The 70,541-nt window shown below is 50.3% G+C and overlaps 3 protein-coding genes across 6 annotated transcripts; all 3 read right to left on the bottom strand.

Annotated features, from left to right (window-relative positions):
- Window positions 1-284: 284 nt before the first annotated feature.
- Window positions 285-1,232, bottom strand: GPR31 (G protein-coupled receptor 31; the record flags this gene model as incomplete). Its single annotated transcript, XM_081039946.1, is given in 3 exon segments — window positions 285-337; window positions 340-631; window positions 633-1,232. Coding segments are annotated over 3 exon segments (945 nt in total).
- A 9,548-nt stretch (window positions 1,233-10,780) lies between these two features.
- On the bottom strand, window positions 10,781-14,799 carry TTLL2 (tubulin tyrosine ligase like 2; the record flags this gene model as incomplete). Its single annotated transcript, XM_081033747.1, has 3 exons — window positions 10,781-12,388; window positions 14,171-14,268; window positions 14,721-14,799. The coding sequence occupies 3 exons, from the start codon at window positions 14,797-14,799 to the stop codon at window positions 10,781-10,783; spliced, it is 1,785 nt and encodes a 594-aa protein (XP_080889873.1).
- An 11,937-nt stretch (window positions 14,800-26,736) lies between these two features.
- Window positions 26,737-56,115, bottom strand: UNC93A (unc-93 homolog A). Of its 4 annotated transcripts, XM_081039100.1 has the most exons (10): window positions 55,987-56,115; window positions 55,324-55,419; window positions 51,052-51,189; window positions 47,699-47,880; window positions 46,747-46,976; window positions 45,508-45,633; window positions 40,199-40,413; window positions 39,094-39,229; window positions 37,292-37,423; window positions 26,737-27,508 (listed from the first exon to the last, which is right to left on the bottom strand). In XM_081039100.1, exons 2-10 carry the CDS (start codon window positions 55,384-55,386, stop codon window positions 27,249-27,251), a joined length of 1,482 nt encoding a protein of 493 aa, XP_080895226.1. In that variant the 5' UTR covers window positions 55,387-55,419; window positions 55,987-56,115; the 3' UTR covers window positions 26,737-27,248. The 4 variants fall into 4 exon arrangements, with proteins under 4 accessions (XP_080895226.1, XP_080895227.1, XP_080895228.1 ...); XM_081039101.1 differs by lacking the exons at window positions 55,324-55,419; window positions 55,987-56,115 and adding an exon at window positions 51,391-51,524; XM_081039102.1 differs by lacking the exons at window positions 51,052-51,189; window positions 55,324-55,419; window positions 55,987-56,115 and adding an exon at window positions 50,428-50,543.
- Between the last annotated feature and the right edge of the window lie 14,426 nt (window positions 56,116-70,541).

Below are 70,541 nucleotides of genomic sequence, written 5' to 3'. Positions count from 1 at the left end.
TGGCTGCCTACGTTTTCAACTGAGCAATTTAGCCTGCAGTGTAACTGCGTCCAAGGGCTTCCTAATTTTGGTTTGCTGCTCTATTGTGTACAGTAGCAGAAGAAAACCCTGGTAAATACAATAAAGCACAGCATTTGCTGCTGTTTTGCCCATGTTTATAGCTGATCTTTGTAGCGCCGTCTCAGGCTTCCTTTTCTTCCAGGATCGTAGCTACTGGTCATTCTTACTGAGCTCCCAGGCATTGCGCTCCAACACGGGGCTGGGGGAGCGGGCTGTCCTACTCCTCAGGAGTCGGAGTGTCTGAGGTCGCAGCCCCGAGCCTTGGTGTCCTGCCCTGACCTCTGAGGGTAGAGAAGACCTTGCGGTACGAGTGCCTGAACGCTGGGTTGGAGAAGCAGTACACCACCGGGTTCAGTACGCTCTGCAGGCAGGTCAGGCTGCTGGCCACGTCCGCCGTGTGCTCCAGCGCCCTCAGGACCCTGCAGCTGTGCACCCCGCGGACGATGGCCAACAGGCTCTGGGCCAGGAAGCTGGGCAGGAAGCACAGCGTGAACAGCACCACGACGGCGGCCACCAGCGCCCGGGCGCGCTGCAGTTTGGGCTGTCTGTCTGGGTCTCGGAGCCGCGTCTGCCTGCAGGGTCCTGATGATGCCAGCATTGCAGAACAAGATGAGGCTGAAGGGAAGAACGAACTGGAGGAAGGCGAGGGCTTCCTGCCACGTGAGGCTGAAGGAGGCACCCCTGCTGGCGTCAGACCTGGGGCACTGGGCCTCCGAGGTGAACAAGCTTTGGTGGGTGAGGGCGACCATCAGGAGCCAGATGAGGCCTGAGACTCCCCGGGCCCCTCGCGAGGACAGGAGGTTGACCTTGAGCCGAGGGTGGACCACACGGAGGTACCGGTCCAAAGCAACGGCGGTGAGGAAGGCGACACTCACCTGGTGGCTGAGGGTGTGCAGGAACAGCAGAGCTCGGCAAGACGCGCGGCCCCAGCCCCAGGTCTTGTGTCTCAGGAAGAAGGCCACGTGGAAGGGCAGGCAGATGGCCAGCAGGAGGTCTGCGACCGCCAGGTTGAACAGGTAAACAGCATATGGCCGCCACACCTTCAGGCGGTAGAAGAAGGTCCAGAGCGCCACAGCATTGCCCAGCAGGCCCAGCGCGCCCTCCAGCAGCAGAAGTGTGGCCACAGACACCTCCACGGCGTCACTGTGCGTGGAGCAGTTAGCGGGGTACATGTCGCTGCCAGGCTGCTGTGGTCCCCACGCGAAAGCAGCAGAGTGCCGAGAACCAGTCCTTTGTTAGACTCGTCCCCACGAAAGGACACAGACAGCCTTTCCCTGCAAAGATCACATGAGTTCTGCATTTTCTCAGCAAGGGAAAATGCTGAAGCAGCATCAGAATAGAGTTAAAAGCAAAATAAAACTTGTCTGGGAATGAGGGTCAGTGGGAGAGGCAAAACAACAACAACAAAAAAACCCTTACAGGTTCATTCTGTTTTGTTTTGTCTTAAAAAAGGGGAAATTCTGTTTCACTTCACATCATCCGGCGTTAAATTAAACCACCAATGTCCTAATAATATCTGGGTGAGCAGAGTTGCTGCAGAAGGAACTGGAAATGTTTAATCACATGAAGACTTTTTTTGTCTTTATAAAGTTAAAATAATGATGGAAACAAAAAGATCTTTCTCCAGTTTGAATATGTTTTGTGCGGGAGCTCTGCTTTTCACAAATCAAGGACCCTTCTGCACGTGACTCAGTTTTACACACTGGTAAGTCAGGTCTCGTTCCTACATTCACCTGGAAGAGGATGGGGAGGGCCTGGCCATTTCATAGTTGACCATTTTTACTTGTACTTGTATTTAGTCAAATTTTATTTTCTGCTGAGTCTTCCCTTCTCTCCCACACGACCTGGATTACCTTCTAGACCCCTGGGCTTTGGTGCTGAAAGCCTTGTAAAATCAATGGTTGGTCAAGATGCATACGACCCACCAGAAAGTCAACTCCACGAGCCCAGTGTCATGCTCTGTATGTCCAGTGACAAAGCAATGCTGGTCAGTTAATATTGAATGAATCCAGTCATCCCTACCCACAGCTGACTCTCACTCACCTTGGTTAGTTCATCCTGGTTTGGGCTTTGGAGTCAAATGGACTATAGTTCTAGTTCTGGTTTCTCCACTTAGCAGCACTGTGGTTTGGGGGAAGCAAATGAATATCTGTGTACCCCAGCCTCTCTACCTGAGAGGTGAAAGTGATAATACCTGCTTGCAGGGTCATTGTGAGTGTTTAGGATACAGGGAAAGCACTTTACAGCGTATCTGGGACATCGTGGGTGGTTGACACATTTTCTACAGTTGTTTATGACAGTGTTGTGTGCTCTCCCATATTACTGCGGTGAGCCATGCCACCACGGGTGAAGTAGGACCAATTCTAAGCTCTATGTTATGGGTGAGGAAGTGGAGCCACAGAGACGTTAGGTGATTTGCTGACCTTCAGGAGAGCTTCCCAGCCCAGGGTCCAACCAGAGTTTTGACCTTGATGCTCAGCTGATTCCCAATCGGCAAGAGCTTCACTCTGTGTTCGTAAAATGTCCACGTCTCTGGAAGCCCACCAGGGCTATTCATTTTCATGATGTTTCAGGTAATTTGACCTGTATATCTTCTTGCTTTAATTTTACCAGGGTTACCTTTCCAACTGGACCACCAGCCCACATATCGCCCCATCTCTGCGTCATGCAGGTTCACTTGCTTCTTTGTTTTCTGAGAAGGTGCATTTGGAGGGTCCTCCAAGCATCAGGAATTGTAGAAATGTCCCAACTAGCACAGCCACAGTGATACCTATGAATGAGGATTTGCCAGCCATATGCCCATTATAAATAATTTCGGGAAGTGCAAAAGGTTGAGATACAGCCATGAGTTCCAGGCGAGATCTGGCTGGAGACCATGAGCCATCTCTAAAAATGCCATCGCACACAATGATACGCAGAAGAGCTGGTAACTAACCCAGATCTTCATAAATGCAGGAGAGAAATGGATTAAATCTCTTTCTCTCAACACATTGAAAACTTTGACAGACTGTAAAAGCTACTCTTTAATTACAAATTTCAATTTATGCCAAAACATTCTAAATTGTAGATATTCTAGTTCAAGAGTTAGCAGAAACATTAATAATCACAGTTTCCTTTTAAATATAGGAGATCAAAGTTAAAACAAATTTTAAATTCTTCTATTTCTCAGCATACTGATTAACTTTCCTTTCTTCTAAAAGATTGAATTGTCCTTTATTTCCTTTCTTTTAAAGTTATAATATTTGAGCTTCTCTCTTAGGGATATTGTTTTATTAAATCTTATTATCCCCAGAAACTCTATTTTCAATCACCACTACTATTTTTTCAATACTCCTCCTATTTAGGAAACTTCTGTCTTTATTTTTTATGGTATATATTTTATTTACACGCCTGCTCCTAAATTTAAATGAAAATGGAATCATTGCTTTACAACCCACACAAAAATTGAATTCCATCAATTTTTCCTTTCCAGTTTTTCTCTTATGCCTGAAAATTACCAGAAGGAAGACTCTGACTTAGATTTCCCTGTTACTTGCTATGAAGTTAGCCAGCTGTGAAGTCTGAAGGGACAAGACAGTCCCCACAAGACCGCCCCTCTCTGCTACCAGCTGTAAGTTTGACGGTCCCCAAGACCACCCTGAGGTTTGCCAATAGTCTAGAAGGACTCCCAGAGCTCACAAACATTGCTATATTTATTGTCGTGGTTTATTACAGAGAAAGGACGCAGCCGAGGGTCCACTGAGGGAGCAGGGCCATGGGACAGAGTCCTGGAGAGCACTCAGTGTGGAGCATCTGTGTCCTTTCCCCGCGGTGCTGACAGTGCTACTGTCCCAGTATCGATGTGTGACACGTTCAGAGTGTCACCAGGGGAGACTCCTGAGACTCGGTGTGCAGAGTCTTTACTGGGGTTCACATGTAAGTATGGCTGACAGCACGCCCGGCCAGCCTCTGCCTCAGCCCCTGTGGAGGTCCAGCTGACACTGTGTCACCACAAGTTCCTGCCCACGTCACACTATTAATGGCTAGTCCAAGGCCCCTGGCAAACACAGGCGCCCCTACCAGGCGTGACATTCCCGGGGCTTCCAGATGACTTCGTAGCCGCTGAGGGCAAAGGTCAGACCTCTTTGGGGGCAAAGTTAAATTCTTCACTACACACTTACTTACTCAAAACATTTTAGAATTCAGTCTTATTCATGTGCTGAGAATATGAATACTTTCAATTCTTATAAAACTTCCAAACTTTTAAGAGACATATTCCAATGCGGAAGATCCATGAGGAAGCCAATTTGTAAAGAATAACATGACAAAATTAGGTAAAAGTTTTAACCAAAGTGGGGGTGGGTAGGAGTGGGGACAGGGCAAGAGCAGGAACATGACATGGCAGCTGAGCACCAGGGTGAGGGCTGAGATCCGGGCAGGGAAGGTGCTGCCGTGTGCACACTTGGGAAACGTCTGCAGCACATTGGAAGGGCCACTGACTTTCCTCACTCTTAGTGACTTTTTTGTAGATGCTCAAAAATTCCTGACGTTTCGCTTTCTCTTCCTGCTCCCATATCCAAGCAGCTGCCAATCCCGGGACTACTGTTTTTCCTCCCACTAAGGAACGGCTAGGTCACCTCGCCTGGCACCACTCACCTCTGGCCTGGGGAGTAAGGGGGGGGGGCGAACCTTGGGAGAAAGGAGCTGTGGCCACTTCCAGCAATAGTGGAATCGCTTCAGAAAAAGAAACTACAGTGTCAGGGATCAGAAGTCACAAGGATGCGACAGAGTCCTGCGGTGCTCCTGAGTGCTTGCTGGAGTGTGTGCTTTGGGAGAAAATAATTTCAGCAGCCTCCGAATAGTCCTACAACGTGCATATCATCCGAGGACTGGGCTAGTGATGTGACCAGTGTTTCACGCATAGGAAATCACTTCGGAAATAATTTACTGTTATAGAAAAAGATTTAATGCCACAAAAGTAAAATCTCAATATACATTGAATAATTGTAGTCACACTCCAACCCTGGGTCAAAACATGAAGTGCGCCAACCTACCTCCGAGGAAAAAAGCTTTTGTTGTGTTTGTCACTTTTTATTTTTAATACAGGTTAAAATTACACATCACGTTTCAAACTCAAAATGATGGAAAACCCCTGAATGGATCTTCCAAAGTGAACACACAAGAGGAAGATGTAGCCAGAAGTAAAAGTGACAGCACCTTCTCAGTAAGTAGGGCCAGGATTTTAATGGTGTTCCTTCAGTTTCACTGTTACTGGAGACACTGATGTAACACACCAGCACTGGTATTCCTTGTAGTTTTGTGTGAAACTGGTCATTTTAAATCATGTCACCTCCGGGATCCCACCCCACACATCGCAGGGAACAGTTCTTGAGGAAACAGTCAGAACCATCCATCTTTGACCCAGAACACGCACAGTAGGAGCAGATAGGTTTCTGAAGGCCAAAAAGAGCCACAGGAGAGAAAGAAGGCAAGCCCGGGGATGGACAGGCCACCTCCGTGAGTGGGCACATGGTCTCCTGGCCCCAGGTCCTGGCCAGAAGGCCGGCCTCTCCAGAAGTGGGCTGGGCTAATCTTCGCCATGTGAGTGGTGGCCGGAGCAGTGCCGAGGAGAGGTTGTGAGGAGCCCAGGGACCCTCCAGGGCAGCCGAGGGCTGCAGAGCCGCTGGCAGGGGGCGTCCTCAACACAGGCAGCAGTGGGGCAGGAGTGACAGAGAGCCTCTCCTCATCAGGAAACTTGCTCCCTTTAAAGGACACCAGCGAGGCCCCAAACGGACCCAGGTCCCTCATGGGAAGGCCCCTGCCAGTACCTGCCAGCTACCCACTTGGGGCCTCACGACTGGGCCACGTCCTGATTGGAGGCAGAGAAAACCCTCTGGGCAGGGAAAAGCAACGTTTAGAATGTTCCATGAAGATTCAGCAGGTGCTGTTTGATTTTAGAGATGACCATTGATGCCCTTTGGTGAGGATTTGAAGGGGTGGTCATAGGGCAGTCGGTGATTTAGAATGAAACAGTTTCATAAATGTTCCTTCAAGGAAAAAAAGTATTGTCTTTTATTAAAAGAACAAAAACAAAACAACAACAACAACAACAAAAACAAACCCGTATTAAACAGTGCTGAGAAGATCCCACTTGTTCCATTTTTGGACTTTTTGAGGTTCTTTCAGACACAAATGGTTATGAAAGCATTTACCACCGTTTCACTGTGTCCGGATCAGAACTGTTTGGTTTAAAATGGTACAATGGAAAACCAAACATACACCCAAGGAGAGAGACTGCGGTGAGGAACCCTGGGCACCCAGTCCCCAGCCCCGTCCAGGCGCACTGGGGGCCACCTTGGTCTCCAGAACTAACATTTGAAGCTTTTGTCTCTCCCGTAGAGGTAACATTCGCGCCTTAGATTCAAGGACTGCAAAACGGCATGTGGGGCAGGAGACTTCCGTCCTGTTTGCTTCTGTTTGGCACGGGTTGGGGGCGTTTTCCAGCGCGCCCACTATTTGGAACTGATGGCGCGCGTGTGCTTTGACATCAGGCTTGGATGGCCACGACTGTCACCATGACCGCCACCTACAATCCTGAGTCCATGCTGTGGCGTGAGTGTGGCCTCAGATCATGTTCGGCCTAGGGAGAGAAATGAGGTGTTTATCTCTAAGTCAGCTTTTCACCATTTCACCGCAAGTCCCCAGAGCGACAGCCCGAGGTCCTGTGAACGCATCCTGAAGCCGCCTGCCCTCGCTCTGCCAGGCTGCCTGTGTCCGCGCTGTCCAACAGGAGCCATCCCGCGGTGGGCTCCCTCGGCCTCCTGCATGGAGCTCTGCTCCCTTTCCCTGGCAAAGCATCACCGCAGGCTCAGACTGCCCGCCACCGAATCAGACACACTTGAGGGTACCCCAGGAATCCTCCTGGAACAGGGTGCCTGCAGGCCTGGTGGCGGGGGTGGGTGGGGGGAGGCAGAGCCGCAGTGGCGTCCAGAACGGCTGCATGAGGCTTACCAGGCCTCCCCTGCACGTCCAGCAGGGGCCCTGTTGGTGGCAGGGCTATAGGACAGACAGCGAGACTATCAAACACCACGGTCCAGAGCAATGGGCACACGGCTGCTCCTGGCTGACAAAGGCCAGTCGAAGGAGAACGTGAGCTTGCAAATGTGGGACTAGAGTGAGGGCTGGTTAGCAGATATCTGGGCACCCAGGAGTCCCGGGTCACTTCCACTGTGCAGGACGCATGTGTGTGCACACTGCCTAAATCTCTGATTATCACACACACAGGAGTTTCCATGAGAAATGATGGCTAACGTTTAACCTTGAACACTGACCCTCCCGCTGATTCCTCATCTCTTATCACAAAAATCACAGGGACGACTTAGATGGCATCGTGTGAAATGACGAGATTCTGAAGCAATTCCTCCTGTTTAAACTTGGAGTGTCTTATATTCTCCTCTTGAACATCTCTTCTAGCAAGTAGTTTGCTTTGACATCAAAATGCGGTTTATATTTCTTCAAGGATAAGTACTAAGAGGATAAATTTTCACTATATATCGTGTATTGAGAACTTGATATTAAACCCATTCTTTTTGTGAGTTGGGAGGGGAAAGTTTTCCATCTCCAGTTCCCTATGTGGGTAGGTATATTCCACTGACTATGAGCTTACTATATTCAAACAACATATTAGTAAATAGTTAATTATAATTTAATCTTACATAATCATAAAGCTTGGTAGTGTATTGGGGAGTGTGCCCAGGGTGTGTGCCCCTTTCGGACAGGGAGTCAGTTTAGAATCAACCCACTGGTTCTTGTTTTTCTGACATGGGGTGGGAGGGGCCATGAGCAGCTTTGGGGGGGACATGGCCGAGAGGGACAGGATCCTGGCCCAAGTGACTGCTATGGACTAGTGAGGTGACAAAATCTGGTTGGGGTGGCTGAGAGAAGGGGCCTTCTAGACTGAGGGGTTTGAGAATTTGGGGTCACCTATTGTTTATTTATTATTTTAGAGAAATGACAAAGAAGTGCCTTTTTAGGGTTATAAGAGTGACAAAGTCAAACCAACTTCCAAGTGAAACTTTAGTAAAGCCCAGCTGAAGAACGATTGAATTATTAGGTTATTGATTAATTTTTACTGTTAAAAGATTTGATTATCTTCCTTCATGAAACAAACGCTTTAAACCAGCTTATGCTTCTATCACTATAGTTAAATTATTCATTCTTACATTTATATATGGTTTGAAGTTTATGATAAGTGCATTTCTGTTTATACACAGGAGACATTGTGTTATAATTTGAGTTGTGTCATAAGTCCCCCTCTCGCCCACGTTCTCCATATGCGAAAGTCCTCCATCTCCTTCTGAGTCGGCCTTACTCCTCCTTTTGATAAAGAGCCTACTTCCTTAAGGTTGCAAGGATGGACACAGCAGATATATCTCCACTGTATAAACAGAGATCGTATCAATAGAAAGAAGAAAGCCACATCCGTTCCTTAATAAAAGGGATAAAATTAAATGCATCCTATTACCTTCTTCTGTATTATAACTATTTAATGTATTTTACATTAACTTTTTATTGACCATCGTTTTAAACTCTTAGATTCAAGAGTAGGCTCAGGCTTCTTTGGTCTGTGTTTAGTTACGTTTCTGGGCTGTCAGCTGTTTTAGTGCCCGTCTTGGGTACACAAGGCAAAAACCAACCAACCAACCAACCAAATGACCAACCCCAGGGTGCTCACCACCCCACCTTTCTTGGGGTCCGCAGCTAGGCTGTCTTCTTTCCACCTTTCAGTGACTTTTTATGTTTGTTTTATTCATACTGCCCAAGGTTTTTGGTTGTACTGAGTGGAGGAATAGCGAAATGCATGACAATTCCATCTTCCCGGAAGCGGAAGTCCAAGGATTTTTAAATAACTACCATGTAGCCATCTCCTTACTACGTCTCTTCATGTTGTATGTGTCTGTCCTACCTCAGCAAGACTGAGTTTATGGTTTTTCCTCCTTAAGCACCTGTGTATCCAGGTGCAAATTTTATGCACATAGGTTTCCTGTTGCGTTTGAAATTCTTACATTAACTTATCATTTCAATTTAGTTAGGCCACATTTTACCATAGAGATAAACTGCCCAGAGTTTGCATGTTTTTCCTGACAGATGGCCCAAAACTTCAAGTGCTCGAATAATACCATCTTTCCTTAATTACACAGGCTTTGCTCATCTCTGTAAGATTCACCTGTACGTCTGGGAAGTGATTGGCACCTGGCTCATGGTAAGTGAGGATTTAAAAACACGGAGGGAGAGCGAGAACTGTGCTCAGGTTTTGAGTGATGGCAGTTGCCTGACTTGGTCTCATTAGAAAGCCTGAGCATTTGTGGGAAAGGCCCCACGTGTTTTTAGACACAATACAGTGAGAGCCTGAGCAACGTAGGAGATCAGAGCAACTTTGACGTGATTATATTCTTACTTGGCCCCTTTAAATGTTTCCTGGAACAAGGTGGGGAGCAAATAAATGTATACATGCAGGAAAACAGGCAGGGAACAAAGATGCAGGACAGCCTCACGTGTAAACACGCTGGGATTTTCTCTCCCTCTTTTTTTTCTGAACCACCCAGGTCAAATAAAAGCATTTCATCAGTCATTTCATAAGCCCCTCCACGTGCACCCGACCACAGTGGGTAATTATGGTCTTGACATCCATCGCACTATGCTCGTTACTCACCATAGTGTGAGTCTTGCTGTTTTATTTTTGCTTTGACTTTTTTTACTGTGATAAAATAAGTGCAATATAAAGTTGACCACTAGTGACATTTAGCACATTCACAATGCTGTGCAGCCATGTAGCTGTAGAAGACTTTCATCATCCCAAGGAAACCCTGTCCCCATTAGCAGTCCTTGCCCCGCCCCCCATGCCCCCCCTCACCCGCGCACACACCACCGGCACCACCAGTGCGCAGCCCCTGGAAATCATCAATGTACTTTCTGTGCTAATGAACTTGCCGACTCTGCACATCTCGTCTAAATGGAATGCCACAGCATGGGCCTTTGCTGTCTGGCTTTCTTCACTTAGCATCATGTTTTCAAATAAACACTGGGGCTTTTACAGCCTAGGACCCTTCTAATGCTCTGAGAGCTGGCAGGAAGGAAACGTACCTGGGCCTGGGACACTCTGCCATCGCCCACCAGGACAGAGACCTGATGGTGACAAGGTGACGAAGACGGGGCATTTTTCCAATGTGGCTGCTCCCAGAGGGAAGCTCCTTTCACAAGGTTTAAATGAAGGCCTAGGATCTGCAGGTAATACTCATTGGGTACTTTGTGGGGGAGGCTGTCAATACTTCACCTCACTCTAGATGACTGATCAAATTAAAAAAAAATTGAACAAAAAAACAGACAATTGAAAACCAAAAACTTAGCTCCTGATCTTTTTTTGTACTGTTCTCACCCAAGAGTCCTGAATGTCACAATAACCCTGTTTTCATGTGTAAATCAGTGCACAGAGTACTGGTAGTAAGGCATCTTCAAGTAGGATGAGGGGCCCTGTGACATTTCCCCCTGCCTTGAGGGATCTGAGCAAACCAGCCAGTGATGTAACTGAATCAGCACCGAACGTCTTCCCCTTTCCAGCTGTTGTAAATATATTTATGCACACCCACCCCTGCAGCCGCAGCAACCTGATTAGGAGGACGCACTCACATGGCAGGGGCTGGGCTCCCCCGGCCGAGGAGTCCCAGGCTGGCAGAAAGCCAGGTCACCTCTGCATTTTCTTTTCCGCCACTTGCAAACGTTGCTTATTCATTCGTTTCTGGAGTTCTTGGATTATTCTCTTAACATTTAAGCCATTCCTAGATGCCCCAAAAGTAGCTTCATTGAAAGGAAAAATGAGAATGAAGTTGCCTGCGTGGGGATGTGGCACCTGGCTGCTGTCTGACGTGTCCCTCAGGGAGGCGCTGGTCTTGTGGGCAGGCGACTGAAGGAGCGACGCGTAGGCGGTGAACGTCGTGGGAGCCGTGGGCCTGCCCGTGAACTTTGGCTTAGTTTTGGGGGGCTCTCTTGTTGACAGAAGTACGTCCTTCCTGTTCATCATTTCTCTAGGCTGGGCGGCAGGTTTGTTTTCTGGGTGTATTCTGACCGCTTTCTTTATAGCAGGTGTATCCCTATTAAGTGTTCTACTTGTGAACTGCAAGAGAGACCCACAGGGGAGACGGCTGCAGGTGTCACCGAGTCCTGTATCAGAATCAGCAAGGGGGACGCTGGGATTCCCGGGGGCATGGTCACCGCCTTCTTGCCTCTCGTTTCTCAGACCATGTAAGTAAATGAGTTCAATCGTATCATGGATGAGTTTTCTCTTCACCGACACATCCGTGGAACAATCCAAGGACAGGGCCGGGCTGTAGTTGACCTCTAAAAGCCACGGCTTCAAGTTGTCGTCAATCAAAATGTCAAACCCAAAGAGCTCAAAGCAATTGGTGGCGAAGGGGACGGACGGCGCGATGGCGAGCACGGTGAGAATGACCACGTGCTGGATTTGCTGCCACAGACACAGGTCGTCCATGTCCCAGCTGCGCAGGTAGGAGAAGAACCTGCTGAGTGTCCACTTGCAACCGCAGCCGACCACTTCTTTGATCTTCCCGTACGACGCCCCTGACTTATTGATGCTGCTGTTGGTTAAATGTGCATAACTGTTCCGCAGATTCCTGAGGTCAAACTTTTCCGTGGCAAAACGCACTAACCCTTCCTGGTAAATATAGACGGTCAGGGGCTTAAAGCTGGTGACACAGACGTAGATGCGGAGGTCACATTTATATCGACCCACCAGCAAAGGGTTGCAGATATATTTCTGCACTATGTATGTGTCATCAAAGGTTAGGTCTTTAATGTCACTGAAAATTACTATTCCCCTTCCACGAGATAATTCTGCCGGCTTGCAAATCCAAAAGCCGGGCTTGGCGCCCCGCGCCTGCTTCTCCTTAAAGTACTCGGCCACAAACTTGCAGTAGTCATTGGGCATGACGAAGGTGGAGGGGATGAACTGGTAGAGGGGGGAGCCGTAGGTTCTCTTCATACGCCTCAGAAGTCTGGCCAGGTAGTCCTTCCTGGTGAGCTTGCTGGTGCCCGGGTGGTGGTTTAGTCGTTGCCATGGCTTCAGGTTGACGTGCTCAGCCATCCGGAAAGAGGAGGTCCTCCAGCACAAGTTCCAGTCTTCAACATCTTGCTCTCGGTTGTCAAATTTGTCCCATCCACGCTCCAGGAGGACACTCTGAACCACGTCCGGTGTGGTCTCATCCGCACGAAACACCAGTGGTTTCCAGGTGGCCCCCGAAGGTTGGTCTTCTGCCACCAAGTCAGGTTTTGCTTTCTAGGAATTGATGACCAGAGCAGTGTGAGAGGGTGGCTAGTGGGGTTTTCGCGCAAAGATTCCACGCCACGCTGCCAGCCGACTTCTCTGTGCTTTCCCTCCCAGCATGCAGTCTCTACGGACCTGCCTCTCATCACAGACCCACCCACCTCTGCCGCCTCCACAAAAACAGACCCACCTCATCCTGTGCGCTTCTGTTCTCTGTCCCTTCAGAGCACACCTGCACATTTCCTTCTCCTAGCGACATGTTAAGAAGGTTTGCAATCACACCGTCCACGCTGAGGGCCACTCTGTTGTAGCTGCAGCTGTAGTGAAACCTGGTGGTCTAAAAAGTGATTGTTACTTAGAACAAAATCGCAAATGTCCGATTTTCTAGAGTTAATTGAATTAGAGCAGGTGACAAGCTTGAGACGATGGTGGTATGTGGTTATGAGTCATGTTGGTCTGAGAAGTATAAGGGACACCGGCCACCCACCTCCGAGGTGCCCTGCTACCCACCTCATAACCCCGGACCCTGGATGTGTTCCAGGGGTCAGAGGCTCGGTTTATTCAAATAAGTGGTAATTTGCTAGAGTTGAGAAAGACAATTCGTGCTTCTAAAAACTCATTCTGCAAAAACAATGATTTTGTGAGGGTTGCAGCTCACATTTGCAAGATAAACAGAAAATGAGGATTCAGCATTTTCTAAACTTCCAAAGAAAGAAAACGAGGTAGTATTTGAAAAAACACAAAAGTGATGATGAAGCAGGTTTTGTTACAATCTAGAAACAGGTAAAAAGCAGCAAAGCCCCTGGGGAATGTAGATATTCCACGGTTCAGAACAACGTGCTCATCACAAATTCCAGGAGAAGGCAATTTAGCTCATGTTTTCGACAATCGTAGCGCTGTTCATGCATAATGTGTCACATAAGGCAACTTAATGCCTTATTTGGTGGAGATTCTGTGCTGTTTGGGAGATTCTGATTGATGCAAAAGGAGTAAAATTTGACATCTACTGCATTTTTAATGAAGCCAGTTTTGACAAGAAAGCAAGAAAAAAAGCAAGCAAACAAGAGAGGGAGTCGGAAGGTGAATAGAGAGAGAGGGAGGTGGGAGAAGGGGGTGGTGGCAAAGGGGAGGTCCAGCTTGCTCACCCTCCTTTCTCTCCAGATTTGAAATTGGGAGGAGTCCTCAGGGAATGAAGAAGACAACTTGTTTCCAGGTGACGAGGTTCCCCAACCTGAGGACAGTGGAAAATCAGGCTTGCCTCTGATGCTGGGATGGCGCTTCCAGAGAAGGGCTGTGAACTGGTGGTGAACAGAAGCGGTATCCACAAGACCCCTGCGTGCTTGTCAGGGCGGTGACTGCTCTGACCAGGAGCACACCGTGTGCAGAAGTCTGGCGTGGCTGCGAAAAACTGTCTGCAATTTACAGAGATGTTTTCCAACTGTGTTCAATGGTATTAACGGGTATTTCAAACAGTGTGTGTGTGTGTGTGTGTGTGTGTGTGTGCGCGTGTGTGTGTGTGTGTGTGTGTGTGTGTTGGGGGCTGGCGGGGGGAGGTCTGAATTAAATATGGAAGCTGGGTTAAATGAAGCCAACAAAGTCAAAAAGGTTTCTTTTCTTTCTCCAAGAAACATGCCGTGTTCCCACAGTTGTGTGGTCACAGCGCCCTCTTTAGAGTCCTGTTGTATGGGTTACACTCTTACCAAGCCAGTGCGGGAAATGCGGAGTCAGGCAAAGCAAAGTGAATATTGTCCAATTCCTGGCCATCTCCACTTTCTGCACAGCCTGGGCAAGCACCTGTCGGAGGCTCAAACAGGTAGGGGTGGCGTTCTGGCTGGAGCCTTCCTTCATGGGGAATTGGCGCTCAGTGGCAGGAGCCCGGCCTTCTCCAGGTTCTGAGGCAGAGGAGCTGAGGGTCAGAGGGGACCCCTGCAGGCGGGGCTTCAACACTAAATTGGCGTCACTGTGCTTTCATACATTTCTGTGTGGAGCTATGGAGGAGGAGAGGGGTCAGGGCTGCTCTCTGTGGTTGTCCTGGGTAAACGCGACCGTCCTGCAACGGGACACAACACACATCCACGGCCATGGTGGGGGCGCAGTCTTCCTGAGATGCCACGCGCGAAGACGGAGCTTCCTGTCACGGGGGTCAGATCATGTCATTGCAGTAAAGCAGCATCGTGTGCCTTTCTGTGGTTATGAGGACATAAAGCTTTCTCTCAATTACATCCCCATGATCATTGCTGGGCACCCGCCCTGCACATGAAGATGATGGTCATTGTGCTCAGAGCTGAGGCCAGTGGAGCTTCTGGGAAGGGTGTAGAAGCACATTACGCAGCTGCCCCCACACTTGTGTTCTCGACAGAGCACGGGGAGGGCCTGCTCTGCGGGGTCGGGCTGTAGACCCAGAGGCTGGGGAAGGCCCCCATCCTGCTAGTGGCAGGGTGTCTGTGTGTGTGTGTGCTCGAGAGGGGACAGTGGGGGGACACCACCGTAGTCTCCTCTCGGGGGGAATGTCCATTTCTCAGTCCTCTCTCACTGTCCTTTCCAGGTCCTGCAGGCCAATGTGTTTTGGAAATGGCCATTGTCTATGTCACCCACTGAAATACGAGATTTTGAGGTTGGAGATTTTTTAAATCCATATTCCCAGAATAGGTGTCTTGTATGTTTGTGTAATAAATGAATGAAACAACAGATCAAAGAGTGAAGGTGGGGGTAGATATAGGAGTCCACATTTTTTTCCCTGTAAATCACGGGAATAAAACATTTCATATACTTTTTTCTTCATTTCAGTCACTGATAAGTAATACTGAGTATAGATAACATACATAAGATGTATATTTTATTGTTCATTTATGCCTAATTAAAATTTCCTCTCCCTTTTCATAACATCCCACTCTCTCGGTCAGAAGCCTAGATAACTCAACCTTTTTGGCCTTGAAACAATAATTCAGTGGAAAAGTCTATTCCTCATTTAAATGGACCTCACAAAACCTGACACTTTATCGAATAGAGTGAACATGTGACCTTACACCTTGGCCCCAAGTGACCACAGGCTTAAATCAGTCACTACATGTATATTTGGATATTTGGACTTCCAGCCTGCAACACACAAGATGTACTGGTGGGATGAAGTGATTACTCATGCAGTAAAAATAATTAAAGATACAAATAAACTATAAACTCACAGCGTTTTGGGGCATTTTATTGCAGATGCAAAGAGTTCCAGCTATTTCCTGAAGGCATCAATTTATATTAATTGATGCTTATAATAATTTAAATCATCCATAAAAGATCAAATTGGGCTCCCTGTATCCAGATTTAAAAGGCAAAGGAATGTATAATGTGATACAAATATACAAATGTACAAATATTTATAATATAAAACTACAATTTGAAATTTTTCATTATTTAAAAACACCTGCTGCTTATCCAGGGCAGAAGCTGAGGTGGGGGTCATTGAGCCTGAACTTAGTTTTACATCTGAACTTAATAGAACAGCCGATCGGAAGAGCTGTCACAGAGTTGTAGACTTTATTCTGAAAAGATGCATTAATTGTTCTCTCAAATAGAAAACTTTTATTTGAAACTACAATCTATCTCAGTCTCACGGGGCAGTCACACGAATGAGTCATGATCAGCCCTAAAAAGAGTCCACGTGTATTTTACTAACTTTTACAGAAACTACCCAAGTTTACTGCAAAAAAATATTATTGCGAGAGTCGCACTGAGTGTCATGACCTCCCACTTGCATTTCCAGCGCGGTCTCAGGTGGGAGGCTGAATTTCTCAGGTGTGGCTCATGGGAGGGTCTTTGCCAAGTGAGCATGCCCTTCGCAGGTATGTGAGTATCGGCCTACAGACACCAACCAGCTCAGTTGTCAGGAAGCCTGGTTGGGAAAGAGTCCCTGTGGGTGTTCCAGGAGGTGAAGGTCCGGTCGGCATGAAACCCCCAGCAGGAAGCGGGAGCGCCCCGAGCTGCCCCTTAAGCCACTGACCCAAGGCACACGGGAGCCCCTGGCCCAGGGGATGAAGGTGTGCCGTGTCTCCACCCTGCCAGGGTCTTCGTTAACTTGCTGGTGGGCCACAGCACCCAGCACAGCGCCCTGACCTCGGCCTGGGGGTCAGCAGAGTGGGTCCCATCATTGCCAGCAGCAGCAGGAGACAGAGGAGAATGCCCTGTGTGTGTGTGTGTGTGTGTGTGTGTGTCCCACTCTGTTACTTTGAACATCACCCATTGGGACATTCCGAAGGTCAAAGCCCTCACCTGGATGGAAAATACAGCATGCCTTGTCACAGACCAGCATTTCACTAGGCTGTGTATGAACCTGGGACAAGCAGAGCGTGGCTAAGCTTGTAAGATGCCCTCAAAGACAAATGTTTTGTCGGCCAACTTCTCGTGTCTTCTGTCACAGCACAGCTGACTTAATCAGAGCATGGTTAGCAGCCAAGCCACATCCAAACACTTGATTAGGTCATTGTTAGAATCACAGGGCTGTGAGCTCTTGGAGTCTGGTTCCGCGCCAACTACACGCTCGCCTGCCTTTTGCCGGGAAGGCTTCTCATCCCATACGGGGGCCCCACGGGGAGGAAGTCAACCCAACACAGCATGTTCCATCATTGCGGGAATCGTGCATCCCAGGAATGCCCCCATGAGCCCCTTGCTTCTCCCGGAACACTGATCCCCGAAAAACAGTTATGTGGGAGGGGGGGTGGCTCCCGGCGCTGAGCCTGGCAGGCTGCTGGTTCTCACGCTTTCTGCCCTCCAAAACAGGCCCTCAGAAGAGAATGAGGAACCCATTCTTTCTATTCACACTTGACTGTTACCACTTGCTGGCTAAAGGACAGGCGACCTCAGGCAACTTTCCATCTGAACGGGGCTCCAGTTAAAGCATTCAACCATGTGGTCTACTGCCTGGCACTTCACTTGTCACTGAACTCATAGAGGAAACATGTTGGGGTGGGGGAGAGGGGCCTTTTTAAGGTGACCCTGAAATCAGATGCTTCAAAAGCAAACGGATTCCACCGATGCAGAGAGCCGATTTCTCTCAGGAGCATCAGTCAGGGGATGTAAGCAGTTTCTGTTCACATTTCAGACATGCAGAAGGTGAAAGGAACGGAGCAGCACAAGTTTCTATAAAAAGCCCCAAACTGGAGGACTTTAATTCCCCAACATTCCTCTTGCCTTTGTTTGAAATTCCTGGGGACTTACTCTCAGTATCTTCAGCTCTCTTGTGAACACGTGTTTTCATTAACTCAGTAGCCCTGCTTCCAGTCATACTGCAGACATAGGAAACCACAAGCCATCCTGTTGTGAATATAAATTCACACCCACATGGGATGTTTTACACTACTTAGCAGAGCAGTTCTCAAATTCAGAAGGTAGTTATTTAGACATAGAAACATTCCACTTTTATTAAAGAGGAGGAGCAGTAGCCGTGGGCTCTTATGTGAGTTTTCCAGGTAAGAGAAGCCCTTGATCGAGAAAAAAGGCCTTCTATGGAACATAGGTACCTCCTCATGATAAAAAAACTTACATATACCATTTGCCCCATTTTTTAAATTGGCTGATTTAAAAACAGAGTTCCTACATAACTACATACGTGTCCTTTTGAAAAGAAGTTGGTATTGCTTTAAACCCAGAACAACTTTTTATGATTCTAAGTCAGAGTCTATGCACTATTTTTTTGTGTTAACCGTAAGGAAAGTTCTGTTTAATTGTTAGAAGCTTCAGTTTCCCGAGGGCAAAGACCACTTCCAATGCTACCTCGGCCCCAGACTGCCAAACGTGTGCTCACATCAGTAAACACTGGTGGAGCAGAACTGCCTGAAGTGAAAACTGCCCGCCGTGAAGGACTTACTGCTGACAGCGCCTTCACAATGGACAGGAAGGCAGTGTTTGGCCTCCTGGGGCGGCTTCAGCAATGCCCTGCCTCCACTGCAGGCTGCACTTCTTAGCATGGCATTCCAAGCCTTCACCTGCTGTCTGGCCTGTGGCCTGTCGCAGGCCCACGTCCCAGCCCCTCACCTAAGGGTCATGAGCCCAGTGTCTGGACACAAGGACACAGGACCCAAGGCGCTGGAGGGGCCCAGGCATCTGCATCTGCTGCCTCCTGGCCCAGAGGCCCTCCCTCCTCCTGTCACCGTCCCTCTGGCTTCAGAGCCCACTCACTCGCTCTTCCTTTCTCCCCTTCTCGGAGCCCCACGCTGCTTCCTACTGATAAAAGTGATCTGGCATCTTAAGATGACTAACCGTAGAGCTGGGAGGTCTATGGGTGGAGCTGGGTTCCTTGTTAACTCTCTAGTCCTGACTTCCTGTTAAAACTTTATGGTTCCAGCTTCTGGGAGAGGGAGTTACGTGGGGGGTCGTCTTGGGAAGAGCTCTCTTCGTTTTGCATGTGGCCGGCCGGGCGGAGGAGCGTCCTCACACTGCTGTGGTGGTATTTCCTTTTCTTTTCCCGAATAAACCCTCTTGTGGTGGACTATTTGGTCCAGTTGACACTACTTACCTTACAGAGAAGACTGTTCCCTCCTACCTTACGGCCACTTGTGCTCTGGGAGACCATCTCGCTCTGACTTCTAAGGCAGCACCTACCCGTTTGGGAAACACTGGCCGTTGATGTGCTCTGCTTGGAGCCAGTTCCATTTCCCACACTCACGATGGGCTGCACGTAAGTCCAGCTCTCTCCCTTGGATAACTCTCGTCGCAGAAACTGTTTACCTTGTTCACTCTTGTATTGCTACCTCCTAGCACACAGTGGTCACTGCACATGATTTCTGGGCTGAAAGTGCGTTGAAGAGCTACGACCCGGGTGCGGGAGGCATCCCTCCTAGTCCTCGTGAGCGGGGGACGGTGCCAAGGGCCCCTGTGGAAATGCATACTCACCGCTCCTAGCGGCCCTGGACGCCTGTGCTCTCGGGAAGGGTGGAGCCCCGGGATGGAGGCTCACACTGCCCTCCAGCTCTGAGTGTGACGTCCACAGGCTTGTCCCTGGGCCTGGCTTGGTATAAGGACCTCAGGAATGCTTTCTCGTCAGGCCTGATCCCGAGCGTGGATGTGTGGTCTTTTTTGAGCAGCCACAGAGCCCAGTTGAGAAGGGCAGGACTGGACATACTGGTTGCTTAGTGACACAAACCTGCTCTCCTCACAAAGGGGGCAGTCACCACCTCAGGGACAGGTCAGGGCTAGGGACCCCACTCAGAAGCTGGACCCAAGGGCTCACTTGCATTTTCCTTCATCTATGCCCCGGAGGAAAATCTTTCCATGGACCCACACAACCCTGGGTGTAGTGGCCCGTCAACTACAGACTTGGGGCCTCAGAGGGGCCCCCAAGCAGCTGACGGATGGACAAGAAGAGGCAGGGGGCTTTCTCTGGTGGGCTCCCTGGGTTCTCATTGTGTTTCACCCTAGTGGGACCTCAAATGGATTATTTTTACCTGAAAACAGTTGCATTTCCAAAATGAATCTTTATTATTTGTTTAAGCCAAATTTACACCAGGACCCCAGTAGGACCCATTCTTCTAGCCAAGGCTGAGCACTGCTCGCTGACCTCAATCCGTCTCCAGGTCCTGTGTGTGCCATGCCTGTGGACCTTACGACATCAGGCGAGAACATGCTGGCATTTCAAAGCTGGGAGCCTTCCTGTGGCATCTCTGTGCTCAGCTCCTTTAGGCTCCAACCTGTTACTACATCTGTTGATTAATGTTTAATGTTTCGTTGCCTTGTCCTTAATTACATGCATTGTTATAACCTTTCAGGACCAATAAATTGCTCCTTGTAACTATAAAAAGTTCAGAACTCCCCCAGTGAGTGCAAAGACCCCCACCCAGGGTGACTGATGGAAAAGAACCCCCTGTACCATCTACCAAGGGAGAGACACAGCAAACCCGCATAATCCAAGGGGACGTGGGGACCTTTCCCACTGAGGTCCTCCAGCCTTGGACATTTCGCCAGGAGGCACTCCCTGAAAACCCACAGCTGGCACAGCACCTGGCTGATTTGAAGGGTGGTGATACTAAGTGAGAACGGACTTGTATTGATTACTATGATCACTTCAGTGCTGTCTGAAGGGTTCACACAGACATGGTACTTTCGTAATAAAAACTTAATCAAGAGAGAAATGATACAAGTAAGTGGAAAACGTGAATCTATGTTTTGGGGAGTTGTCAGCCTTGGGGAAGTATTGGGAATGGACCCCAGGAGTCCACGCCTGCGATGTTCTGTTTCTTGGTCTGGGGCTGATTACACGGAAGCATTCACTTTGTGGAAATTTACCAAACTATACATATATCTGTACACTTCCTGTCTTTATGCTCTAATTCAACAAAACATTTCAAAACATTAAGTGCCTATGTCTCAGTTGAAGAATAGCATTTGGAGTTATTAACTAGCCTTTTAGTAGAAAAACACCCTCGACCAGGAATTACAAATCCAAGTTCTAGTCCCATTTCTTCAGCTAACCAACTGTGTGACCTAGGACAAGCTGTTAGTTTTATTAAGTATTCTTCCTTTTCTCATCACATCACATGAAGAATTTGAACTAGGATATTCTTCATTCTCTGTCCTTCCCAACCCCTGACTACTCCAACCAGGTAATGACCCCAGACCCCATGCTGGGCTCTAGCTCGGGTGTCTTTTCTGGAGACACTCTCTGGGGAGAATTGGAATTCCTCACCGGCTACACTTCTCCCCTATCTTTGAGCCACTGGGTTCAGCTCTTCATCTCCCAATTCCCACTTAGCTGCTCTGACCGTGGACACTGTGACCTCACTGTCACCAAATCAGTGATCCCTCCTCCATCCTCGTCTGACCAATATACCAGCAGCAGTGGACACCGTGCTCACCACATCTCTGTGGACTTTCTCTCGCTGGGCTCTGGGCTATCACTTTCTCGGGGGTTCTCATTTATCCCACTGGTGACTTTTTCTTGCCTCCCTTCCCCCTGACCTCTAAAGCCAGGACAATGCAAGGATTCAGATCCCAAGTCTTGGGTTTTCTTCCGTGCCCCCTCCTCACGCAGGGTGGGTCTCTCTTTCTGTGCCGTGACTTCCCACTTGATCCGTCTGTATGTGAGGTCTCCCATGAATTCCTGTCTCATATCACTAACTGCCACTCACAAAAACCAACTGATGTCTCATCACATGTCAAAACTAACATGCTCAACACCAAACTCTTGATGTGTTTCACCCCACAAACCTGCTTCCCTGCCAGGTTTCCCCGATCTCAGTAAGTGGTCACTTCATTCTTCCAGTTCTTTGTTCAGCCAAACTTCCGGAGTTTTCTTCCTCTGCTTCAGCACATCCTGTAGACTCTGCCTTTAGAGAACCTCCTGAATCTGACCACTTCTCACTGCCACAGCCACCTGCGTGCAGCCACTCTTGTTTCCACTGGGGTAGGGTAGGTCCTAATCCAATATGATTGGTGTCGTCATGAGAGAAGGGAAAAGACAGAGACAGACACAGGAAAGCCGGCCATGTGACGCGGAGGCAGTGGTCAGAGTGATGCGGCCACAGGTCAGGACACTGGGGGCGGCCTGTACCACCAGCAGGTGGGAGAGGCCGGGAGGATGCTCCCAGGAGCCGGCTGTCGGAGGGGGCCTCGCCCTGCCTACACCTGGACTTCCGACTTCTAGCCTCCAGAACTGGGAGAGGATGGAGTCATGCTGTGTTAGCCTCCCAGGACTGTGGGACTTCATTACAGCGGCCTTGGGGACTGATGCAGGTCCCCACGCTGTTCACAATCAACTGAAAGTCTCTCCTCGGTCTGCGGGCCCTCCATGGCCAGACTGGGTGGCTGCCCCCCCTCCCCTGACCACCCCCACCCACACTGCAGGTGCCCTGGCCCGGCTGCCTCGGGCGGCTGGCAGCTCCCTTTTTTCTAACTGAGCTCTGTTCTGCCAGACACCTCCTGAGTGTCCCCTCAGAGGAGCTGGACACTTCCACCTCTGACTTCCCCTGACACCCTCCTGGTTTGTTGCTCCTCGACCGCCATACAGGCCACGACTTACTATGCATTCCTCGTTCAGAACAGAAATTTCGTGGGAGCAAAACTTTGCTGTTTGGTTCACTGGGCGTGCCTAGAACAAGGGCGCTTAGCAAGCTCTGAAAGCTGCTTTGCTCGTGGCATGAACGAACGAATACACTTTAATTTGCTTGCTAGATAACTTCCTTGTGTGACAGGGTACATGGCGTCTTCTTGGACCTTGTGGGGGTCAAGGATGGAAGCCACAAGGACAGCATCAAGTTTCGGGGCGGTTGCGGGGGCAGCAGAAATCAGGGCTCCTGTGAGGCCCGGTGAAGCAGAGCGGACGGCTGGCGGGAAAGGTCTTCCAAATTGGCTCTTTGCCATTTGCCATTTGCTCTTTGCCATTTGCTCTGCCAGGTGTGCACACCCCGGGCGGCCTTTGCGTGAAGGACAGCGCCGCGCGGCTGGGCCGGCCGCGCGCGTGCGAAGGGGCGCTGGTGGCCGTGCACGCGGGCCCGGGAGGCTGCGCGGCTCAGGGTCGCACTTGAGGTGTGCGGTGCCCCCACTGAGCACCTGTCCGGAGAGGGGGGCGGACTTGCAGAGGCTGCAGGGAGAGCACTAGTCCCTGACGAAGGACCCGCGTCCCCCCGGAAGCTCCCTGCGGTGCGGGAGACGTCACCGAGGGCGTGGAGGCTGCACTGGACCTCCCAGCGGGGTCGTGGCTCCGTTTCACTTTTCCAAGGAAACCGGGGGCGGAGGTGAAGCGGCGTCGCGCTGGCGGATCTGTGTCCCCGCAGAGAAACAACAAACAGGCACCGCGCCGGCGGCAGGTGGCCGGGGACGAGGCCACGCGGTGGGTGGGACGCGAGCTTCGGGCGCCGGGAGACGGACGGCGGAGTCGTCGCCCTGGGGGAGGGGCGGACGGGTCCTTCTCCGCCCACGTGTGTCTGGGCGGCGACGGCCACCAGGGGGCGCCGTGTGACCGCCATCGAGCGCCGCTGGCGCCCCCGGGACGTGGTGGGCCTGCGCTTACTGGGCGCCCGCGGGCCACGCCGCCGTCCCCGGCCCCACGTGCGGGCCTCCCGGCTGTGTCATCGGCCCACCCCCCACCCTCGCCCTGGGCAGGGGACGGAGAACGGGACAGGCCGTCACTGCGGGAAGAGCTCCAAGCCCGCGCAGAAGAAAGCGCGCTCGGCTCCCTGCGGGGGCCGCACCCGAGGGGCCTGACTCGGCAGGGCGCTTCCCGGGGGGCGGGCAGTGTTCACGAGATTTCCCACAGGAAGCGCCATCGAAGCTGAATTTTGAGCACTACATTTCTGCCAGCACGTGGAGGTTGGTAGAGCTGACGTGACCCGGGGGACAGACCATTGGTCCTTGACCCACAGACCAGCCACAGACCAGCCGGACAGGAGCATTCCTGCAGGACTGGCTCCAGGACGCTGGGCGCGTTGACAAGTTCTTCTCATCACAAAGTTTAAGTAGGAAGAGAAAACAAAAGGGCGCGGTGAGGCAGGCGGTCATCCAGGGAGCACGAGGGGGCCCAGCCAAGTATCTGCTGGCAGGCACCGCAGAGGGGAAAGGGCACCACCAGCTGCTGTCCAGCCCACCAGGCAGCCCGCGCCCGGTGCCCAGCCTGCCTACACCTCCCCGTCACTCCAGGGGGCTTGGGCGCCTGGCGAGAGCCTCATCTGGCACATTTTCCTGTGAGCATAGACAGCAGCAAAGTGACATGTGCTCATCAGATTCCGGGCACCCTTTAGCCGTCAGCGAAGTCTTTTAATCCAGTGACATCTCTGCTTCGGGAACACCCGGAGAAGCTGTCCTGCCCCACATCACCTCTTACCCTGAAATAGGCTTTGCTCCCTGCATTGGGACAAGTGGGTCTTTGGGCCTGAAGTTCAAGACTGAGCCTCTCTGCCCACATTCCCCTCGTTTTCAAGTGTCTGATGGATCATCAGAGAAATCCCCATGGGACCCAGACTCAGGAGGAACGGGACTCGCCCAGCTATAGGCCTGAGCGTCTAACCGTGGCCTTCTAACCAGGCCGGCCCATCTGAACAGCCCACCCAGGTTCTCAGGAGCAGGCTGCCCCACGCATCAGGTCATACCCGATGTCCAGGACCACTGAGGGCATCGCCCAGGCATCCAAGCGGCTTGGCCTCCTCCGGCCATGGGCTCTGACACCAGGACACTCTGGGACCTGTTTCTCTGGAGGTCCCTCCAAGGTTGTGCACGCACATCCTGACTCTCCTCTCAGCTCGGAGGTCCTTTCCCCCAGGACCTCTGGCACAGGGCACACTGCTCAGTGCCACCTGCAGCTCAGGAGATGGGCTTGGTGGGGTCAGGAAAATCTGGTCTGTCATCTCCAGCATAATCTCCAAGGGCCTTCCTAGAAGGTATGAGGTACCCCTGAGGAAGTTAGGGTAACTCACGGTCAGATGCTCTCAGCTGAGTGAACGACCAGCGATCACTTCCAAATCAGGCTGCCAGGAGAACCACACACTTACTTACGGAACCCTGAACCTCCAAGTCGGAGGGGACGCATGTGTCAGCTTCCTTCATTGAAGGCCTTCTACACAAATGCTTATTGAGCTTTGACTCTTTGTGAAATAACCCAAGCTCCACGTCGTAGGAAATACAATGCTGGTCCAGTCTGTAGAAACAAATACAACCCAAGGCAGCCTGCGATAAAGGGCAGGAAAGGGGAAAACCATGTAACGAGATTGAGAGGACACAGAGAGCCAGCTTTGCTAAGAAGATTATTGACAACTTCAAGAAGTTATGGCATCTCCTTTGGGTCTGGGAGGATGGAAATGCTTTGGAGAGAAACTTAGGAGCAGCAGAGCTGAAGGCCCACGAGGGGGAGAAGCCGGCATCCAGGAGAAATGTGGGATAGTTCAGTTTGGCTCAAATGGACATGAGGCGAAAGAAGCAGCTGGGACTAAATCACAAAGGGCCTGGAAAGTCATGGTCAGGTGTTCAGACGGTGATCGTTAGATGGGAGAGAACCCTGCAAGGGGTTTGAGCTGCAGGGTGGAGTCTCAGTCCTGTGCCCAGGGGAAGGGCTGGTGTCCTGCGGGCAGGACAGGAAATTAGGAAAAGGAGGAAAAGGTAGTGGTTCCATGAATGGACCCAAAGGGACTGATGGGAGAGCTGAGCCAATGGGAGGTGGAGAGACAAGGTACCACACAGCTGAGGGACAGCCGAGCCTGGGTGATGGAAGGAAAGGTGCTACCAGTCACAGATGCTGGGAGTGAAGGGCAAATCCTCATAGGTGGGAAAGGGTCATCTGAGAGGCCATTAACTCGAAGCAGTAGAAATTTTACATTTATTTGATCAATACCTTTCTCCGCACTTGGCTGAAAACTGACCACAGGAAGAAAGGGTATGTCTGTATTTGCTCACCAGTAGGTCCCCAGCACAATTGTTAAATGAGTGAATGAATGCCGGAGTGAGGGAAGGGCCCGGGTTTGGCTAGAATTTCATGGAGAGGCCAAGAATGGGTTAATGATTGTTTGAACTGTTGATACGTTTTCTTCACTCAACAGGCATTCATTAAGCACCTGCTAGTGTTACATACTAGACACCAGAGAGCTTAAGGTCTGGAATGGGGAGACATTCCTGCAAAAAATAAATATAACGAAGTATATGTGACATAGGCTCTGAGGACAGTCCAGGAGCTTAATGAATGAGTGTTGAGAGGCAGGAGGCCTTCAAGGTTGAGGAAGCGTGGGAGCCAAGGTCCAGGGAAAGAGTGCCCTTGAGAGGAGGCTGGCGGCCCCTGGAGGGCCCTGTGCTGGATTCAGGAACTTCCCTCACCCGACATGACACGGGATCCACTGCAAGTTTATAAACAGGAGTCCGGCCTGACAGGACTTTGCTTCAGAACTGGAGGAATGCCGGGCAGGGGTGGGGGCTGGGGCCGACCCTGAGACAGGTGGGACATGCCGAGGACATGCAGAGGTACAACCTTCACAGGACGTGTACAAAGAAGCCGTGGAGAAGAGCACAGGCTGAGGAGAAAAGTGGGGGAAGAAGGCATCTTGGAGTGAGTGAAGAAAAGAGAAAAACACAGGGAACACTGGTAGAGATTGCCAGAAGGTGCAAAGCAAAGAAAGAAAGAAGTGCTGAAAAAAAGATAGCGGACAGCATTACCAGTGGCTTCCCAGCCGTTAAAGACAACGAGGAATGGAAAAGATGGTTGATAAACGTAGGCACTGATTCAAGATGGACCTAGAACACATAACAAACATGTCGTGTGTCTAGTTTTATCGCGTCAGGAGTCTTACATGGTGCCACCCATTTGAAGACTTCTATGGTCTACAGCATGCTAAATACTTATTTCATGACTTGTGTGTGCGATCTAGATGAGTGTTTAGAATAAAAGTATTTGGACAGGAGGTAAGTTCATAATATACTTACATTTATTTAGAAACTCGAACTCTGTAAGTTTGAAGAAACATAGACTCTAGTCGAGCTGCATTACTCATTGGCACTGGGGGGTAGTCAGCTGACACCCCTGGACGTCAGTTTACCCTTTGTAAAATCCTGGCATTGGATTCATTATTTTAGACAGACTTCCAATTCTGAGAACATCAACAGTGACAACAACGAGAACAAGTGTAAGTTGTTGATTCTGTGATTCTAAGCAGGTTCCAACTAACTGTACCCTAAACTTTTTCTTTTCTATCTGAAATTAACTGATTTTTTTTTTCATGCATACCCTTGATCTCTACTGATGAGATGGCGGACTGAGAATGTGATAGAATAGAAAAAGAATTTACATAAAAACATTACATCTTTCAAATGGCCACATATTGCTAAAATAGTTGTAAAAATCAACTATAAACTCTGAGGCAGCTTCAGATAAAACTCTTGCCGATGCCCTGCTCGTTTGCCATGGAGTTTGCTGCTTTCACATTTTTGTCTGTGTTTCTGTTTCGTCTGCCGCTTTTGTCACAGCAAGTGGCCTGGTCAGGTTCTTAGCCTCCAGGTACTCCATGATTCCGTAGGCCACCATGGTCAGACATAGGACTCCCAGGAGAATGTAGAGCTTCACACTGACACACAAAAACGTGCTGTACCCAAACGCGATGACGAAGCCCAGGGCTTCCCAGAGGCGATAGTTGGCAAAAGCGGCCTCCTTGTTCTTCTCAAACAGAACGCCGAACAGAACTGGGGTGGGGGGCGGTGGGGAAGGGGGGAAGAGACAGAACACAAATGTTACCGGAAAGAACTGGCGGGGAAAGACCGAATGGAAATGTTACCAGGAAGCCTCTGATGATTCTTTTAATTATCGCTGAAAGTAGCTTTCCCACTGTCCAGGGTTCTTGGCAAAGTCAGGACCTTTTTCTTTTTAAAAAACAGAATAATCTTATGCTGTGCATTATAGCATAAAAATGGTGACATTTCTCACAGTGAAGACTCAGCCCATGTATAAGAAACAGGATTCACGAAATGTTAGCAGTAGCGGGTCCCTTGTGTGCTGCCGCCAGGCCTCTCTACTGCCTGCCCCGCCTGTGACTCTGTTCTCTGTGACCACCATGCCACCAACGTCCTTAGGGCTCTCCCTCCTCTTCTCACAGTGTAGGCATCGTCCTGTCACACCTTTTACACCACTCACTGTTTTTTCTCCATCTGTCCTCTCATAGACTGTGGACTCCCTGAGGCAAGGCCCATTCTTATCTGGAATGATAATTCCAGCGAAACACTTATGAAATAACTAAGTAGACGAATAGATGGTGGTGATTTGCGGTGACTTCAGGAAGCAGGTAATGAGACTGCACAGGAACTTTGCTTCCTTAGCATGCAGTTTGCTATAATCCAAGCTCCGTTTGTTTCTCCTGAGAGAACTGACTTACCGGTGTTCCTTCCCTGGACCCTCCAGCCTGTACATATACTGCGTGTCCACTCCTTTGAATCAGTGAGCCCTTAGGACACTGGGTTCTGCTCAGTGTCTAACTCTCTTAAGAATAAAGTCAGGTCTATCAACCATAACCAGGATACAATGAGCAAACTGGAATGAGGTTTTAATCAAACAAAGCTCACACCTTGGCCTCAGTGATGTGTCAGCTCCGGGCCCATGAGAGCAGAACAGCCCCACGGACCAATCCCCTGGGCACTGGACCGAACAATGCCGAGATTGACAGGAGGACCTGATGATCAATCGCTCCCACCTTAGTCCTGACCAATCAGGAGAGCCCATGTCCCCAGCTCCCACAGTAACCGTGATTAATGATTGTTCCTTTATCTAACCTGGCACTGAAGGCCATTAGGGAGCGGGTTTCTGAGAGTGCTGGCTCACCTGTGTCCCCGGGTTTGGTGCCAACACCTCAAATAAACCTTTGTTTCCTTTGCTGCAAACTCCTGCTCGTGTCTTGTTTGGCTTGGATATGCATTGGCAAGTGGACCCTTTGAGTCTGTGGTGACAGTGGGGTACCAACAGGTAAAGCACCAAGCCCATGTCCTCAGGGTCGCCACTCGGTCAGACCTAACATCCCTTTTCAAAGGTTTGGACGAAAAAGGCGTTCTGTGGAAAGTGAGATCTGACCATAACTTCCTAACTGGGCAGGTCATGGTGAGCAGTCACGCCCCAGGCCGGCAATGTTTTAGTGAAGGCTTATGTTTGCTTTAAGCCAGCCCTGACCACTGTTTCTGCGAATCTCCGTTAACACACCTTGAAATGCCATAAGTAATACCCCTCAGAGGGGGTCAATGGAGCACACAACCTCATTAATTTGCCTATAACCCAGTCCCCGCCTTGCTTTCTCCCATCCTTGTGTAATCTTCCTTACATTCCCTCCTTAATTCCAAATGCATAAAAGCTGCAAAACAGGTATTCTCAGGAGCATTTGAGGTCTTACTGCCGGCGTATGTCGTCAGTTTGGCTCAAATAAACTCATAAAAATTCTCTACAGGTTTGGACGTTTCTCATGTCAATAAAAGATAAATAATTAACACAATTATACAGTGGGGCAATTCCAGCAGGCAGAGCTGTCCTTTCCTCTTCTCCCCTTTCTGTTATAAACAAAAGGCCACCCCAGGAAGGGAGTTGAAGTAATATGGGACATGTAACCCCAGACATCAGGGGACAGACAAGCAAAGGCACCACCTTTGCATTGAGTGAGGCAATCAGCGAAACAAAATGTCAAGTGTGGGCCTCCGTGTTGGGCAGGATGGACAGACAGCCCTCTGCCCCCAGGTGCAGCGGGACCAGGTACCATCGTCACCATGGAGACCATTATTCCTGGGGGCAGCTGACTTCTGCAACGTTGTGAAGATTTTCTTAGCACTGTCCTTCCTCCAGGGTGAGCTAATGATGGACTTTCAGACGCACATTCTTTTTTCAGCTTTCATTCTGTTCCTCTCCCTTTGCCCTTCTCCTCCTTCCTGCTTCAGAGGGGAGGGGAGAGGGTGGTAGGGATTACAGGCCCTGCCAGCATGGGGAGGAAGGTTGGAAACCAGCAGCAAAGTCTCCTGCAACTCTTCCTGGAAATGTCAACTCCCAGAAGACGCCTCTCGGCATCTGGTTACTCAGCTGCTCATCCACTGTGGGAGGGACTCAGGAGAGCAAGGCCATCAGGCAGATATGAGATAATATAAGATACGCGTTTTAAACAACATATGTGTGTTTGGGAAAACAAGAATCTGTTTGGAGCACTCAGAAGAAAGCGCCTTTCCTGCCTGAGAGTCTGCAAAACATTCCCCTTCGTAAAAGGAAACATGCAAAGAGAGTCCAATAACAACATCTGGGGGTCAGTCAGCTCCTGATACTATTCTTGAGACCCCCCTGTCTCTCTTTGGAGGGGGACTCTTAAAATTGGATCCCAAAATAAGATGCTAGAGAAGAAAATCCTCATTGAGACCTATGGATATACATTGTAGACCCTTTCACATTCTGTGGCACACAGGCTCCTCTGCGCCCCCAGCAGGTTGCAGTGTGAGAGCAAATGCACCCAACTTCATGAATGTTCTGGCAGTGTGGGCAGCTTGAAGCCAATATTTTTGCTCTACAAGTCAGTGTCTTTTGGGGATTTCAAGATTCAATTTAGATTGTGATGGTTACAAATCACTGCGCTCCAGGATAAGGGGACTTTCCCTGCTCTCTCTTGATCAAGTTGAAGTCCAGCTCAGCCTCTGAAGTAGCCATGTGCTCCAAACCTTCCTGAGTCAGTTCATCAGCTTGGCTTTCCGGGCCTCCAGAGGCTTCTATGCTAAGTGAAGAACTTGACATTCTCTGAGTCTGATTCTGGAATTGACCTCCAGTGAGGAGACCCACCAGCTGGAAAGAGGTCCAGAATGTCTGCCAGCTCACACCCTCACGTTCAAAATAACCTCGACGAGTTTGGGAGGCGGAGGAACCCCGCAGGACAGGAGGATTCAGAACCCAGAGGTTGGTGGGAAAGCCAGCTGTTCCTCTGGCTGTACAACAGAGCTGACGAGACTGAAGACGTGTGGCATCTGGATAAGAGGTGGAACCCTTTCTCCTTCTTCCTTCCTAAGCATGGCTCCGACCAAAAAGACTGGATTAGAGTCAGAAGGAGGAGTAAGCCAAAGGACCCTGACGTCGGCAATCAGAATTGTCTTAAGAAAATGAAGAGAAAGGAATCTGGGTGAAATCCATTTGCTCCATTTGGGAACATGCACTAGTGACATCAGGCCCAGCCTGAAGGAGGAGATGGCAGAGCCAAGTCATGACTGATCACTGATGGTGTGAACCTTGATCACTGGTTCAACCTTAAACAAAGCCAGGCTTTTCAGGAAATTACTCATGATCTGGTCCCTATTTTAATCCAAACATCAAGAAGGCAAATACATTAATTGTGTCAAAGTCCAGCAGTCAATGAGATGGTAGGCAGACGGGAGAGACATTAAAAACAGGAAAAGTATGCTAAAAATAGTATGTCCACGTTTCTGAGGTCATTGTACATGTCTACCAAGATTGGACAAATATATCATTGTGGTACGCCTGGTGGGAACCAGGTTTCTCACGGTCAGAGGAAGAAGTGACAGAACGGCACGTGGGGGATGAGAATGAGCCTGGGCTGCAGGAGTGGGGCGGCTGTCAGTGTGAACGCCTTATTCAGAATATACACAGTGAGGCAGGTAGAGAAGGAAACACAGGTGTGTGTGCAGATGTGCTGAATGGGCTGAGAAGCAATGTCACCTCAGTAACACCCACCACACAGACCTGGTTTCCGACACCATTCTCTGGGAAAATGAACCCGGTGCCTTGAAGAAATGGCTGGTTCCGGGACTGGCCCAGGAGAACAATAGATGAACCTGAAGTATTTCATAGTATAAGAAAGTAAAGAAGTTCTTAAAAAATAGACGAAGCGTGTCAAAGGACACAGGCTGCAACGTGAAAGAACTCCCAATGGCCAAAGTTGGAGCAACCAAAGCAATCCAATATACAAAGTGGTAGGATTGTAAGCAAAGGATACAGTCGATGCACTACATTCCATGGTGTGTAGGTGAATGGCTGAGCCAATAACTAAAGTGGGAGAAGGGACACATATTCCTTGTGAAGAATTACACGTAATTTCTGTGCACACCCCCTTGAGGAGATAGAGATTAATCACTTGCCCTTGGTTGTTGGCTAGCCATGGTGAGTAGAAAGGACGAATAGCAGCTCTGAATTGGGGACGTCTGGCAGATGCCCAGTCGACCAGTGACCAAGGTTTACGCCACCAGGATTAGTCATGTGCTGTCAGATACCCCTAACTGATGTGATGAGAAAGGCACTTCACTCTGGGTCTTCCTCCCCCAAACCCATAACCCGAGCCAAATCATGAGAAAACATCAGACAAACCTAAATTAAAGGACAATCTATAAACTGCCTGACCAGTATTCTTCAAAAGTGTCAAGGTTGGCGTGGCCAGTTAGCTCAGCTGGTTAGAGCGTGGGGCTGGTTGCACGAAGGTGGCCAGTTCGATCCTCTTATGGGCCACGGTGAGCTGTGCCCGTCTCACTAAATAAATAAATAAGTAAATAAGTAAGTAAATAAATAAATAAATAAAATTTTAAAATGTGTCAAGGTCATGATAAAAAACAGAAACATGAGAAACTGTCACAGTCCAGACAAAGGAGATTTGATGACTAAATGCTACCTGGTCCCTGGATGGGCTCTTGGGGACAGAAAAGACATCAGCGGGAAAACTGGAGCAATCCAAATAAAGTCTGAAGTTCAGTTCAGTCATGAACCCAAACTAATTCTTAGTTTTGACAAATGTTCCAGGGTTTGTAAGATGTTAGCAGTGGGGAAACTGAGTGGATGGGAATTCTCTGCACGGGCTTTGCAACTTTCCTGTAAATGTAAAATTATTCCAAAATAAAAAGCTTATTGGAAAAGGAAAAAAGCCTCGCTCCCAGCCTGACCTGCCTGCCTCATCTTCCCGGGGTAGACACTAGGTGCACCCCCTGTCTTCGGATGAGAAGACGTGGACAAGTGGTCAGGCAGTCTTGTTTGGTTAGAAAACACAGGGTAAGTGAACTGGATATGTAGAGAAGTCAGGTTTTCCGAGTTTATCAAACCAATAACAGCCCCTTTGGCAGCTGCCAGGGCACAAGAGTATTTTTAGACCAGACATTCTGAGTCTTAAATGCAGCGCATTGGCGTGTGAGGGTTGCTATGGCAATGGCATCCTTCTTTCATGAACTGTCAGGGCGAAGAAGCAGACAGGAGTTACTGGCCCAGACTGACCGCTCCAGAGGCTGGAGGAAGTTGGAGCCCAGTGGGAAACACCGAGTGGGGAGTCGCAGTTTCCGCCCCAGGCCCAGGGGCTCGGGTGGTTCATGACCTGCTTCTGAGTTTCAACTGAGAATGATCAGTGCTTCACCTGAGACAGGATGAGGGGAGAAAAGGGTCAACTTGCTCTGACACGTACTCAGTCTCATTCATTAGGAAAGTATGTGGCTCACCTATTTTCTTTAAAAAAAAAAAAAAACACTCAAGGAGAAAAGGATTAGAAATCCAACTTGCTATTAAAAATTAAAAACAAGAATGAGAGAGCAGCTCTTGGGAGGTGGCAAAACCTACACACAATTTCCTGCTTTAAAGAAATACAGAGACCACACAGATGTACCACCCTGCAGGGTGGCGAGTTCTGGGAGAGCCCGGTGGAGCCAGCCGGCCTGGAATCAGTCAGCGAAACATCACTCTCAGTGATTGCGAGTAGAGACCCCAAAGGGAATGCTCAAATATGTGAGAATAACAGTTTTCCCCAGCAACTGATTTTTCCTTGAAAAAAATTACTTTCCATCTGTACAAAAAGACAGAAATAATTCATTTTAAATGAGCACTCCTTCTTCAAGGGAGTCTCTGCAAGTCATTCATTGGACCTCATGTCATTCTGCACCATCTTGACAAAGGCTTTACCTGACAGCCTTTCACGTCCGTGACCAGAGAGGGAGAGTTAAAGCAACCATTCCTAGAGCTCAGGGAAGGAAACTGTCATGCAGGGCGTCATGCAGGGTCTCTGGTCCCGCTCCCCCCATAAGAACGCAGGACATGGCGAGGCCAAAAAGGAACACCCACGGAGCCATAGGTAGGGGAGTCACACCACTATATTCTCGCTGGCAGCTGGGTTGGAGACACAGGAAGCAGGAGCCACAGGATCTGCAACCTGCCGTCTGCTTCTCTGCCAACCCACCTCACTTGCTGACTGCAATCCGCTCTTGCTAGCCCCCATTTGCTGCTAGCGTAGCCACAGCAGTTATATTAGTGGCCAATGGCTCACTGGTTACAGCTGACGGCCAACTAGCCACAGCTGATGGCCATCCAATCACAGTTGATGGCCATTTACTACCTGAGCCAGCACCTTTCCACGTGAGGCCGAGAGCCTGGAAACTGCACTCCTGGCTCTGTCCCTACCAAACATTTTTATTGCAGTTATTTGAAGCAGCTAGAGAATTATTGCATAGAGCATTGCGTGGCTTCTTACCCCAGTCCTTTACCTGACTTTTATGTGTAAATACTTTTAAAAATTCAAGTGACTTCAGAGACAGCAGCTAACATCTTAGGAAGCAAGACGGCATATGCATTTGGTGTGTTCAGTAAATACGGGGTGTCCTTCACACATCACAGGGATGACGAAAGAAATCCTCTCCTGATGCTCGCTGGGTCAGGTGTGTAGGATGCCTGCAGGCGACGTGGCCTGCCTGTCACTAGTCAGATTCCAGACTGCCAAGAGAAGCTGAGAGTTTCTGTTTCTCTCTACGGCCCTGACTCACGCTTCTGCTGTTGAGCAACCCTGAAGCCTCGCCTGTGAGAAGTTTCGGTCATTCCTTCTGAGTGTTGGCCTTCATCCACATACACCAGATTACAGCACCGAGCCAAACACATTTGTCACCTGGATCAGAACTTCGCGGGAGCCACCTGCATTACTGAGCCCGTAGAAACGATTGTGAAACCCGCACTCTTAAAACCCAACAACATGACATTTGTTCAGAGGTGTTTTTACAGCTGTCCTAAGCTGCAAAGCACTGAGACCCTAAGGCAGGGGCCATCCTGTGGTGAGGTCACGGGCACCAGCTGTCCTTGGTGTAGGGACAGCAGCCAGGCCTCCCATCCCTGGAAACGCTGGCTTGTGGCTTGTTTGGGGATTGGCCCGACCCAGTTTCTAGTTGCCAGGTGTTTCCTGGATGAGGGCTGAACAGTGATGTCTACAAGGGAAGAGGCTCTCTTCTGAGGGGCCCCGGGTGTCTCACTGATCTGCAGACTGCCAGGTGCACAGCTGGCGGCCTCCTGGGGCCTCCGACACCCCCAACCCTGCCCTGTGCTGGCTGTACGTAGGCCTGAGAGGAGCTCGGGGCTAAGGGTGCCCGCCCTAAGCCCTCCCCTGTCATTTTCAACCCCCACCCAAATGTAGCCCTGTCGTCACGGTCCCCCACGTGCTGTCACTCTCTGTTTCCTCCTCTCCTGGTGGCCTCCCTCCAAAACTCTCAGCTACAGCTCATGTTGTAGAAAACAGGACCAGCCAGCCACCCGAAGGTGTCTTGCTGGCGCTCCAATCACCTGGGTAACGCTGACTCCCATGTCCAGCCCCCCATGCTGGCTGCCCCAGCCTCCCTGCTCAGGCCTCGTGTGGCCCTGCTGTCCTGCTCAGCACGGGTGACTGTGACCTCCACCCCACAGCCAGTCGCGCCAGGCCGCAGGGAGTTCCACTGTCACCGGCCTGAAGGCAGCTCAACCCCACGGCCCTGGCAGGCCCTTCCCGCGCCCTCAGCAGCTGTCCCAGGCCTCCGTTCACACCTGTTGACCTCAGAGACTGTGTAACGTAAAGACTGAGGTGTTAGGGTACCTGGCACACAGGAAGTGCCAGGTCTTAGGGTACTGGGCACACAGGAAGTGCTCAGTAATGGCTCTGCATGGAAGCCATCAGTGTTACACCACTCCTCCCCCCACGACGACAAAGTCTCCCATGCGTCTTTCATTCCAGCATCCTTCCACTTGTCCCCAAAGAAAGGGCACCCCTCCTCCTGGTCAAGGGAAACCTCTCCTCAGTCCTCCCATTGCACATGCCCCCTTAAATCATCATTCAGCTCCCCACGTCCTCTCAGCTTCCTTCCCTCCCCCATTTTCTCATCACAACCATTAACTCTGAAATGGAAAATAACCATCATAATTGATAGACATTAAAAACAGCCACTCCTAAGTGCTGTGTCCCCCTGATCAGTGACCTCTCTCGGCCGCCTTTGAAGCCAAGGCCGTCAGCAGGTGCACCCAGCCCTGCCACCTCCATCTGTCTGCACTCCATGCCGCCAGCTGGGAACCCAGGTCCCACCATGCTGGGAACGCTGTGCCACGTGGCCGCTCACTCTGATGGCCCTGCGAGGACTTCCACCTCCTGCGCTCTGAGCCCTGTCTTCCCACCCCCTCCTTGTGCACAGCTGCTGCCAACTGACTGACAGCTGGCGTCACCATGCAGCCCTTGTCCTCACACGGCTGACCCTGACACCCGCCGTAAACCCTTTCTGTTGCCTCCACCGGGGAGGCCAGCCAGCCTCTGCACTTCACCGCTCAGCAGTCCCCATCTGCTGTGGTAGGAATGCTGTAGCCCCCAAATTCACACGCTAAAGCTCACCCCAATGTGAGGGTGTTGGGGGCCCTCTGGGAGGTGATTTGATCATGAGCATGGAGCCCCCCTGATGGGATCAGTGCCCTCAGAAACTGGACCCTGATGCTCCTTGCCCCTTCCACCCCATGAGGACACAGCAAGAAGACGGTCCTCTATGAACCAGGAAGAGGGCCGTCCCCAGACATGGAACTTCCCGCTCCTGATCTTGGCCTTCCCGCCCCAGAGCGGTGAGAAGTGAAGGGCTGCTGTGTCCGAGCCTCTGAGCTGCATCCCTGGCCAGCATCCCAGACTGACTGACAGCGTCCTCCCGAATCCCGCCTCCTGCGGCTTGGGCCTCCTACACCACCGGCTCCACCAGGGGCTGACTCGGGCGGGACCTCCCCTCCCACCTCTCACTTGGTGCTTCCCGATGGACAGCCCCAGTGCCCCCGGTTTGGACATTGTCACAGTGACCTGTAAGCATTCCCCTGCAGAAGTTGCACATGCACCTCCCTGTCTCCTCCAGAGCACCCAAGGAGTCTCCATCCCCCGTGTGCCAGCACCAGGCACCAGCAAGCGCATCCTGCCCCTCGGACAGGCTCCTCCCGTGCCAAGCCACGAGGAGTGTCACTCTTAGGGCAGGAAGTCGCACACTCGGGCTGATTTCTCTGTTTCACCTCATGCATCTGAATAGATGCTCAGAGAAAGTACTTCGAACGCACAGTATGAATAAAGCCGGAGTGCTCTTGCCTGTTTGGTCCCCACTCCACTCCCCTTGCTGGAGCACAGCGCCATGTTTCCTGGGTGTCCCGCAGCTGGCCGGTCCTCCACCCACCCCATGGCCCCCCACAGGGGCCCAGGTAGGACCTGCGTAGGAAATGGCTCTGTGCTGGGTACTCACCACTGTTCTGTGTCTGCCACACGGCATCAGCCATACCCCAAAGGCCAGAAAAAACAAAGAACACAGCCAGCTGGTCGGGGTTCGGTTTCCACAGCAAGAGGGCGATTATGCAAGAGAGGTGGGTGACCGCACCTGTGCACGTGCAGAGGGGACAAAACCGCCCAGGAGGTGAGTGCCGTGCCAGCCGCTGAGCTGGCGCGTCTTAGATGTGTTCATGTAAAGGGAATTTCTTCCCGATCATTTGCTTCATGCCTGAAGTGTTGTTCCCTTAAAACCCTCCAGACCGATTTCTGCAGGTGGGTTTGGACATTGAACATGGGGGGGCTGATGTGTGTGCACTTTGCAGAGTCTGACTGCAGCTCTGCTCACCTCTGGTCTGCACGCCGACAGGGCAGGACAGCAGAGGGGTGACGAGTCACAGAGGGACACATTGTCTTGCTCAGGCTGAGGAGCCCCCAGATCATGAGGGTTCAGACACAGTGAAAGAGACAAGGGCTTCTTCATTAGGGGTGAGTCATAGGACCCCAGTTTCTCACTGAGTGGTGGGGAGTGGGGAGTGGGAGGGAGGGGTGTGCCCACCTGTGGGAGCTGGGCCTTCCCAAGGAGGGCCAGCCAGCTCATTCCTCCTGACTTTTACCCCAATGCATCCTGACTTTTGGCCTCATGATTTCTGCAGACACTGTGGCGTCTCCAGAATGTAGTAACAGAACAGCTTAGGACACTCCAGAAACTGCTGCCCAGGGGCAGCCGGACGGCTCAGTTGGTTAGAGCGTGAGCTCTGAACAACAGGGTTGCAGGTTCGATTCCCACATGGGCCAGTGAGCTGCGCCCTCCACAACTAGACTGAAGGCAACGAGCAGCCGCTGAGCCTCCGAAGGGGTGGCTGATGGCTCAGCTGGTTAGAGCACAATCTCCCCCAAACAAGGTTGCCATTTCTAAACCCCAACTGGACTTGGAGCTGAGCTGCCCCTACACAACTAGATTGAAGGACAACGACTTGGAACTGATGGGCCCTGGAGAAACACACTGTTCCCCAATATTCCCCAATAAAATTTTTTAAAAACCAAAATTAAAAAAAAAAAAGAAACTGCTGCCCAGTGGGAAGAGCAGGGTCTGTGGGGTCAGAAAGAGCAGGTGCATACGGGGTTCCTTGAGGCTGTGTGACTGTGGGCAAGTCACTACACTTCTCTGTTCCTCATTTCCTCATCTGTCAGGTGGCAGTGTCTGCTCCACAGGACAACGGTGAGGATGAAATAGAGCGACATGCACAGGACTCGCCCTGAGTCGGACCTGACAAAGGTTTATTGTTCCTCCTCTTCTTGCTCCGTTGACACAGACCCCTTAGACCTGGACTGGGAGCTGGGTAACTGTTGTTAGCGCCTTTATTTCTTACTGCTCACATCGTCCCTGATTCTTCTTCCTTCCTTCCTTCCCAAGAGAAATAGGAGGTGCCGCGTGTTTAGCATGCAGTCTGTCTGCTTTGGAAGGTCAGGCTTCATGCACTAAGTGAACACAGGTCGTGTCCTTCAGAAGCCGGCCCTCACTCTCGCCGAGGACCAGTCAAGACACCCCTTCATGTGCCTGCAGAAACCCTGTGCGTAGCCCAGCCCTAGCCCTCATCACACAACCCACAGTGGGGCCGCCCTGCCTGCTGGAGGGAGGAAGGAGGGACGCAGGGGGTGGGTGGCTTTCTAAGGGGCTTGACAGATTTCCAGGCAGTTCCCCGCGTGCTCTCAGCCCTCACCCACCCTCTGGGCAGCAGTGTCGCTGTTCTTGCTGGCGTCTGGGAAAGTGACACCTACCGAATGCGTAGAGAGCAATCCTGCCCGTGTACTGGGACAGCCGTCCGTACAGCTCGGAGCACAGGGAGTTGGTGGCTGAGAAGCAGATCGTCACGTAGCCCACAAAATGGATGCCCAGGGCGCAGGTGGTGTAGGACTGCGGAGGGAGCACAGAGCCGCGTCACAGCCGTCCTCAGGCCGGGCTGGCACTCAGCTAGCATTTGGGTAGCTTTGATCAGGGATGTGGTGTAGGCTAACACGGGTCCCACCGGGTGACAGCTGATTTGCTGAATTGGCCTGAAACCTCTGTCTAGAATTTCTAGCTCCCAGTGTAGAGAAAAATGCCGGTGCTGGCGCTTCTGGGAAAAATCCTCTCCAGGGCAAAATCTAACAAAGAATGTCTGGGACAGACATCTGGACGTATTTGTGGCACGCTTATTATTTATTTAGGGGCTAATCGGAGCTCCTCCTGGTGGGGGTTGATCGTTTCCTGCCCAACTGATAAGACGATGAAAGGTGGAGGGAGAGCTCACCGCCACCAAAGAGGGCGTCTACCTATCCACAAAGGGGGCATCTAGGGAAAGAGGGTGATCTGAGTAGACAGGGTGACAAGGCCTGAGAGCCACGTCCATTTCTAGATAGTGAGGCATAGTTTAAAAACTAGAGTGATAAGGAATATCAGCATTATTTGTGGATTTCATGTTTTCCCTATTTTTTTTACTCTAAAATAAGGACATGAGGGAGATGCAAGTAAGCACTACACAAATGAATGTTATGTGTAACGACTCACGAATAGCTTTGGTCCTTTCCCCTGAAGGTACAGCTCAAGACAGAAAGGTCCCCTTCCAAGCTCAGGGGCGTGGAAGTGACCTAGAAGGTGACATCCTGACCAATAAACTCAGCTACCCTGGGGCCAGGAAGGACCTAGCATAGCACCAAGAGCCCTGTTACCCCGGCTGGGCTCAAGTAGGTGGCCCTGCGACATCCAGTCATCCCTTCAGTTACAAACACAGCTTGGTGTAATAGCCACACCATGTTCTGTGCATGTGGCTTTTTGCTTTCTCTCATTCTCTTGTGGAGTCACCCGCCAGGTTGCACCCTCGTGGAGTCGCCCGCCAGGTCATACCCTCGTGTAGTCGCCTGCCATGAAGGCCTGTTCGAATCCACTGTACATTGGTAGCAGCACGAGGAAACGCAGGCGTTTGTCTCTAAAAAGCTTGAAAGTTGACAGTAAAGTGGACCAAAACGATGGTGGTTTCTTCTCTCCTTCACTTTTCTGCTGATAGTCTCTTACGGGTTCGAGAAAGAGTGCTACCAGCAGGACCGCCAGGACGCCACTCCCTGAGAGGCAAACAAGAGACAAATGCTACTGTGATGGGACCCGGGGCCACCAGACCCTGGCACAGGCGGATTCAGTCACTTCTTCCCTCTCTGGAGGTTCAGGGCCAACTGCAAACCCTGACGGCAGATCAGGGCACACAGGCCCAGCCTGACGACACCTCACACCTCCAGTGTGACATCGGAGTCTTACACACACTACCTTGACCACACACGTGTCGGTTCTGTGATTAACTTGTGACTCACAGGAGACCTGTCACCCTAGGTCTGTGTTGTCTTCAGTGGAATAAAGTTCAAAAACTTGGGGAGAGACCCCTGGGTGTCCTCAGCACCCTTAACCATCAACTATTGTCTCGTCCTAACACTCAAGCCATTTCTACCAACAGCCAGTGTCCCTTCTCAGGACTGAGTCCCAGGAGGTTACTGTCTGCTCCACGTTTATCCCAAATCTGTTTGTCTAGACGTCGTGCAGGAGGAACTGCTTGCACGCATCATGGTCTGTCCCCTGCCTGGGAGAGCGTACACTGCCTTGGTGTGCTGAGACGGGGAGGTGCCCCAGAGAGATGGCCGAGAGCAAAAACAGGGGTGGGACCGTGTGTCTGTTGTGCCACCATTGTGTTTAATAAGGCAGGGAGGACATGAACACATATTTCTTTATATGCTCATCAAATAAATCTAAGAATGAAAGAAGACATAGTTGCCTGTGGGTGCAGGAGAATTGGGTGGTGAGGCATGGCCGTGGCAGGGGACTGGTCCTTTTTTCAGTATTTGCATTTTGAACCATGTGAATGGGCTATCTACACACACACACACACACACACACACACACACACACACAGAAAATCAAAGAAAACGATTCAGTTTCCCCCGTGAGGGGACATCCTCCCATTACTCCAGGACAATGACAAAATGGCTTTGTCTACAGCAGCCCTTCATTAGTAGAAACACCTCCCTTTCTCTAGGTCAAGAACAAATGTTTGTTTAGTCTTGGTTTCTTCTTTACATGACAACCTGTTTGCTCCCTTCCTGACTTTAATGGCTTTGTGGTATCTTTAGATCTCCACCGCTTTTCTTCTGTCTGGCCGTGGTAATTATGCCCAGTGCTTGCAAATCACAGATCAACTCAAGAGCAGCGACCGACCGTCCTCCTTCCCCTGCTGGTTTGGACCAGAATCTTTCAGAACAGGCTTTAGTCACTTATTCCGACCCAACCCTACCACAGCGTGGGCCTGTCATCCTTTAAAGATGATTCGAGTTACTTCACCTCTTTCCTTCGCCTTGCCCACCTCATCTGCCGTATTTACCATCTCTTACAGCCAGCAGGTACCTTCCCGCAGCCCAGGCCCGCCGGCTCGCCACCTCATGACGGCACAGCCGACTGAGCATGACTGAAACAGTGAGATTTACAGTCAGCACTCTCCCCAAGTGTTTGCAGAAATGGTAAAACCCGTCTTGCACTCATCTCAGAAAACTATGCTGTCAATACATTTCCACCCAGAGAAGCACTAATGAACTTCTAAGCTTTATTTCTGTAAACAGAACCCCTCCTCGCACTTCAACATTTTAATAAAGTTTATTAAACACCCTGTGACAGCCCGCAGAGCTCATGCCCACCAAACCGTCAAGCCAGGTTACCATGCGTGGGCACGGGGCTCTCTTCCAAACCAACCTCATCAACTGACTGGGTGCAGTCACGTGAAAAAGCCATCTCCGTTGTCCCCTCCCTGACCACAGCTCCTTCTCCACAGTCTCACCTTGTGGGTTCTGACTGCCTCACTAGGACCCTCCCCTCCCAGCCCCAGGGATAAGTGCCACGCAGGCGCCCGTGAGACGGGGTCATGAGTATAGAAGCCGCATGTTTACTCGGAAATATGTGTGTGTGCAGAGCTGCCCCATGACCCAGAGCCTCCTCAGGGGCGTGAGTTGGGAAACTGCTGGCGTTGCACAATTAACATGCTGTATTCTAAAGAGAAGAGCTTTGCAAGACAACTCTTTGTGAGGACAAAGCTCAGAAATCCAGGAAAATCACTCCAGGAAGATGGTGTTCTGTCTCCTTTAGTCCATTTTTCTCCTTTGTTATTTTTCTTTTGTCTTTATGGTAATGTGGCTTTGCTTAAAGGAAAGAGGCATATAAGATCCTGTAAGAAAGCCTGGATTCAAATAATAAGAGCCAGCCGCTCCATGTTACACATGCACAATGTGTGTTTCACGTAAACCTCGGACTTCAGCTCCCTCAGGCTTCAGGATTCTCTGCGCCGGGAACGGTGTGCAGTGTGCAGGTGGGACTTGGGCTGCTGCCAGACTACGTGCAAAGGGGACTCCAGGGCGCCTGCTGGGTGGGGGAAACACACAGAGAGCCTGGAGTTGAGGAGAGAATGTAACAAAGGGCCTGCAGTGCAGACAATCTCCTTGCCATGGCCCGGGCTGCCCCGTGAAAACGGCGTCAGCAAACTCCAGTCTGGGGGCCACATCCTGCTCTGCACCTGCCTTTTAATTAGAGTTTCATTGGCACACAGCCGTGGTCACTCGTGTACACGTCTGTGTCCTCTCCATGGCAAAGATAGCACTGACTAGTAAGCAGACGCTATGGTCCTCACACCTAAATATGTACTATCTGGCCCGTTACGGAAACAGCTCTCCACCCCTGCTCAGAGCATCACCGGTTCACAGAGGGGAGGGCTCATGCCGGGGACTGCATGGCCAGAATGACAGAGCCGGGAGGAGACACGAGGACCTGGACTCGGCCAGTAATTTCCACGAGGCCCTGGCCTGTCTGCTGGCGGGTGGAGGGGAAATGTCGAGAGGGCACCGGCTGGGCTGACCCCCGTTCCCCTCACCACATTGATGGGACGCCGGGACCTGCTGGGAAAACACTCAAGCAGCTCTAGTCTGCAGAAGCTTTAGAGGCGGTGGGAGCCCAGCAGGCCTCCTTTCCACTGGTTCCCTTCCCACCTCCCACTCACTTCTCAGACCACTCCTCTCTGGCCCGGCACCCCAGCCTGACCACATCGCTCTCTCAGTGGGTGTTCATGCCTCTTGATGTGGACCTCACGGCCCACGTGTCCCGGGAGCCTTTGTCCCTTGTGACCATCTTAGCCCCCCGAGCCCCGCTGCTGCTGCAACCTGAAGTGTCCCCCAGGACCTCTGGCTTTGTGATCCACCTTCCTCAAAGGCTCCCACCCTCCACCAGGCCATCAGCGTGGGTCACCCAGTTCCAGGCTGCATGCACCTCCTCCCTACGAATCTTGTCTTAGGGAATTTCTTTCCCTAAGAATCTTGTCTGCTCCTGAGGTTTCAGCCATCACCTAAAGAGCTGCTCCCAGCTGATAGCCGCTCTCCGGTCTGCAGCCTGAGCCCACACCACTCCTTCTAACGGCCTGCCGAGTGGGCACCCTGCAGCTTTGCGGGCACATCGGGGACAGAGTCTGGAACTGAGCGAATTCTTCTTTCACCCTCAGGGTTGTTTGGCCCTTCCTCTCCCACATCCTGTGTCCACTCCGTGGAAAAGCCCTGTTGGTCTTTGCCCTAAACTGTCCTTATCTCCCTCTCCCCTTGCTTGGCCACTGTCCTTCTTCTTCATTCCTCTGTGGGTCACTGTAATTGCCCCTAACTGGACTCTGCCCACCATCTTTCCACACTTCCTAGTTGTGCTAACACTAGATTGCGTCTGGGGAACGAACCTGTGCATGTCCAGACCCTTTGGCACAGCAGCAAGGCCTCTCCCAATGGGCCGCAGCTAGCCGCCCCCACCTCCGGCTTCTCTGTCCCTGCTCACAGCCATCCTCCAGCCATGCTGCCCCCTTGTCTCTGCCTTCAGTGCCCTTCTCTGCTCAGGTACCAACTCCTCGCCAATGCGGCCCTAAAACCCAATTTCCCAAGAAGATGTAACTACATACCAACTGGGAACTTTGGTCAAAGCACTTGTATCCAGTTTTGGTTCGTTGAATGTGTACCTGTGCCCTGTGCAGGACTAAGCTTACCGAAGGCGACGTTCTTGTCTTGCTAGGTGTTGGGCCTTAGAAGGTCTAGCACACTGCTCGACACACACTAGATCTCACTCTGCTTTGTCACCATCGAGTGACTGTTTTACAGGTGCTCACTCAGTGCCTCCGGTTTGGAGACAGTTTCAAAACAGACCTGAGTGTTGGTGACATCGTATCATGTCGCCTTGGAGACACGCTGACAGTGCATGGGGCCTTTCTGACCTTCGATGCCCAGCAGAATCCTGGATGCAGTCCCACCAGATCGACATGCATCAGACCCTTGACTCTTAAGAAGGAAATATTCCAAGACTTTTACGAATTCCACATTCAAGAATGACAACAAAATAGATGTAAATTCCCTTCAAAATGGTAAAAACAAACAAACGAAAAAACTTTCAAGGTATTTCCTCGAAATAGTAATACATCTATGACTGCAGAGTGAAGTCACTTAGAAAAGAGGTGACATAAACTTTTCCTATGAAGAGGAACGTCTAAGGATTAGAATCATTACACAATTACCTTCCTCTGGGCAACCATCTTTTGTGTGCCATCAACTACACTGTGACCAGTAAATGACATCCCTGAGGCCTCATTCATCCAGGGTGATGGGGGCAGGAGAAACCCGTGCCCACACTAGCCTTTCAGGAGGAGCCGCTCAAATATATTCCTCAGAAAATGATGACAATTTATAGGGATTTTGGATTTCCGCGGTCACTTGGACGTAGGTGAAACAGGCTACCCACCAGTGCCGTGTTCTACCATGTTCCACCATGGAGGCCATCAGCCCCACGGGGCCGTGGAGCACCTAGAATGTGGCTGTCACATTTAGCAACAGTATTTTTAATTTACTTGATTAAAATTTAAATAAGCACACGTGGCTAATGGCTGCTGTGTTGGACTGTACCAAGGTACAGCAACTCCATCATCACAGGAAACCATGAACCAGCACTGTCGGCTGTATTCGACTCTGTGTGAAAATCCCTGAGTGCGATCCAGTGGAACACGCCTTGTGGGAGGTCATTTATACTCTGGGGAGAGGGTCTTTTCCAACCCAGGAAGGAGCTGCATCTGGCTTCTGGTGGGACTTGGCCTGGAGCCGCGGAGCACACCCTACCTGTGTAAATGCCCAGCAGGGTGTAGATGAGCTCCTGGGAGGGCCGCTGTGTGCCGTTGGTGGGCACCGTGGCCATCAGGCAGTCACTGGCCCCGCAGGACAGGAGCTGCTCCTCAGGGATGGCACCTGTGAAGTGAGAGGAAGCAGGTGACGTGAGAACGCAGGTGTTTGATAGGACATGGGACACGAGGAACGGCAGTGCCCAGTGACAAGGAGTGTGGACACGCCCAGGGCCAGGAACATAATAACTCCGTCACAGAACATGGTTTGTTTGACCAAGTGTCTCAAAATACATTTCCCTTAAGGCACATGTGTGTACGAGTAATTTTAAGTAATTACTACTAAAAAATAATTAAGTAAGTATTAATTTTAAGTAATTTTAAGACACTCTGGACATATGTGCAATAAATGTTATATTACTTTCTTAGACATAAATGAAAATTTTCAACATTTAAAGAGTTAATTAAGAAGAAACAAAGCGTAGGATGGCTGGGTTGTCTTTCTGATTCTATATCAAGTTCCATGACCTTGGGCAGGTTATTTCATACCTTTTCTAAAAGGTCGTTTCCTTGTCTGTTAAAAGAATACAATTTGAACTATCACATCATATGAGAAAAAAGGGAAGAAGGCTTTTGATTACAGTTTACATGGGATAGCAGGATGGAGGCCCAGGATGAGGAGATACTGTAACGGTCAGGAGAGGTAGGACTCTCCCCCCGCCATCCCCCATAAAAGTCTCCTGTGAGAATTGAAGAAATCTGTATCCTCTGCCTTTGGTTGGAACCCTCAGACATCAAAGGTGCAGGCTTTATACCCACGTCTGGGCCAACTCAGGTGAAAACAGATGCTTCAAAACGTCAGTCATCAAACATTCAAATCAGTTAAGGAATAAATGGTCTTATGTGTAACATTTAAAACACTAGTCAGTGAATCAATTCAGAGGGAAAGGAAATAAGTTGACCCCGTTCTTACACAGCCTAAAAGATAGGGCTCACTCCACGAGTCCAAGGTCCACTGGCAGCGACCAGTGGAGGGCAGGGTCACAATGGCAGGGCACCTGTGGATGCGATGGACCCTCAGGCCCACCCACTTGTGGGGAAGAGGCTGAGGCCCAGGCCAGCTGAGAACCACATCGTTTGGGCCTCGTGTGTCCACCTGCTCAAGTCACGGCATAAAGACGAGGGATGTCCATGGGATTGGGGACCCTCAGCAGTCATCATCGAGCCTTGTTCCTTGTACCTTTTGTGGGCATCTGGCCAAACACCAGAGATGAGATCAGGTTGCCCCACACACCAGACGACTGGAACATGAGAAAGAACATGCCGAAATAGTGGTTCACCACATCCTTGCCAACTTTTCCTGCCTTCTTGGCGTGTGTGTTTCCCATGATGGTGAGGTAGGTGGAGTGAGCAGACCAGAGGGGGGCAGCTCCGAGTCCCAGCAGGATGGACGTGGGGATCAGAGTGTACCTGTGGAGTGAAGTGCAGACATGCGGTGCCATGGTCCCCTCCATCCTTCCCTCTGAGGACAAGGACAGTCATGATGGGGCTCACTGTAAGCATGATGACGTTTGAGGATGGGTTACATGGATGGAGTCACCGTGAGACCCAGTATAAATGCACAAATTCCGTGCCTTTTCTGGTTCAGGCCCGTCTGTAAGCATGAAATGCAGAGCTGGTGAACTGCCACGGGCTGGGATGACAAATAAGGATGACAGATTTTAGGTGCTTCTAACAGCTTTGCATTTAAACATCACTGATTGATATTGATTGATTTTTGCCCTCCTCAATGAGGGTTCTGCATGAAAACTCTCTGGTAACCAGAAAAAGAAGACTGTGAAGCCATGGTAATCAGTCTGTCCTGGGTAACAAGGGGGTGTCTCAGGTTCTTAGGACATCTTAGGTTCTCCCCTACATTCATCCCTGCGGCTACAAAGGTACCCTGGTGTGGAGAGGGAGCCCGGCACCAGCCTTAGGAAGGGTCTTCAGGGGGCTGTGTGCCAGTGGGGGGGATGGAGCCACCCAATTGTCCTGCCCCAGAAGCTGAGAGAGGGTTTCAGGAAGCAGAGCTCATTTTAAGGCGGAGGCAGTGGGCGGGCAGGGGGTGAGGGAACGCGTGGGCCAGCTGAGTGTCCCGAGCGGCTAGCCCTCCCTGGACCCGGGTGCACGGGGCCGCGAGCTGCGGGAAGTACCAGCTGGCATAGAAGTTGCCCAGGGAGAAGGTCACGTAGCAGCTCATGGAGAGGACGATGGTCCACTTGCAGCCCAGTGTCCTGATGAGCAGCGGTGGCAGGATCATGGAGGATAGCAGCATGGCGCCATACAGGGTACTGAGCACCGTCACCCCCAGGCCCTCCTCACTGTACAGGCTGCTCTGTGGGGACAAGGCAGCCTGGTCAGGGGCCCAGGGCCACAGGCAGATGGCTCTGCTCCCCACATGCCCCAGCCAGCGCAGCGGGCTTTCCGGAGGTGGCCTCTTCCCCTGCACGCTGAAGTGTGTGGGAGCAAACTGTTGGGGAGCCTGAAAAAAGTGAGCCAAACGCTTCTATGCCCGGCGGAAGCGAGGCCCACGGGGCGGGGCAGGGCCCTCTGTGCCACCTGCTTCATCTATAGGACGAGGCTGCTGGACTATGAGTGTCCCTATGTCCCCAGGCCCCTCAGGACGGGACAGGGCAGTCAGGGGCAGCCAGCCAGCCTCCTGGCTCACACTGTACCCCGGGGCTCACTGCTGCCTCCTGGCTCACACTGTACCCCGGGGCTCACTGCTGCCTCCTGGCTCACACTGTACCCCGGGGCTCACTGCTGCCTCCTGGCTCACACTGTACCCCGGGGCTCACTGCTGCCTGTTTTTGTCATTTTTCACCTGAGACCTAGTAGCTGGGTATGGTGACCAAAAGATCACATAGGTGACTAGACCCAGCTTAGCCAAGGCAGTTACAGGGTGAAGTGTGGCTTTTGCTGTGAAAGAAAAATCAGCATAATTGTTTCTTTTTATTACCCTTGTAAGAGGAACAAGAACGCAGGAGCTGACGGGTGTCCGTAACACCAGCAAGCAGGCCACTGCCATGGGGCTGTGAGTCCTGGGGGTGGGGCGGGGGTGGAGCTCAGGAGCTGGCTCCCGGAAGGCTGCTAATGTCAGCCTGGTACAATCAGGAAGACCTTCCAGAAGGAGTGAAGGCCACGTGAGAACCACACTAGGAGGAGGTGGCTGGGAAAGAGCAGGAGGGGGCGACAGGGGAGCTGCTTGGGGGCTGCGTTTGCACGAGCCTGTCCTGAGATGGGACAGCAGGGGCCGCGTGATGTTTCCAGTGGGATGAGGGCGCAGAGCCGGCCACACCAGACCCTGGGGTGCCCTGGACTCCCCCTGGGAAACTGGACTGGGTCTTTCAGCCCATGGAGAGCCCCTGAAGGGAGTTCAGCTGACTAACGCGCCTTGCCCAGATTTAGGTTCCAGGCACAGGGAAGGGGGAGAAGGATGTGACATCCAAGCTGAGATCTCGATGATAAATAGAAGATCAACAGCCAAAAAGGTTGAGAGCCCAGCAGCGGCTGCAGTGGGAGGGGGTAGGTGCGTGTCCAGGTCTGGGGCAGGCTCATGGCTCTGGCGGGGGCCTCAGGGTGCTCACAACCACCTCTGCCGCCCCTTTCGGGTGTGACAATAAAGCCAACCCGATGAAAGCAGAAGGAAATGACAGAGGCAGGCAGGTCCCTCCAGTGTGGCTGGGACGTACTCGTTCCTAAAGTCACTTCTCCCCACGTCATCCATTCTTTGGCCTGAGCCAGTTCTGATGGCAGACATGTCACCACAGTTAAAACACATGTACGTGTCTGGATGGGGGAGGGGGAAAGGAAAGAGGGCGGGGTTAGGGCTGGAAGGAGGGTGGGTGAGTGGGTGGGTGGGACGGTCCATGTCAGACTCAGAGCTCTGCTTCTCTAACATGTCCCATCTTCTGGGGCACAGGGGCCACACCAACGACAGCAGGTGCCCTACTCCCAAGAGCCCCCGCAGGCCACCAACCTGGTGCAAGGTGGGGCTCCCTCAGCTGCACTGCTGTCCCCCGGCTGCTGCCACTGTTTCCTGAGTGAAGCTTCCACTGACCTGGGGGCCGAGGCCAATGCTGTCTGCCCACATTCGTCTGTGGCCTCGCCCCCCCCCCCAGTCACAGCCTGACGGAGGGACCCCAGCTTCTAAGGCTCTCCGCCCTCCCTGCCCTCCCCCTTCCCTCTCTGCCTCCCTACCTTCCCTCCCTCCTTCCCACTTACTCTGGCTTCCAAGTCCAAAGGTCATTTGCTATAATTCTGCCTAACAACGGTCAGATGCCAGTGAGTGATTCCTGAGAGTTCTGGCCCCACACCAAGGCGGGGGGTGGCTACCCTGCCTGGTGCTGGGGTGGTCTGCAGGGTTCCCTTCATGGGGGCTCTCCATGGGGAATCGTACCGGGGGCCCACACCCTCGCCAGGTCCTCCTTCCGGAAATCACCTCCTACATTACGGTGAGCTCCATTCAGCACAACCAGACAGGTGCTGGACACACAGACATGCCGCACAGTCGGGTTTCTGGAGGGGACAGCGCCTGGAGTCCTGACTGCACTCGCAGGAAAGGCCACTGCTTCTGGGAGGACCTGAGGGTCAGAGTCAGTGTCGGCTACAATTTCGTTCTCTGTGGGCCTCACTGGAAACAAGACCAAGTCGGGGTCCACTGGGGAGACACACACTTGAGAATTCAAGGCTGAATCTGAGCTCTCTTGCCAAGCTACACGTGCAGAGCGTTGGCGTCCTAGCAGCGAGGATGGGAAATTCGAGCCTCTCCCTTCCTGTCCTGCACCTTTGGTTCTGAACCCCGTGTGTTTCTGGTTCAATACCACGCAGAAGCAGGGGCCTGCTTCTTGTCTCTGATTGACAAACCATGTAAGACACTCACGTGTCATGAGAAGCCCCAAAGATGTCTCATGATGTGGCAGTTCCCGGGCCACAACCCTGGGCCTGATGATGGGTCTTCTTCCTGACCTGCCTTTGGGGTTTGCAGAGGTTTTAGTCACAGTTAGAGACCAGATTAAAATGTAACTGCCTGGGGAAGGTGTAGCAAGTCCGCTCCCAAGCACACGTGTCCACTGCCACTGCCCTTTAGAGAGAGCCGCGGAGGAGAGAACACCACAGATGGTGAAACGCACAGACTGCTTTGTCCCAGAATCTACAGGGCCTTAGTGGAATCTGATGAATTCCCTTTACTGCCCTGGACCACAAAGCCACGGCACCAAAACAAAGAATTCACAATGATTCTTCTTGTGTTTTCACACAGAGGCGAAGAATATCTTATCATGTCACTAACCCCTGACCAGCCCTCCTGGTCCAAGGTTCAAACACACACTCGCTGTTATGTGCTCCCCCTGGAATGGGGGCGGGGGCGGCGTTGGGGGATGGACGCGTGTCAAAGCCTCTGCCAGTTTCAGAGGGTTTGGGGGCTGAGTTGCACAACGAGACCTTGGCGTCTGTGACCACGGGGACTTTTGGAGGCCAAGAGAGCATGACGCCTGTGCACACGTACCTGCAGACTCTGCAGACCTCCGTAGGCAGTAAAGAGAAGCAGAAATCCAAGGGAAACCACCAGGACGTTCCTCAGGCTTCTGTCCATTGTGCTGATCACAGGTGCCCACCGTCCGAGGCCGTGCAGACCCGCAGTTCCCTAGAAGAAGGCAGTCGGGCCCAGGGATCAGTCCAAGAGGTGTCATCGCCTCCTGTCTGAGGCGGAGCGTTCGTCCCTAGGGCTGCCTGCTGCTCAGGAACTCAGCCATCACCGATGCCATGAAGCCCGGTGTCGTTATGCATCTAATTTTGCCGCTGTTCACAGGAACCAGTGTCCAACAGGCCAGAGGTTAGGACTCACCGGCTTGTACGCATGTGTGCTTTTTTCCCTGTTAATTTCCAGTAGATGTGGTCCTTGCAGTCAAGTGATGATTTCATATTATAGACTATAATTATGCGTTATGTAATAGCACCTTTTTGCACCGTCCTCTATGTATAATGGGCCCTCCCACATAAAGGGAGATTGTCAGTGTGCAGGATGTGAAATGAACTTCAGACTCACAGCAGCTTCGAGACACACAGTTCAACTTCTGGAAAGGCGGTCACGAGATTATAAGGGCCGAGGGCCAAAGTATCAGCGCCTCCAGGACTCCGTGACTTCACAACTCTGCACTAATTGACGAAGACACTCGAGTGTGTGGGGGGCAGCGCTCTGACGCGCGGCTCCCATTGTCCCCCAGCACTGCTGCCGTGGTGTCCTTAGGACTCCGGGGCCCGAGCCCAGACAGGGCGCAGGGCTGCAGAAGGGCTCAGCGAGCCTGCCTTTCAGGCCAGAGCAGTGGTGTCTGAGACAACTCTCTGTGCTGCCTGTCATATGCAGCTGTGAGCCCGGAAACGTGGCTACTGCAATTGAGGAAATGAACTCATAACTGTGTTAATTTTCATTCAGTACAATTTCAGTTTAAATAGCTACGTGGGGCCACTGGGAAGGCACTGGCCTAGAGTTTCAAACCACTTAATCCGTACCTCACACCTAACACGCAAGCAAAACCGTTTGTTTTATCCAATTGTTGGTAAAAACTCGGTGGTTGAAGATGGTGCCCCAAGGTCTGTGAAGCCAGTTCTTTTTGTCTAGTTGGGCTCAGTAAGGCAAACCTGACTGTGCTGGTACATGTGACACGTGGTGGGGGTACTGCTCACGGAAGCACGCTGCCCCGTTGGAACAGCACAAGGAAGTCCTTGCCCTTGCAGCTCAACTTATTCTAATGAAAATGAATTTTCAGGAAAATAATGGTTTAGAGTGTTGACTGAGTGTGAGTTATCACTTACGTAGACGTGCGAGCAGCATGGTCTGGGAGAAGGTATGCTGACCAGGGGGACATGTGAGGTCTAGAGTGTCAAACCCTCATCCTGCTCTTCTTCAATGGGCAACCTCAGGTGGATTGGAAAACTCTCTGAATCTCAGTCTCCTCTTGAAAAAGGAGGGTTGCAAAATTCAAGAGGCCAGTAATTGTGGAAGCCCTGGAGCAGCCCTGACACATAGTAAACCCCAGTTAATTGGCTGAGGTGACAATTTAACTCTCAGAGAAAATGCCAGTTGGAACAATATTTAAAAACATATAATACGTAGTATATAACATGGACTTTTTCATACTAATCTTGTCATCAATTAATGAATCAACAAATGCCTTCCTTTTCACTTTTCAGCAATCCGTTAGTTCACTTTCTTTCTTTCTTTCTTTCTTTCTTTCTTTCTTTCTTTCTTTCTTTCTTTCTTTCTTTCTTTCTTTCTTTCTTTCTTTCTTTCTTTCTTTCTTTCTTTCTTTTTCCTTCCTTCCTTCCTTCCTTCCTTCCTTCCTTCCTTCCTTCCTTCCTTCCTTCCTTCCTTCCTTCCTTCCTTCCTTCCTTTCTAGCTCACTTCAATTCTGGCCTGTCTATAACTACCCACAAATGACTTATGTGCTGATATTAGAAGACCTCCTTGAGGTTTTCTTCTGCTACCCACTCTTCAGACTTACCAGAATGATCTCCTAGGCTTTGCTAACTGGCTCTGGGAAGCCACTCCAGTAGCTACTGTTCCAGCCCTTCCCACAGTTAGCACTATCTCCCGAGGGGCTCCATGCTGCGTGGAGAAACCTCCAGGCACGTTTCTGTCTTTGCAGGCCACTCCCTGTCCCTCCCGCTGTCCTTTTTCTCATCAGGAATTTGTCACGGAAATAATTGCTTTTATCATGGTTGCTTTTCCCATCTCCCGATTCTTCCCCTTTCTCCAACTTAACAGGGACTTTTATTTTATCTGTTTATTTATTTATTTATTTATTTTTAAGTTATTATATTTTTAATTCTCTTCCTCTACCTCTTCCCCTCTGGCAAACATCAGCTTTTTCTCCGTATCAAAGGGTCTGTTCCATTTTGTTTTGTTTATTCATTTGTTTGCTTTTTTTTTAGATTCCACATATAAGTGAGATCATATGGTATTTTTCTTTCTCTGTCTGACTTATTTCACTTAGCATAATACCCTCTTGGTCGATTCCTGTTGTCACAAATAGTAAGATTGTATTCTTTTTTATGGGTGAGTAATATTCCATTGTATGTATGTAGCACATCTTTTTATCCATTTGTCTATTGACAGGCACATAGGTTGCTTCCATAGCTTGCAGGGATGAACATGGGGGTACAGATTTCTTTTCGAACTGGTGTTTTTGTTTTTCTTCAGATAACAAAAGTCCCTCCTTGGAAGGATTTTTAAATGAACAGGTATTTTACAACCTGCCTTGTCTGTCTAGCGGGACAAAATGCTTCTTATCAGAGGTGCCCACCAACACTGACCCCAAGTTGTTAATGTGACAAGCACAAGTTTAGATGATGAGGTCGCTATTACTTTCCTCATAACCAAAGGGACCCAGACTCAGAAGCGTGCCCTGACCACTTCCACCTTCCTTCAGAAATGTGGTTGGGGTGGGGGACAGGCTTGGAAACTCCACACACCCGGAAGATGTGTGGACCTTTCCGCCAGTTTCAGCAAAGGGCAAGCCTCAAATGGCTAAAGAGGTGTAGGTCTGAATGACTCAGAAGAGACCATCATTTCACTCCTTAGAATTAACATCCATACTGTATCACTTCGCGGAAAACAGATGCTTTTGTCGAGCTGCCTGAGTTCTCATGATCACTTATTGGATATGAAAGCAAAGGATGCAGTGGCATGCGTACTGCAGAAAGCAGGAATGTTCAGAGATCACCACTTGGGACAAAGTCTGATTGTCCAAATGGAAGACTGTCCAATGGTGACTCTTCCAGCCACTAGATGTCACTGTTTTGCTCCCACCGGGTTCTCCAGAGTGGGGTGGGGTTTGAGGGCTGTGAATCACATTTTAAATCCGTAAACTTCCCACTAAGAAGGGAAAGATTGCTCTTAATATAGGGAGGTCTAATCAATGGTTTTCTCTTTTAAATAAAGTACTTTGTAGCAAATCAATATCAATTTTCTTGACATTTAAATCTGACCCCTTTGTTAATAAATGCGGCACCAAATAAATTCAGATTTGTCCTATTCATTTATACTTTCATCTACCTAAAGTTGAAAAACGTATATAAAGGGAATGGGAAAAATCATTACCTAAGTTAGGAATTCTTACTTTTTGGAAATAAATGTGCTTGGTGCTTTTCTTTCTTTCTTTTTTTTTTTTTAAGCAATTTCTCTTAGCACAATTCTGGCTTGAAAAAGTGTTTTCTCTCAGTGACTACTCCAAAGCAGCTACAGCTGTGAGACAGGGGGTGGCTGGGCCGTGACAATGAGCCTGGCAAGACGCCCTGAGGAGTCAGGTGGGGCTTCGGGGTCCAGTGCTCCCCGGGCCGAGGCACGAGTGCAGAGCCAGTCAGGAAGGCTGGGTGGACAGGCTGCCGGGGCAGAGACCGTCCTCGGGGCACACTCACCTGAAGCAGGGCCCAGAGACAAAATAGTCTAAACACTTTCCCTTCACAGTCTCACAAGGCGTGTCAGTCCTCTAAGCCCGGACAGATTCCGGGTCTTCACTGCTCTGTCTGCATGGCGACGCTGAGTGAGTCAGAGAGAGAAACTACTTCACTCCCCATGCTCCCGTTCAGAGAGGATGGAGGCTCCTGGTTTAGGGCACACTCCTGCATGTGCACATGTTGCAGATGTGCACACGCATGTGCACACACACACACACACACACACACCCCTTTGTCCTCCAAAGGCATAGCCCTTTTCCATTTCCCATGAACCTCTGCTGCCGTTGAGGTAGACCCGACTTCCACCGCATCTCACTGTTACCTGGTGGTGCTGCCTTGTGCCAGGTGTTGTTCTGGGCTGGGGCCACGGCACTCGTCTACACATGAGCTCAGGACTCCTGTTCTCAGAGGTTTAGTGCTGATGGAGGCAGCAGACAGTACACAACTAAGCGCACAGAGAAGTCAAACAAATTGGATGTGCTCTCCCCCAATCAAGCAGGTGATATGAAAGAAAGCATGGGGAGGGTGGTCGCCTGAGGTGCACCCCCCACATCTCTGCCAAGGTAGAGGAGTGACACCCAGCCACCAACCTAGCTGCTCAGCATCACGGATGCTGACCCAGGCCAACTCTCTGTGGACAGAAACTGAACATGCCAGTTCTGCAGCCCATGGACCATCCGAGGGAACCCGCAGGTCGGAGCACGCGTTTCTAACAGGGGGCCATTGAGCAGCTGAGGAAACTGGAACTGTAAAGTGGACAGCTGAGGACACATTTGTCCACGACAGCCAGATGAGGGCCAAACATGGTGACTGTGTTGGAATTTTCAATCACTTATTTTGTGGACAGGCAAAACCACAGAAATGTAAAATTACCTTGGTAAAGCTCCAAAGACAATTCTGTGCCTTTGCTTTCCCAGTGCATAAACATCCATAAAATTTAAAATTTCCCCCCAAATTCAATAATACCATCCTCTGTAGATTTTACCTAGTTTTGTAGCCTCCTTAGTTCCAGTCATTATTGTAGCGCATGGCTTCTTAAATCTTGGAGCGTGTCAGAACGCAGAGACGCTGTCCTCGTCTGCCGTTGTTTGCTAGGGAGGACGCCTGACTGTACAACTGAACACTGGGAATCATTGCGAAACACCTGTGTCGCTTGAGCAAGCGGCCCGGCACGTTTGGAAATCACAGTCCCCAATAGCCACTTAGCTGCAACTACTTAACTGTGGGAAAGATTCGCTGGAAGGTGCAGGAAACTGGACTGGAACAGTACTCGATGTGATTAAGTGAGGACATTTTTAAAAGACTTCTATTAGAAATTATCGCTTGGTTTTCGAATAAAAACAGTATGAGCTCATTTTAATGAAAACAATTATGCACATACATGTATGCACCTCTGAATATAAATGCATGTGTGTGCACACACATGTACATACGTGCATATGTACACCTACCTACAATGCGTCTGTGAGTAGGCTCACAGCAATCCCTTCTCTGGACAATGGAATCTGTGGGAGGAAGAGCCACGAGCATCTTCCTATGTGATGTGTCTGTAAACTATTGCCGTATTTTTAGAAAGAACATCTAATTTAAAAAAAAACCAACAGATTTCAAGAAAATAGACTTTTACAAAGAAATTTTGTTATAAAGATCTTGAAAGATTACACTCAAACTCCAACATATTTTCAGGCATCTTATTTTCATCACTAACCTGTTTCCACTCAGCTTTTCTTAACCCCACCCCCTCCACGCCCCCACACTCCCACGCCCGTGGTTAATAAAGCAAACGCACAGCCCTGCCCAGGCTTCAGGTGCCAAACGCCAGATACCACAAGAGCTGCGGCTGAGCCCTGCTCACAGCGCCCTGTGCTTCCAGGTGGACTGTCACTGTCCCTCCTCACCCCTGCCCGGCACACTCACGTAGGCTCAGGTAGGCCACCGTCTGGGTACAGTGGTGCTGCCACCGTGATTCTATTGCTACTGTGACACCTTCCAGAACTGTTTCCCTGTCTATGGTGAGCTGGGAAGATGCAAGGAATGTGGCTGGGGCTCTGGAGGACGCCTGGCAGACAGCTGTGCAGACAGCTGTTTGTGTTCAGCAATTACTCCCAGGGTTCTACTGTGCACTAGGTACAGGCGACATGTGTAGTGAGAAAACACAGGGCCTTCCTGCAGCCTGGAATCCACGGCCAGGGACGCTCTCAGTGGCGGCCAGCATGACTGGACATTACTCTCAGTCCCAAAGTCTCTGCTGCCCTCCCTCAGGGACATAACCACATACCTGCTCATCTTTGTCAGTCGAGAAGCACTTCCTGGCCCTCTGTGACAGGGACAGGATGGTGGGAGTGAGGTAGGGAGTGCGCTCTCGCTCAGGTGAGGAGAAATCAGGCTGATGATGGTGTGGGGACAGAGCCCCAGAGAGCAGTTTCCAGGCTCTCGGCCTCGCGTGAGAAGGTGCTGGCTCGGGTAGTAGATGACCACCAGCTGTGACTAGTTGGCCGTCAGCTGTAACCAGTTAGCCATTAGCCACTGATAGAACTGCCGTGGCTAAACCAGCAAGCGCGGATTGCGGCTACAGGGCAGATCGTGTGGATCCTACTTCTGTGTCTCGCCCGGCCGCCAGCGAGACTGGGGTGCAGGAAGACCCCTCGTTGGGGTACTGGCGGATGTTTGCTTTTGTGTCTCAACCAGCCCCCAGTGAGAAGATGGTGGTATAAATCCCGTCTGTGGCTCCATTGTTTTTTTTTGGCCTCGCCATGTCCTGCAGGGAGTGGGAGCTGAGTCCCTGCATTACAATGTGTTGTAAGAACTGGAAGGATAATGACTCACAAGGGTCAGTAAGAGTTCTGTGCTCACAGCATGTCCCAGGCAGGAGGGCTGCAGCTCTGTGAGTCTGGGTCCAGTCACCTTAAGCCACGTGGCCAGTGTTCCCAAGGCAGGGCACCCAGCTGGTGTAGGGCCCAAGGTCTCCTGAATGGCCTTAAACAGCCAAGAATCACAGTGCATGAAGCCCTACCAAGGCCTCCTGAATCCCAGCGCCTGCACCTGAGCTTGGGAGCAGGGCTTTCCTGGAAGAATGTGCTGTGCCCGGGTGCCCCCGGCCACAACCCGTTACCCAGTATCGCTCCTAACGCCGTTCTCAGCGTGCATTCAGTCAGTGGCACGGAATTAACTGGTGTTCCCGGCTGACCCCGGACACGTGAGCTCTTCCCCTGAATGGCAATGAAAGCCAGGACTTGGGGGGAGGCTGCGTTGCCAGACGGCTCTCCTTGGCCCCAGCCCGGAGGCTGTAGCACTTTGTGATCGATTTTCTCACTGCATTCACACTGCAGGCCTTTTATCGTCTACGAGCTCAGCATCTTGACCCGTCTCTAGCAGCTGTTTATTGAACACCTGCTTGGTGCGTCCTCTGTGCTGATGGGAATCCGGGAGCCACAAGTCTTGGTCCCCAGAATCCACAGCAGAAAATGTTACATAAAATTGAAAAATAGGTATATAGAGTAGAGTTGCCCTGTGCTGCAGTAGAAGGTGTGTGATGGGCTTGAAAATGCCACTGCACGTCCCCACATCCCCTCCTGCCTCTGGGGCTTGAAGAGTCCAGGTTGGCTCTGTGGCCACCCAGGCTGGGACCTGGGGAGGGCCAGCAGCCAGCACAGCCAGGTGTCCTGTGATTTGCACTCAGTCTTCAGTAAACGTTGTGGATTTGGGAGAACAGTCAGACTCCTCCAACATAAGAGCCTGGACTATAACTGCTAACACTCTGTGAGTTTCTGAGCCTGTAAAATCATTTTCTGAAGTGCCCTGGAGTCCAGAAAAGTCAAGTCATCCTTTAAAGGTTGGGAAATTGCTGTATTTTTCACCTCCTAAGTTACGATTGATTTTGCTGGTTGGAAGTTCTCTGTTGGGCCCGTACTCTTTCAACAACTGAGCAGTTACAGTTTCTCTTTCATCGTTATGAAGTCTCTGTTACAGAGCCTCTTTTTCTGCAGACCCGCGACTAAAGAATGACAGTTAAGGTGATGTGTGTGCTCGCAGGTGTACATGTGTATGTGTGCAAATGTGTGTGCTTGAGCATGTGTGTGCCTGAGTGTGTGTGACTCTCAATTGGGGGGCTGTTCCTCTCCAGATGGTAGGCAATGAGGGGGTGAGCATACTTCAGGGCAGGGTTTGTCCAGATGTACTTGCAACACACCTCCTCCTCCCCCCCACTTTCGTGTAGGAATACACACCCTTACCTGGGACTCGGGGAGCAAGGACATCGTACTGTCAATGCCACAGCCCTGGAACATTCTATACTGTTGTTTGTTGGCAGTGCTGAACTTTTCCTGCATCCCTGGTCCCAGATGGGAGCACGGCGCAGTTATGATCCTGACCCCCCTACAGTGTTTTAGAAAATCTGCCTCTTTTGTGTCCCAGGAAATGTCTCACTACAAAGAGCCTCTCCGCACAGGACATAGATGAGAGTCCGTCCACACTCATGACCCCGTAACACTCACAGAGGACCCCTGGTGCACCTGCAATGAGCCAGACCCAACCCTTCTGCTCCCCATTCTTAATCTCACAGTGGATTAGTGGTGATGGAGCCGTGTGTCCCCCTGACACCAGCTGAGCGCAGACGGAGACGTTTCCAATAAGCTCTATGCCTGAGATACCTGCCCATCCACAGCTCGTCTGCTCCTCCCCAGGAGATCCCAAGGCCACCACCCTGCTGCCCATGACCTGCACATCTGGGCTCTTCTACTGCCAAAGTCAAGTGCAACCCATCTCCTGACCTTTGACCTCACACACACCTTTATGTTTGAATCTTACAGAAACACTAGTCATATTTTGACATGATTAAATATACCCCCCTGTTTCTTTCTGATGGCTGAATGGACCGTGCACCGTCTGGAAGGATCACAGTTTCCCCGGAAGCCAGCCCCTCATTCGCCACACGTAAGCGGCTTCTATCTTCCTGCTGCTCCAAACAAAACCACAGCAAACATACTTCATCTGTTTTGGAACACATGCACTGGATTGGGAGACGAAATCTATAGAACCAGAATTACTGAGTATACACTTGTTAAATTTTGACCTTAACCCATTTCCCCACAAGGTTATGCTGACACGCGAATGCAGCATGGCGGTCCTAGTTCCCCAGCCCTCACACACCATTATTGCGTTCTATTGGGTGGGAAGAGGTATCTAGTGGTTTTACTTTGCATTTCTTTAATTACAAGTGATACTGGGCATCATTTCCTGTGTTTTTACGTCATTTGTACTTCTCTTCCTATAAATTAGCTTTTCATATCACTCATCTGTTATTTTATTAAGACTCTTATTAATGTCTAAATGTTCGCTCACTGTTTGTTAAGAAACTGGCACGCGAATACATTCAGGGTCCGTCTTCTCTCCCAGCCTGAAGTCCTCTGCCTTGTATCCCTGTTCATGGACAAACCATGGGCATCTTGGTGACTCTGTCCACACCAGTGACTGCCGGGAATTCCCGCCCTGCCTCCTTCAGCCAGCTAACTTCATTCCTTCTCAAAAGATCCCCCTCAAAGGTGACTTTCTTCAGAAATCTTTCCTTGAAACCTCTCAGTCTTGGTGAAGCCCTGCCCTTGTCTGCACAGCACTTCCCAAATACCTCTATCCTGGCACCTGCCACCATTAATTTTCTGAGTCTGTCTGCTGCACCGACTCCTGCAAGGAGCTGTGCCTGCCTATGAAGATGAAGTGTATTACTGCAGCGCCACTCCATGGTCGTGCACCGCTGGCTACTGAAGAGATAAACGGACATGAAGTCTGAAAGCATTCAGTGAATTCATCCGGTAGTTCCACATGGAGTTTGCCTGACTGCTCACATTGGCTGGTTGTAAATCAAGGGGGCAGTTGCCTTCAATAGTTTGCCACAATTTTCTGACCTTTATACCTACAAGTTATGATTAGAAGTTTTGAAAGCAAAACAAACCAAAACAGGCTGTGAATTGGTGAAGTGGAAAAAGAAGGCCGAGGCAGAGAAGGAAGGTGTTTAAGTCATATAAACATCTGTAAAAATTTAACTGACGTCAGCCCAGAGGGCAGGTCTGAGCTGACTTTCTAAGTCTCCAGCTTCACCTAAGTGCAGTGGCTTTAATCTACGACCCAGAGCTCTGTCTCATGGTGAACGGGGGCTCATATTCCACGTCTGTTTTCCTTCTTTCAAAGTAAATCTTCGTGGTTTGTGGTTGATTTTGTGACTGAAGGCGTTTGGTGCTTTATTCAAAGATCAATGAGATGGTGGTTTCACAGGAACTGGATTCACCTTCCAGTCAATGGAGCTTCCTGACAAGACCCCCCACTCCCCTCCACTGTCCCAGGATGGAACTCCTGCTGAAAGAGAGAGTTCCCTGAGTGCCCATTCCAGGATTTGCAGATCTGGGTCCTCATCCTGGCTTCAGGGGACAACTGAGGTGTGATTGAAACAGACACCCACAGAACAGGAGGGAAGCAAACTGCTTGTCTGATAAGGTCCCAAGAACATACAAAAGTAATGGCTGTGTGTGATGTCACAGGGGTAGTAGATTGGGGGAGGGGAGTTATCACTTTGTGAGGGGTGTAAATGTCTAACTATTATATCGTTTTGTACACCTGAAACTAAAAAAAAAAAAAAAAGAAGAAGAAGAACTCTTACGGCTCAACAATAAAAAGAAAAGCACCCAACTAAAAATAGACTTTTATCCAAAAAAGACATTTATACCGATGGCCATCAGTATATGAAAAGATGGCAGCATCATTAGACAGGAGCTCCTGCAAATCAAAACTGTCACACTTAAGAAAAAATGTATATTCTTTAAATTTTAGAACAGAGTGACATATACATATACTCTCTATTTTTCAGGTGAAGCTAGTTTAGTGTGCTTCTAAAATCACTCTATATTTTTACTAGTTTTTCTCTGCAACTGTTATAACTGGGAGAAATAAGATTAAATTTGGCGCTATCGAGGTGGATTTATCAATGACTCCCCAATAGAACCAAAAGATTCACTTTAAATATTTTTAAAGCTTATTTCTTTACAAGTTTAGATTTCTTATAGCTTCTCATTGAATCAACCCTTACAATTATGTATTGACCCTATTTATTAATAATAATGCTCTTCTGATCCAATTATAATGATAAAGGTCTAAAACTTACTATTTGCTTAATATATATGTTTTCATGCCTGCATATCCTTATCATGGAGGTGTGTCTCTGAAACAAGACATAGCTGAATTAAAAAAAAAATTCTGATCTGAAAAATCCACCTAGATCCACCTAGTCGCTTAAGATTTAGTCCAATAATATTCTGACTAATGTTTAACTTGCTTTCTCAGCATTCTTTGTGACTTTTCTTTGTGCAGAGAAACTAAGATGGGTAGAGGAGAGCTGTTTTCCTCCCCAACACTACTCTCTCCTTCCCATTGCTCTTGGTGATGCCCAGATGCTCAGAGCAGCCAGCTCCCATCTTTCTCCTTATTGCTATGGAAACCGTGCATTGCTCTCCCCAGCTGGAAAGCCTTCCTCTCGCCCTCCCTCTCTCCCTCCCTCTTTTCCTTCCTCCCTCCCTCCCTCCTTCCTTCCTTCCTTAGCAAACTCTTACTCACAGCTTAGGTCCTGGCAGAAAGTCACGCCCTCTCAGGAACCTGGTCCAACGCCTCCAGCCAGAGTGGGTGTTGTGTGTGCCGTTCTCCCAGCGTACTTCTCATGATGGCCAACCACTGACCTGTAGCGTAACTTCTATTGATCAGGACTCTCTCCCCTATCTGAATATTCTCCGTGTGACAGCCTCTGGAATACAAGTTCCACGGGCTTTAATTCTCTTAATGCTCACAAGCCTTTGATATCGGCACTAATAGGCTTCCCATTTTAGAGGAGAAAAAATAGGTCACTTTATGTGTCAACTTGACTGGACCACAGGGCGTCCAGATATCTGGTTAAACGTGAGTCTGGGTGTTTCTGGGCGAGATTCACATTTGAACTGTGAGCTGAGTAAAGCAATGGGCCTCCCCGTGTGGGCGGGCCTGCCCCACTCAGCTGAAGGCCCAACTAGGACAGAAAGGCTGAGTGGGCGAGAGCTCTCGGCTCGACTGATTTCAAGGTAGGAAACTGGTCCCCACTTTGGACTTAGACTGGAACTTACACCATCAGCCCCCGTGGGTCTCCAGCTTTAGATGGCAGGTCTTGGGGCTCCACAATTATGCCTGTGAACCAATTCCTCCTAATGCCATGTTTCCCCGAAAATAAGACCTAGCCAGACAATCAGTCTAATGCGTCTTTTGGAGCAAAAATTAATATAAGACCCAGTATTATATTGTATTATACTATATTATATTATATTTTATATTATATTATAGTAAAATAAGACCGAGTCTCATATTAATTTTTGCTCCAAAAGACGCATTAGAGCTGATTGTCTGGCTAGGTCTTATTTTCAGGGAAACATGGTATATCTATCCCCTATTGGGCTGTTTCTCTGGAGGACCTAACTAACACAAAGATATTAGGAGACTTGGCCACAGCCAAACAAGTAACGGCTTGTGGACATTCAGAATTGGGGGTACTTTGAAATTTGTACACTGCGTCGTATCTTAAGGATGTTTTGCAATATCACGCCAATACTGAATAATAACAGATAGATAAAAGATAAAAAGCAGTTGTAAAGGAAGAACACTGAAGCACAGAGAGCTAACAAGATGGCTCTGGAAGGCAGAGGGGGCCCAAGCCCGGTGCTAACTCCAAGCCCCTGTCCCGATGGAGTGACTCCTGTGCGCTGTCCTCTGTGTGGAGCTTTGTCTCGTGCCAAGTGCTTTGTCCCCTGCATTTGGTGACAATGGCACAGTGAGGCCCACAGATAGCTGTGCTTCTAAATTCTCAGCTGGGAACCCTGTAACAAAAGACAGATTCACAAAAGAAAAACAACTAGAAGTTTATTAGCGTGTACATGCTAATAGGAGGAGACACCCGGGGAAAAATGAGCAGCTCCAGCTGACGAGGGTGAAGAGAGAGGGGACGCCAGCTTCGGGAGGCCACCAGGAAAAGTGCAGTAAGCCAGGAAGGTTGTCATGCAGATTAAGTCACTGAGAACAGGGTGGTTAGTCACCCTTCTCTTCTTGGTACAGAGAGGGAGACACCTTAAATGTAGATTTCCTTTACAAATCTAAAAGTCCCCTACAAAAGGGTCACTGCTACTTTGTTTTCAGAGCTTCTCCTATGTCTGTTGTTTCTCAGAGTAATCGGTTCAAAACAATCTTTATGCCAAAGAGACATATTTTCGGGTGGCGTGTTCTGCCTCTGCAGTGAAGTCCTTCTAGTACGTACACCCCTCCTCCTTGTGGGACCTACATCCCCTGCAAGTGCCAGCTCTGGCTCTTGTGGAATTGTTTGCCTCAACTTGAGAAAAGGAGGAGAAAGAACAGCAATGGCATGTGAAGATTTTCCAGGCATTAGGCTGGGGATAAAACTACAGCCCAGAAGTGACTAGCAGTGAGCAGGGGCGCGGCACAGCCCGAAATGCCAGGACTGCGGTCTCTGGGACGTGATGGCTGCTTTAGGCTCGGCCAAGTCGCAAACTGTGGGTTCATTAGGAAGCTGCGGCAGCTGTTTGGGCTCAGTTCTCTAGCAAAACAAGGGGAATGATGCTACTTACGCAAGGGGTGGAAGTTACAGGTGAAGAACGGGAAGGACTTCACACTCAGCAGACCTTTAATAATTGAAGCAACTCTTCTTAGAGCCTGAAGTTTGGCTGGGTGACTCAGCCAGGAGTGACAGGGGAGGGGTCCGGATGACAGCATCTCAGGAACTCGGCAGAGAAGCCTGGTCTCCTGGGCAGACCTGAGACTTGGGACTCCACCCTGCTGGTAGTGAGAGCTGCAGTCCTCTGCAAGTGGGGAACGCCCATGTCACTCACTGCTGTGGCCTGTCCTGTTCTGGTTCCCGCGTCCCCCTTACTCACAGAGCCCCAGGATTGTTGGACGTGGCGGTGTGCCCACAGGAAACACACACCATTCTCAGCTCTCTTGCCGTCACGGGTTGTCGTGACCAGCTATGTCCGAGGAACTGACATGCTCCTATGGCCTGCGCTCTTGGCCTTTCCTCCCAGAGCTGAAAGCCGCCCAGGTGTAGGCGGGACTGTCACTGGTGAAACATGGGAGCCCTGTACCAGCTCAGAGCTGCCACCTCCTCACTCCTTGCTGCACAAGGAACATAAGGCCTGTTGTGAGCCTGCTCCTTTCTGCGTCCTGGGTGACTTGCAGCCACGCACATTCCTGTTTGAGAGGCTTTTGGACGAAAAAGGGGGTGCTATGGGAAGTGACCTCACAGGGAGATCTGACCAAAGCTTCCTAACTGGGCCCTTCATAGTGGGTTGTCTCGCCCCAGTCCTGTAATTTCTTTAGTAAAAGGTTTATCTTTGCCTTAAGCAGCCCTGCCCATTGTTTCTGTTTATCTATTAACACACCTTTGAAATAAGCCTTAGCCACCCTCAAACAAGCACATATCTCATTAACTCTCCTGTAATCCCACCCCCGCCTTACTTTCTCCCACCTTTATGTATGGTCTCTAATTCCAAATGCATAAAGAAGCTGTAAATCTGTCATTCTCCAGAGCACTTGAGATCTTGCTCCCCAGCAAATGTCATCAGCTTGGGCTCCAATAAACTCATAAAGATTCTTTACAGGTTTGGATGTTTTCTACATCGACATTCTTAAATTCTTCTAATCTCAACATGCCTAAAGCCCATGCTTGTGGCTCTTTCCCCAATGCCAGAGAATTCAGCTCAGATACAGTCAAAGTAAAGACTCCTTTTTGGTTTCCAGAGCCTGGAGGAGTGCTGTGTTTGCTCACACAGAACAGGGACCAAGGCAGAGGGCAAACCTCAGGAGGGCAGGGTGCCCCTTCCCTCTGGGCGGAGAGGAGGTGTCATTGGGTGGAGACCAGTAGGCCTGCAAGTTTGCACTCTGACGTGACTTTCACAGAGCCAGGCCTGCTGGCTGACTGTATGGGACACGAGGTCATGAACAACCTGACCTCATTCCTATGGAAATACTCCTGTCTCCCTGTGGCAAAGAGCCCAGCAGCACGCTCCTTAGCCGCAGTGCACCCCACCTGGCTTGTTCTGCTCCCTGAAGCAGTCACCTTGTTTAGGGGCTTCAACCAGCCCCAAAAAGGAAGGACATCTTGCCATGTGACAACATGAATGAACCTGAGGGTGTTTCACGAAGTGAGATGAGTCAGGCTGAGAAAGACAAACGTTGCGTGATGTCACCTGAGTGTGAAATCTAAAATGTCGAGCTCAGTGGGTTTCAAACCCCTGGGTAAAAGACAAGACGAGTACGTTCTGGGGACCGAAGTTACAGCATGGTGACTGGTTAATTACACTGTTCTCTATACTTGAAATTTGCTCAGAGAGTAGGTCTTCAGTGTTCTCCTCCTGGGAAAAAAAGGGAACCATGAGAGGCAATGAAAGTCCATAACTGGAGGGTGGTAACCATTTCACAAGTATACCTACACCAAAACATCACGCTGTACACCTCAGATACACAATTTCCATCCGTCAACTGTATCTCAATAAAGCTGAGCAAGAATAAATTAATTTTTTTAACAAGGAGCATATGATAGAGCATACAGGTATACGTATTATAAAGTGCACCTGAAATGTATGTACTGTCATTAACCAATGTTACCCTAACAAATTTAATTTAAATAAAGGAGGAGCCTGCTCTGTGAGCCACCCTGGGCTTAGGGAAGTGTGGGTGGCTGAGCCCAGAAACAGGCCGACCTCAGGCCAGGGCTCTGGCTGGCCCCCGTCATGGCACTGGGGCCGTAGCGTGTGTCTGCCTGAATGTGCGTTTGGCACAGGTGTGTGACTACGAGCTATTAGACTGTGATTGCAGGCTGGTCCCAACCGGCAGTGACTTCAGTATGAGTCCCCTGGTGATTATGGGACTCAAGCCCTTCCATTATTAGGGGAGGCTGGATGGACAGACGCACTTGTCCTGCTGTTCCAGTTTTGCTCCGCTTCCCGCACCGAGTGGGACTGTCACTACAAAAGACTCATCATGGCAGGAGATGGGGTGCTCCCTATGCTATGTCATGTGCTCCCCTCTCGGAAATGTTATGGGCAGTTGTAACGATTTTTATCTCACACAAATGAACAAAGTGATGGAGAAGTTTCAAGGAAAGTGGCTAAGATGATTGGAGACGGAGAGGCTGTCTTAAAAGTGCGGGAACAAATATTCATCAAGCACCTGCCAAGGCCAGATGTTGGTCAGGGGGCACCCCAAAAGTCCATGTCATGTGACCTTGGCTTGAATACAGAAAGGCAGGCGTTATTATTCCTCACACTGTGTAGACGAGAAATCTAAGGCTAAGAGGGGTAAGTGGCAAGCCCACGTCTCTTGGGCAATGCTAGCTGCCCCCACACATAAACCCCCACATCTCAGTGTCTTAATCCAAGGAAGTTAATTTTTGCTTAGAAAAGTGCAATGTTATGTTCCTGGTTGTTAAATGAGGTCATGCAGGGGTCCCTCGAGCTCCTCACCCTCCCACCAGAAAGGAAGGAGGGAGGCCTGCCCTCTGTCAGAAGCTTCCAGAGCCAGCCTGCAAGAAGCGCATTTCCCAGTGGCCAGACTCTGTCACGTGGCCGTGCCTGCTAGGAGGAGAAGCTGGGTGCATAGGGTGTGGTCTGGATGAACAGGTGGCTGTCAGGGCCACATTCCCCACCTCCATCAGCCCGAGTCCAAGCCCCTGCTTCCTCTCGGACTGAAGCTTGCAGACCCAGGGTTTTCCCCTAGAAAGTGGAGCCAATGCCCCAGGAAAAGAGAAAATGCCTGCGGAAGGGATTTGGGAACACTTAGGTACGGGCAGGGTTATCAAGAGAAAGGGTGGTGGCTTATGTCTCCTTCGTCCTTAGTTAGGGACTGGGGGTGTCACCAAACAAAATGGGGCACCTGCTCACTAGGCGGCTATGGCAGTGAACAGAAATGGAGCCCCTGCTGGCCTGGCCCGGCCTGCGCAGGCGTCCGATGGTGCACTGACCAGGCCGTTCGTGACCAGGGCAGCACAGGCAGCACGGGCAGTCAAGGAAACCCCAGTCTCGCTAACTTGGCAGAGAAACCTGAAAGAGAAAAGAATATGAGTTGCTGTAAAGGAGCAATAAATAACTGTCGCCCATCTTCAAAGCAGGTTTCAAAACTGAAGCACGGTGCGGGCTGAGGGGCTGTCCTTTGATGTTGGACCCTCCAGACACGGCCAGGATTCCCTTGAGAGCACGTGCACCATTGCTAGGAGGTGACCAGTTGTATATTTGAAAATGCCAGTTTGTATTCCTTCCTGCAATATACTAACCTATAAAATAAAAAATAAAAGTGAGAGGCAGCAAGCATTGATCTGAGACCAATCAGAACAGCGATTCAGGAAGCACTGATTCAGGCAGAAGCCCAAATAATGTTCCGATGAGGAGACAAAGGCGATGGTGTGTATGAGAAGGGGAGGGGACAGTGATATCACAGAAGGAAGGCGCTGCTCTCCGTGCAGATAACATGACATAGTGATGCTGATTGTAAACAGTGTTTTAGTTTTCAGTGCTGTAGTCATCAGTCCGGCAGTCATACTATCTGTTTTTTTTGGACATTGTTTTCGTAGGCCCAGTTCAAAGGTTATTTTGCCCTGTTTGAACATCCCAGAAGTCTGAGGCATCAGATGTGCCAAGTGGTTCCTTTGGGACGGCAGCTCCAGCTCCATTTCAAAGTGGTTTTGTTTATATTACGTTTTTACAACACCACCCCAAAAATAGGCGAGAGTGGAAGCGACTGCTTGATTGACAAAGTGGAGAAAGCCACTCTGTGTGTGATTTTCATGGCTATTGGCCCGAGTCCCCAGGAATGCTCCCTCTTCCTGACCAGGAGGCTCAGATTCCCAGCAGACTGCGGCCAGGAGACCGTCCAGGTCAACTTCAGGGTCACCTGAGGCTGAATTAGCACAAGGCTCTTGAGTGGCCTCCAGTTGCATAAGGTTTTCTAGAGACAGAACTGAGATGTCAGTGGAGGAAGAACATAAAAATCCTGCAGGCCACAGGTCATGTACTATTTTTCTGAGTTGGCTCATCTTGGCAGTGTGGGTCCAGAAAACAGAGTGTAAGGGCAGGGCTTGTTGTGAGGGCAGCACTCGTCCACTGGCTGTCTAAGGGACAAGCAGGAAGGCTCTGGCCTGTGGCTATGGACACTGAGTTCCCTGATCAAGGACCTGAGCCTGCAGTGCTTCCCTCATGGCCTCATAAGCCCTGATCTAGTCTCATGCTTGGCTCAAAAGTCATCCTTATTTCCAGCTTGCTGAGCCTGGACCCAGCTTATCAACGTGGTCTTCATGTTTGAAAAGCAGAATCCAGGAGACGTCTGTAAGGCATGATTCGGGAGACACCAGAAAATTCCTATTTACCCCTCAATCTTTCTCTGCCATGTTTTCTGAAACCTGCCCATTAGAAATAGGTTCTAGTAAGACCTTGAAGCATTTCTGTCTTCAACAGAGCCTGATAAAAATGCCCACGGCCCCAAGAATTGTCCTACCAGGAACCATTCTCATAAACACGCTTCAGCTTTATCAGACCACACCCCACTGTAACAAGTATTTTGTGATGCTCCTTTGTGATCTTCAGATGGAACTCACACAGAGCATAACCTCTTTCAAAAGCAATAGGCTGTAATGCCCTCATCTTTATACAAAGGAGAAGTAAAAGGAACGTAATTGTGATGGTTGGTTTTATGTGTCAGCCTGACTGGCTGGGTGTGTCTGGGTGTGTCTGTGAGGGTGTTTCCAGACAAGAGCAGCATTTGAGTCAGTGGGCTCCACAAAGAAGATGCCCCCCCACATGTGGGTGGGCCTCGTCCAATCTGCTAAAGGGCCCGATAGAACCAAAGGCGGACTCACTGCTGGAACTGGGCCAGCTCAGCTCACCCCCTCCTGGCCTCAGACTGGCTACACTGCGGGCTCCCCTGGGTCACAGGCTCCCCTGGGTCTCCAGCTTGCAGACGGCAGTCATGGGACTCGCTCAGTCTCCATAATTGCATGAGCTAATTTCTTTCAGATATATGAATATGAATGTAAAAATATAAATGTACGTGTAAACATAAATGTAATTGTAAGTAAATGTGAATGTAAACTGCTCAGTCGCCGTACCCTACGAGGTCTGATGAGCACTCTCATGGTGACCGGCCGCACCCCAGACGCAGACCCATACCCAGACATCATGTGGCCAATCGAATAACGCAAAGCAGTGAACATTTCAAACAAAGTCAAGGCAATCTGCCTTCGAGTCAGGTGTTTGTACATTGCAGGCCCAGTCCATCACATTGAGCCTGCGTGACTGGAGTTAAAGGGTGAACAGGCGAAGGCTCTGTGCTTGCACGGGTGGCAGTGGGTTGGCACCTGCAGGGACGTCCCGTTCTCAGGAGAGGCGGCGTCCTGCTCCTGGCCCAAGTGCCACATCGCTGATCACTGAGAAGATGACATGCTGACAGTGTCCCCCAGGGGGCGATGTCACACCGGTTGAG

The sequence above is a fragment of the Rhinolophus hipposideros genome (assembly GCF_964194185.1).
Source record: "Rhinolophus hipposideros genome assembly, chromosome: 3".
NCBI lineage: Eukaryota > Metazoa > Chordata > Mammalia > Chiroptera > Rhinolophidae > Rhinolophus > Rhinolophus hipposideros.
This window is presented reverse-complemented; position numbering and strand designations above follow the sequence as displayed.

What these genes read in the sequence shown, in the direction of transcription:
- UNC93A (XM_081039100.1), bottom strand. Translation starts at nt 55,386, where the DNA reads ATGTGTAGACGAGTGCCGTGGCCCCAGCCCAGAACAACACCTGGCACA. An exon ending in TGGCAGGCGACTACACGAGG is followed by an intron (nt 39,230 to 40,198) that starts GTATGACCTGGC and finishes CTCCCTCCGCAG; the next exon opens with TCCTACACCACCTGCGCCCT. An exon ending in GATTGCTCTCTACGCATTCG is followed by an intron (nt 37,424 to 39,093) that starts GTAGGTGTCACT and finishes GCACGTGCACAG; the next exon opens with GTGCGGTCACCCACCTCTCT.